The 60,162-nt window shown below is 42.0% G+C and overlaps 2 protein-coding genes and 1 pseudogene across 2 annotated transcripts; 2 read left to right on the forward strand and 1 right to left on the reverse strand.

Moving 5' to 3' along the window:
- The first annotated feature begins 12,547 nt into the window (after nt 1-12,547).
- Nucleotides 12,548-19,488, forward strand: LOC139441696 (E3 ubiquitin-protein ligase TRIM56-like). Its single transcript, XM_071222498.1, has 3 exons — nt 12,548-12,577; nt 16,729-17,038; nt 17,798-19,488. Exons 1-3 carry the CDS (start codon nt 12,548-12,550, stop codon nt 19,486-19,488), a joined length of 2,031 nt encoding a protein of 676 aa, XP_071078599.1.
- An 18,135-nt stretch (nt 19,489-37,623) lies between these two features.
- Nucleotides 37,624-39,894, reverse strand: LOC139441646 (HHIP-like protein 1). Its single transcript, XM_071222452.1, has 4 exons — nt 39,704-39,894; nt 38,615-38,751; nt 38,424-38,505; nt 37,624-37,741 (listed from the first exon to the last, which is right to left on the reverse strand). Exons 1-4 carry the CDS (start codon nt 39,892-39,894, stop codon nt 37,624-37,626), a joined length of 528 nt encoding a protein of 175 aa, XP_071078553.1.
- A 5,015-nt stretch (nt 39,895-44,909) lies between these two features.
- Nucleotides 44,910-59,660, forward strand: LOC139441694 (collagen alpha-6(VI) chain-like; annotated as a pseudogene).
- Nucleotides 59,661-60,162: the final 502 nt, after the last annotated feature.

Consider the following 60,162-nt stretch of genomic DNA (forward strand, 5'->3'; position numbering starts at 1 on the left):
ATGTTTTCCAGTGACCAGTGCATCATTAATGGGGGGAACAATCTGCGTAATTAGTGGGACAAGATGGTATCCCCCTTACCCCTGATACATTGCCCCACTGTGGCGTAAGGATGTTTCCATACACGCTAGCAGGGTGATGTGACCACCTGATCATAACGATCCTGAGTTATGTGAATATAATACATATAATATTGTATACATTGCACAGCATATCAGTGGATGAATGTACATGATATAGTTGGTTATTTAAATTTTCTTTGAGTGATCAAGATCATGTTGACCCATTATTATAAAATCATAACCTTGTAACATATTTACAAATAACTACGCAGACATTCTTTCCAAGACATAATGGTACATCTAAAGGTAGTGTGTAAAATGTGTATGGAGTCTAAAGATATATATGTGACTGGCAATCATTGGTACGATGGTACGAATTGTGTGCTTGATAATGTTGATACAATTACACCATATTTGTGTGTATGTTGTGTGCGTGATGGAGACGGCCATTGGGGTTAAAAGGGATTAGGCGTGGGGTGAGGCGTGGTGTGGGATGGCTGGGGGTTGGTTGACCTTTAAACCGTGTCGCCAATGGACGAGTATATTCTTTGGGTGTAGTGGGTTGAGCGGTTAACGTGTGTGTGTGTGTGTGTGTGTGTGCGTGTGCGTGTGCGTGCGTGTGTGCATGTATCCGTGTGTGTATGCGTGTGTGTATGTATGTGTGAGGTGGGGTGAGCAGGTGAGGGAGATGAGAGAGGTAAGGGGGGGGGGGGGGGGGGGGGGTTACTTGCCGGGTCGGTCCCATCAACTGCCTGAGTGGATAATGGACTTTGGCGTGCAACATGTAGCATATGTAACTTGAGAACATATGGGTTCTTCATGATGAGCCACATCTGAGGGTAGGGGAAGGCGAGTTCTAGAGGTTATACTCACTATTGACACGTTGTTGTCCGGCCAGGTGCTCGGTACATGGTCGGAGACCAACGTGGGTGCATGGTGGATGGCTTCTGACATGGGGGAATAGTGAGAATTGGAGAGAGACCGAACCAGGGGTGGGACGTTAGTGTTGGCTATTTTTAAACAAATTGAGTCGTTCCCTAGCGAAAGGCATAATATGACTAATGAGGTGAACCAGTTTACCCCGGGCAAGTAGCTGTGCTCGTAGCATAACGATTGTGCGATAGGCAGGCAGCCAACTGAAATCAATATACCCAACACAATTATATTCAGGTATGTGAACGGCAACGGATTTGGCAATTGTTCAAGCGGGTAGGGGTAGTTTTATTGTTTGCGTGAAACAGGCGGTCTTCTTTGTGCTCTATAAAGACTGCATTCATACTCAGGTTACTACGCTACTAAACAAATCATTTGTGTCAAGTTCGCCTGCTTCTGGATATTACGCATACATTATGCAAGCCTCTCCCACTGTAACATACGTACGTAACTAGGCGAAACTAGATGATACTTGGAAAGCCAGACTTGTGGACAAAGATAACAGCAGAACAGCAACTGACACGATTAGGCCTGTCGTCGTCATCGTCACTGAGTCTGCTACGTTGATGTATACTGTCACTGTAGTCTCCGTCCCATGAAGGTGACCCAAGTGGGCATTCCGGGTTCGAACTTCTCCCAAGCAGCCCATGCTTGTCGTAAGAGGCGACTTCATGGATCGGGTGGTGATTAAATAGATCGGGTGGTCAGGCTCGGAGACTAAACAGATCGGGTGATCAGGCTCGGTGACTAAATAGATCGGGTGGTCAGGCTCGGTGACTAAACAGATCGGGTGGTCAGCCTCGGTGACTAAATAGATCGGGTGGTCAGGCTCGGTGACTAAATAGGTCGGGTGGTCAGGCTCAGTGACTAAATAGATCGGGTGGTCAGCCTCGGTGACTTAATTGATTGGGTGGTTAGCCTCGGTGACTAAATAGATCGGGTGGTCAGCCTCGGTGACTAAATAGATCGGGTGGTCAGGCTCAGTGACTAAATAGATCGGGTGGTCAGCCTCAGTGACTAAATAGATCGGGTGGTCAGGCTCGGTGACTAAATAGTTCGCATGGTCAGCCTAGGGGAGTAAATAGATCGGGTGAAATATATATGGCAAACAACATCAAGAAGTTCAAACACCTCCTCGCCGACAAGCCCCGACCTGCACAAGTCGACTTAACAATAAACAGCACCACCGAAACAATGTTGTCAACCTCAGCAACAAGGAATTCACCACAGACCAGACCGACGTCCTCTCCAAGGGCCTGAAGTACATCCCCACCATACCACTAGGGAACCATGATGACTTCATCACTAATATCGAGAAAGGTCTTCAGCAACTCGCACCAGGGTAAGGTCGGCTATCTGTGTCACCAGATCTTTCACATTCTTGCCAAAACCAAGTCGCAAACACCTCACCTCGATTATTTACAGACCACCATCATATAGCTATTGCTATTGCTGAGTTAGTCGTTAAACAAACAAACAAACAAACATTACGTCTCCTCGGGTGAAAGGCATATTGGCTGTTGTGAAAGTATTCAAGCCCATCGGGTGTGAAAGAAACAAAGAATGTGGTTGAGACACTGTGTACTTGTTGAGGAATCGAACCCGACTCTTCAGCGTGTCGTTTACCACTTGGCTACCACAAGCACAATGGGTTTTAGTAAGAAATGAATATACAAGTCATATTTAATTATATAGTGGGTATGATAACACTTCAGGAGTTTGGTTTTCTAAGATCACTGAACATATATACTCTTAAAAAAAAAGAAACTTGACATTGATGTAAAACCACTTTTCTCAAAATATCCCAAATCATGAAATGAAATGTGATTAGCATTAGTCAAACAGACGGATGATGTTTCAATAATTCGCGGAAACGCATCCAAACCACATAAACGTGGCGTTTGGGGATCAATTTTACAGATTCATCCAAACGCAACCGGCTGTACAAAACCTGCATCCCAGGATCCTGCATTTATGCATGCATGCACCCCTGCTAAAGAGGTATAAAAACACATCAACGGGCGTTCATACAGACCTAATAACGAACGTGACAAAATGCCGAGAGTGAATACAGCTTACCGTCACAACGCCATTGGCAGATTACAAGCTGGAGCGACTCAGCAAGATGTGGCCAGGTACCTTGGCGTATCCCGACAGACAATCTCCGCATTATGGACCCGGTACAACAACACCAACAGAGTTGACGACAGACCAAGGTCAGGGAGACCAAGGGTGACAACGCCAGCACAAGATCGATAAATCCGACTGCGACAGCTCCGAGAACGCACTACCACAGCAACGTCTACAACCACACAGATCCATGGGCTACGCAGAATTTCAGATCAAACAGTACGCATCAGATTGAGGGAGGCCGGAATTTTTGCACGAAGACCTGTTCGACGTCATGTATTGACCCCACGTCATCTGGCAGACCGTCTGTATTGGTGTCAACAGAGGGTTAGATGGGCACCCGCAAGGTGGAGAAATGTACTGTTCACTGGTGAGTCCCGCTTTCTATTCACACGTGCTGATGGGCGCACACGTGTCTATAGACGTCGGGGTGAACGTTACGCCCCGAACTGTGTGGCAGCGGGGATGTCGTGGTATGGGCCGGAATTCATCACGGTGGTCAGGCGCTTCTCGTGCAGGTACATTGACAGGCGTGCGTTACAGAGACTCGACCCTACAGCCTTGCGTTCTTCCTCACTTCAACGTTCACGGTGGACAATTCCAGCAACAATGGGTCGTCGGTGTCAAGCGGTAATTGATGCACGTGGCGGTCACAACCGATTCTGACATTTCCTGTACCCCTGTGACATTAACTCTATTGTGTACGTGTGTCTGTCTGTGCGACACTATTAATGTTTTGAACATTGTGTACATTGATCCTCAAACGGTGTTTCAATTATGGTTTCTGTGTCCTATTTTCAAACATTGTTTTTATCATAAATTTTGAAAGACGGTGTCGTTTCTTTTTTCGAAGAGCATATGTAATTCTTCTGTATATTGCGGTCAGCTGACGGTGAGATTAATCATATTGTACACGTTGTACCGTAAACGTATATGATATTGCTGTATGAATTAACGTATATCACCACTGATCTCACTGACTGTTTGTTTAATGTGCAAAAACAAAATGTGAATACGTTCCAAATCACCTGTTTCGATTTGGCAATAATCGAGTGATTGACATCATGAGCATTGATCCACGCAATTGGGATACGATGATATGCATCAACTAAGTCAGCAAGCCTCATCACCAGATCCCGTTATTCGCCCCTTACGACAAGCATAGTTAGCTTTGACGGCAAGCATGGGTTCCTGAAGACCTATTCTACCCCGGATCTTCACGGGTCAGCGACGTCATGAATCGGGTGGTAAGACCCGGTTACTTGGTTGATTGTGTATAATCGAAACTCGACGGCGTGGATAGTTGCTCATAATATAAATAACTGGATTGCGTGGCCCTCTGATTATTTACAGTCCGCCGACTCCGCCGCCAAATAACTGGAAGAATATTGCTGAACGTAGTGTTAACAAGAAACTCGCCGTGATAATACAAGAATGTTGCTGTGTAAACTAACTAATACTCGTTTATTCATTGTCTTATGTTTAATATTTGTTTACTCGCTAAACATGTCTACAAATTGCAGCTCTGTGTTTCTGCAAATTATTGCAACCTTGCAGTTTATATACAAAGTCTCAAAGTGTTAAATTTTCAACGAAACTTGGATTCGGTGTCTATGTTGAACTCTTCTATCTTAGTGAGCTGGTACTATAAAACCGGCATTAATCCGGACTTGTAAACGGAGCGGCACACACAATCCTGCACGCACGCGCGCACGTCGCTATATAAATGCAATTATCTTGATAGCGATGTTAAACCGCTGTTTAAAAGTTCAACTTCGCGATTCAGTTTCAACTGAAACCAAGAACTTTCCGGATACCTCCCAGAAACCTCCGGGAAACCGTTCCCCCCCAAATTGTCCAAGTTTGTTCAATTAAATGTGAAACATGTAGATTATCCCAGAGTAAAGAAACTTTGCGGACAATTCATACGTTGCACCGCACAATGGTCAGAATTAACATTTATACTTGATTCACCCTTTGTAAGCGTTTATCTTCCTACAAACGCTATCTCATTATTGTGTTAAGCATTGCATATAGCTGAAATATTTCACAACGTTCGAGATACAATGGAGCATGCTCTTTCTAAGAAGATTACAAAGAGCGTCACACTTTGAGCTTTATGGTAGACATTTGAGAGAGAGAGAGAGAGAGAGGGAGAGAGAGAGAGAGAGAGAGAGAGAGAGTGAGAGAGGCAGACAGACAGACAGACAGACAGAGAGAGTCAGAGAGAGATATGCGCAACGAAATGTGTGTGAACTGAAGTATCATCTGTCTCTATGCATTGTGTACAGGCCGGTGGCCTTCCTACAATATATATGATGTACACATTTGACTTTCATGCGAATTCTGCACTATGTTAATTTGGTTGAAGTACCTATAAACATACTGATGCTTGTGTGATGTATCTAAGTAGACATAATAATATTATTATTTTCAATCGGAAGTTGCCATCTATAAATCTGAGAAATATTGGGAGAAAGACGTATTATGGAAGATTGAAAGATAACATACTTGATTTTCAAGAATGTAGGCATTTGTTAAACGCTTAATGTATTTTCTTACTTCGTTTGGGTATACTTATCAGGTTCACCACCCCACATTTCACAAATGCAACATAAGTCAAGTCCGATCGCTTTGCCTTGCTTGGCCAGTGAACTGTGAATTGAGGCGTTATTATCTTTTCAAAACACCTTCAATAGTAAAAGGCGACTATGTTTGTCGTAGGAGACGACTAACGGGATCGGGTGGTCAGGCTCTTTTTTGATGCATGTCAAATGCGAGGATCGATGCTCAAGATGTCAATGAGTGAATGGTCTGTTCCAGACTCGATTACAGACTACCGTCATACAGCTGTAATATTGATGAGTGTTGTGTTAAACATCAAATAAACAACCAAACTAAACGATCTTCATTAGTTTACAACTTTAGCTTTATAGATAGTGTCACAAGCAGCTACAGTCAAACATTTGTTCGCGCATCTTTGGCGCGGGCGTGAGAGATACCGTTGCTAGTCGAAAGGGAATAATCTCAGGAGAGTACTCGCGATCGACACAGCAGCGATAATGTGGTGAATAAAAACTACTTTACAATTTTATCATGTGATTGAAACTATATTGCCAAAACGTCTGTGTGAAAGCTGCTGTAGATCTCTTGATTTTGCTTACTTTATGTAATTGTTTTTGATGGATAAATTGTTTTCATTCTCATGTCATGCAACAAAATGTCGTGTTAAATGGCAAAGTGTTGTATCAGCACTATCTTGTTGTTCTCAGTAACATAATTACATTATTGGACAAAATAATTGCATATTTTAATTAAAACGGTGTGGTTTAAAATCCGTTTGCAATTAATAAGGTAATAAAATAACTTCCAACACTTGCATGGACACGATAATCACATGTGTATAAAACTATCTCATATTAATCGCTTCCGGCTTGGGTCTTCCATGTTTGTGCTGGCATGGCGTGACCCATTCCTCCACTGGGCTGTAAACCCTAGAATTTCTGAATTTAAATCTGTTGACCCTGCTCCCTGCCCCGCGGACTACTATAGCTGCTATAAAAATGACTCACAAGTAACAAGATGAACGAACAGTTAAAATAATTTGAAACCGCCACCACGACCTTGCATTGACATGTTAAATATTTATTTCATTCCTGCCTTTGGAACTGTTTCCACCTTTTAAACATCGCAAAACGACTGCTTGTTACATAGTGGGAATATTGCGCCGAGACTTTTGTGAGATATCCTCTACAGGAACAAATGAAGACTAAATTTAGCACTCCACATAAAATCCACATAAAATACAATGAATTAAATTTATGAATTTAGATTCCTTATTGTTTTCATTTTACATGCATGTAGAAAACCCCTATTTCTAAACGTTTTACTTATGGAGGAAGATGCAGGAAAATTTCACGCTGTTCATTTATTACAATTTTAGGAATTAGTGTGGTGTAAAAGTAACCTACACATGATCTAGACATTTTTAAGGCAAACTGCACACATATATTCGACCACATATGTATTACCGAAACACCTCCAATGGGTACAAACCACTTTGGTTTCAAATGTCGTTGATGTCACACCAGGAAAATCTGGACTTGGTGACGAATATGTGTGGACGTGCCAGGGTAGTTTCAGAGACCGACCATTTGATATTCTGGGGAATAAGAGGGACTGGGATTTTTTATCATGATTAGTTTGTTTTCTTCAGCCACAGCCACAACACCAGATATATATGTTGTCATAGTGATTTGACATGACATTGACTTCCTACCTTGGCTGTATTGTATGCGGAGAAACATACGTCGTCACAACATTTTGATTAAACGTCTTAACAACGTAAGAAAAGGATGTTCAGCATTGGTTATACTTTGGTTCACACAACGTTTTAGCAATCAGTCTGTCAGTCTACATATATACGTTGTGACAACGTTGCCTCACAACGTTATAGCAACCAATCTGGCCATGGAGTCTACAGATATACGTTGTTACAACGTAACCTAACTATGTTGTAGCAACCAATCTGGCAGTCTACAGATATACGTTGTGACAACGTAACCTCTCAACGTTGTAGCAACCAATCTGGCAGTCTGCAGATATACGTTGTGACAACGTAACCTCACAACGTTGTAGCAACCAATCTGGCAGTCTGCAGATATACGTTTTGAGAAGGTAGCCTCACAATGTTGTAGCAACCAATCTGGGAGTCTGCAGATATACGTTGTGACAACGTAACCTCTCAACGTTGTAGCAACCAATCTGGCAGTCTGCAGATATACGTTGTGACAATGTAACCTCTCAACGTTATAGCAATCGATCTGGGAGTCTGCAGATATACGTTGTGACAACGTAGCCTCACAACGTTGTAGCAACCAATCTGGGAGTCTGCAGATATACGTTGTGACAAGTAACCTTACAACGTTGTAGCAACCAATCTGGCAGTCTGCAGATATATGTTGTGACAACGTAGCCTCACAACGTTGTAGCAACCAATCTGGCCATGGAGTCAACAAATATACGTTGTGACAACGTAACCTCACAGCGTCGTAGCAACCTATCTGGGAGTCTACAGATTTACGTTGTGACAACGTAGCCTCACAACGTTGTAGCAACCAATCTGGCAGTATGCAGATATACGTTGTGACAACGTAACCTCTCAACGTTGTAGCAATCAATCTGGCAGTCTGCAGATATACGTTGTGACAACGTAACCTCTCAACGTTGTAGCAATCAATCTGGGAGTCTGCAGATATACGTTGTGACAACGTAGCCTCACAACGTTGTAGCAACCAATCTTGGGAGTCTACAGATATACGTTTTGACAACGTAACCTCACAACGTTGAAGTAACCAATTTGGCCATGGAGTCTACAAATATACGTTGTGACAACGTAACCTCACAGCGTTGTAGCAACCTATCTGGGAGTCTACAGATATACGTTGTGACAACGTAACCTCTCAACGTTGTAGCAACCAATCTGGCAGTCTACAGATATACGTTGTGACAACGTAACCTCACAACGTTGTAGCAACCAATCTGGCAGTCTGCAGATATACGTTGTGACAACGTAACCTCACAACGTTGTAGCAACCAATCTGGCAGTCTGCAGATATACGTTTTGACAAGGTAGCCTCACAATGTTGTAGCAACCAATCTGGGAGTCTGCAGATATACGTTGTGACAACGTAACCTCTCAACGTTGTAGCAACCAATCTGGCAGTCTGCAGATATACGTTGTGACAATGTAACCTCTCAACGTTATAGCAATCGATCTGGGAGTCTGCAGATATACGTTGTGACAACGTAGCCTCACAACGTTGTAGCAACCAATCTGGGAGTCTGCAGATATACGTTGTGACAAGTAACCTTACAACGTTGTAGCAACCAATCTGGCAGTCTGCAGATATACGTTGTGACAACGTAACTTCACAACGTTGTAGCAACCAATCTAGGAATCTATAGATATACGTTATGACAACGTAACCTCACAACGTTGTAGCAACCAATCTGGCAATGGAGTCTACAGATATACGTTGTGACAACATAACCTGACAACGTTGTAGCAACCAATCTGGCCATGGAGTCTACAGATATACGTTGTGACAACGTAACCTGACAACGTTGTAGCAACCAATCTGGCCATGGAGTCTACAGATATACGTTGTGACAACATAACCTCACAATGTTGTAGCAAGCAATCTGGCCTTGGAGTCTACAGATATACGTTGTGACAACGTAACCTCACAATGTTGTAGCAACCAATCTGGCCATGGAGTCTACAGATATACGTTGTGACAACGTAACCTCACAACATTGTAGCAACCAATCTGGCCATGGAGTCTACAGATATACGTTGTGACAACGTAACCTCACAATGTTGTAGCAACCAATCTGGCCATGGAGTCTACAAATATACGTTATGACAACGTAACCTCACAACGTTGTAGCAACCTATCTGGGAGTCTACAGATTTACGTTGTGACAACGTAACCTCACAACCAATCTGGCAGTCTGCAGATATACGTTGTGACAACGCAACCTCACAACGTTGTAGCAACCAATCTGGGAGTCTGCAGATATACGTTGTGACAACGTAACCTCCCAACGTTGTAGCAATCAATCTGGCAGTCTGGAGATATACGTTTTGACAACGTAACCTCTCAACGTTGTAACAATCAATCTTGGGAGTCTACAGATATACGTTTTGACAACGTAACCTCTCAACGTTGTAGCAACCAATCTGGCAGTCTGCAGATATACGTTGTGACAACGTAACCTCTCAACGTTGTAGCAATCAATCTGGCAGTCTGCAGATATACGTTTTGACAACGTAACCTCTCAACGTTGTAGCAATCAATCTAGGAGTCTGCAGATATACGTTGTGACAACGTAGCCTCACAACGTTGTAGCAACCAATCTTGGGAGCCTACAGATATTCGTTTTGACAACGTAACCTCACGACGTTGTAGCAACCAATCTGGCAGTCTGCAGATATACGTTGTGACAACGTAACCTCACAACGTTGTAGCAACCAATCTGGCAGTCTGCAGATATACGTTGTGACAACGTAACCTCTCAACGTTGTAGCAACCAATCTGGCAGTCTGCAGATATACGTTGTGACAACGTAACCTCACAATGTTGTAGCAACCAATCTGGCAGTCTGCAGATATACGTTGTGACAACGTAACCTCTCAACGTTGTAGCAACCAATCTGGCAGTCTGCAGATATACGTTGTGACAACGGAACCTCTCAACGTTGTAGCAATCAATCTGGGAGTCTGCAGATATACGTTGTGACAATGTAGCCTCACAATGTTGTAGCAACCAATCTGGGAGTCTGCAGATATACGTTGTGACAAGTAACCTTACAACGTTGTAGCAACCAATCTGGCAGTCTGCAGATATACGTTGTGACAAGGTAGCCTCACAACGTTGTAGCAACCAATCTGGCAGTCTGCAGATATACGTTGTGACAACGTAACCTCACAACGTTGTAGCAACCAATCTGGCAGTCTGCAGATATACGTTGTGACAACGTAACCTCACAACGTTGTAGCAATCAATCTGGCAGTCTGCAGATATACGTTGTGACAACGTAACCTCATAATGTTGTAGCAACCAATCGGGCAGTCTGCAGATATACGTTGTGACAACGTAACCTCTCAACGTTGTAGCAACCAATCTGGCAGTCTGCAGATATACGTTGTGACAACGGAACCTCTCAACGTTGTAGCAATCAATCTGGGAGTCTGCAGATATACGTTGTGACAACGTAGCCTCACAATGTTGTAGCAACCAATCTGGGAGTCTGCAGATATACGTTGTGACAAGTAACCTTACAACGTTGTAGCAACCAATCTGGCAGTCTGCAGATATACGTTGTGACAACGTAGCCTCACAACGTTGTAGCAACCAATCTGGCAGTCTGCAGATATACGTTGTGACAACGTAGCCTCACAACGTTGTAGCAACCAATCTGGCCACGGAGTCTATAGATATACGTTGTGACAACGTAACTTCACAATGTTGTAGCAACCAATCTTGCCATGGACTCTGCATATATACGTTGTGACAACGTAACCTCATAACGTTGTAGCAACCAATCTAGGAATCTATAGATATACGTTATGACAACGTAACCTCAAAACGTTGTAGCAACCAATCTGGCCATGGAGTCTACAGATATACGTTGTGACAACGTAACCTCACAATGTTGTAGCAAGCAATCTGGCCATGGAGTCTACAGATATACGTTGTGACAACGTAACCTGATAACGTTGTAGCAACTAATCTGGCCATGGAGTCTACAGATATACGTTGTGACAACGTAACCTCACAATGTTGTAGCAAAGGAGAATTGTTTGCTGGATCTCATTGAGCTGACTTCCTGCTAGGTGACTTCATTTGCATATTTATCGGATCGTGATACCACGTTTATCGTATTGGTTGATCACATCAACGTCAGTGTCTGGCATCTGACAACCAGGGTCTCTAATGAGTCCATGGCGTAATCAAAAACCCATGTGTGGGTACATCTGTAGGTTAGACTAGCGCCGACTCACATCATGCGGTTTTCTCCAAATATTTTTTCTTAAGATCTATAGATGACATTTCCTAGACGTTCCTATGGGAAGCATAAAATGGGGACAGGGCATCTGATTAGCTGGTTAGGTCCACGGAACACTCATTCCAACACTAGGGTGGTCTCAGTACGATATGACCTCGACCACCACATGACTGTCACATGACCAAGGAGTATGTCGTGAACCTGATATATTTATTTCGACTTGTTTTCGAGCGTATCAGCAAACCTGTCCGAGCCCGCATTGCGTCACTACGTCACACTATCGCAGGTGGAGAGACGGCTATTGAGACACAAGGTAAGTTAGAGTGTTACACTACATACAGGGAGACAGAGATATGTAGCATGTGCTGGAACATACAATCGTTCCTCAAACTGTAGAAGTCCATTGTTTTTCCGAAATAATCTCCCACTGTGTGAAACTGGTCAGTTTAGTCACATCGAGTGCTAGGAATCTACTCTAACCCAGGTCGAAATGGAGTTACTTTCGGTTTAGATTGTAAGAATACCTCGCACGTCACCCGTCTCGATTACCCGACTAAACAGATTCCATTGGGCGTAAAATGTAAATAGAAGTGAAAATCATGTGAAACAATCAGTGAAAATCAGTGATGACACCAGGTGTTCGCTAATCGGGTACGCATGTCTTGCCCCACAAGAAACAACCGCCAATCACACAATTTTCATGAAAAGATGTTTGTTGCCCGACACCCACGGCAAAACTTGGTTAGTACCCGGATGGATAATCAAACACTGACAGTGGCTCAGATGTTTACGATCACCACTTGTTTGTTTATTCCGTGGAAGATGCTCTGGCCACCCTGATGGAACCGGAATGATGAATGGACTGGTCATTTATTATAAGGTGGGTTGATCGTTGAGTGATGGTTATGAAAGTAGGACACAGCGAAAGACGTGGGACGCAATTATATCACAATTATATAGAGTTGTATGATTTATGCAAAGTTTTCAGTTCTATTTTGTTTCAAACAAAATAAATATTAATTTGACTGTGATTTTATTTTCAGTTTTTATTGACGCAAATGTAATGTTATTGAAAATATAAGTTTACATGGAAAACCGGTACATGTATGGACTTGAACCACTCCAGTGTGGCAACAATAGTTTTGATAGAGGTTTTCTTTCAGATTATCTCCCTTGACTTAAACAGAAAGCAGAGCAGTATGTACTATTAGAGCATTAGTCATGAGACCAACATGCTGGAGAACTGTTTGCGTGAATTCTGTAACATGATACAGTCATACAAACCTAGTGACCAGTGTTTCTACAGCCAGAGGAAAATATTTTCTTCTGTATATTTATCGTTTTATAAGAAGTTAATAACATGTATTGCACTTCAAATTTTCAAATTAGTTCCTGTCAAACTTTCTCTGTATTTGATAGACATTTACACTGAAGCAACCTGGGATGTAGTGTGGGGTGCTTTTAAAATGTCTGCTTCACATTTATTAAACCAGTCACTTAAAACTGACAGTATCTATCAGACCCAAACTAGCCTCCGTGCTGTTATCTTTCCACTGCAAGTGAGTGGAACAGTCTCCCACTTGGACAAAAGGTTTTCCCAACTTTCCAGATCTTTAAGCGCCGTTTACAGACTCACCTACACAAGCTCGCATATATTGACTACACAGAAACCTGGGGCGGTCGGGTAGCCTAGTGGTTAAAGCATTCGCTCGCCACGCCGAAGACCTGGTTTCGATTCCCGATATGGGTACAATGTGTGAAGCCCATTTCTGGAATATTTATAGAATAATCAACGAGGTACGAGTGATTACGGAAAATATGTCAAGAGTGAAATTAATGTTTTAAGTTCCGAGTTTTAGCGAGTGAAATTAATGTTTTAAGTTCCGAGTTTTAGCGAGGAACTTAAAACATTAATTACACGAGTGAATTACCCATATTCATAATTTAGACATGTTTCAAGAAAAAAATAATCAACTGTCGCCGATCAAGAATCGGCTGTTATGTATCAATCCGCGTGTAAAAAACATTGTCCACTCACTCCAACCGCATTACTCAATCAACGTCTTGCTACGCGTAAAAATATAGTTCTTTTAACAAAACTTTAAAGATCACATTATTGCAGTTATTTTTCTGTCTGAGTTACACAGCGTACATAACTAGCATTGATAAAAGAAGACAATTTTCAAAAAAGGTTCAACAGGCTTTTTAATCAAGGTTTGTTTTGACAAGACCTCTCATTGACAAGACAACATTCGTCGTGCATCACCATGGACATGAATTTCAAATTGAGAAGAGGAAACACGGAAAACCTGTCAATGTTTTCATGTGTCTTTCGGTAAAAATGCCAAAACATGTATCAACAACATAGAAGGAATGTACAGAAGTCATGTTAATTGAGAAAAGTTACGAAAAGTAGGTAAACTTTGAAAAACACGATTGCTGTCAGTGTCGGAAAGAATGACCCGACTTGACCCAGATATGAGACAGCCGAAACCAGGAATGACAAGAGAACCGGCGTTACAGTTTAATCCGGACAACAAGTTTAATGAACATCGTTTGTGATTTGAGACAAGTGTGACTGATGGGAAACATGTGCATGTGGGATGTTAGGAGGACTTGTCAAACGCGCTTGTGGAGTGGACACAGTCAGATGACGGGAGTTTGTTGATATTTTGATGTGATTCATAATTGTCGAATACCTGTTGATAGACTAACACGGTATCTGGAGACTTGGTGCTAAGCTGTCCGCATTCACGGAGTTCATTTAGTTCAATGTCGGACACAGGATCACCTCGCTGGGGTAAGTTTTCTTTTCCTTGTATTTTTAATTATTTTTGTTTTGATTTCAAAACCTATCTGAGTTCCGCAAAGTGCATCGATTTCGCAACCATGTTGGTAATCTTGTCGCTAAGGTAACACTCGATGCTACCCTTGATCTCCTTCAAAGTAGGCATTTCGAATTCTGAACCGTCTGATGTGCATGCCGAAATGATAAATTTGCAAAGAATAATGTTTAGTTGCACCTTTCCTGTGTCATTAACCCCCATAGTCTTATGGTGCCCGGACGTTAGTCATCCTGCATACCGCTCAGCGCCGTACTGTGCGGACGTCGCGGTTACAAAAACGTATACATTGTATAAAAAAAGTGTCGAAATGGCGGATGTTTATAATGTCTTTCGGAAAGTCTCACTGTTTTTGCCATAGAAATTTGTTTATATTCTTATGCCATCATTGAAAGTGTCAGTAGTCTTATTTTTCGTGTTATTCTTACCAGTATAAATTTGAACTAAGTTCATGTCAACTTGTCAAATTTAGTCTTTTTCATTGTGTTTTCCTTTTCATTGGCAGTTATTAATGTCGTCATCGTTCACAAAGGCAAACCTGTCTGTACTATGTCCGGTTTGGGGGATTCGGGTGGTCGAAATATTCGCCAAACAGCAAGTCCTCTAACACAGACGCAAATTCCGGACTTGGTGGTGCTGATTTTGGCCCCCTTTAACACAGTTTATGGCAACATCACAATCTGAATCTTGGAACTTCTATCTGGCCATATGCAGTTTTGACAACAAAGACATTAAATGTGTTCAGAGGTTGAATTATGCAAATAACTCTTCCTGTCAGATCTCCATCTACTTTAACGAGGTCATTTAGTTTGAAAGGTGTCAAATGGTCAGCCATGTTTGTTTACAAACAATGCAGACGTAGTTTTGTTTTTTGTAATTACGTTTATTGTAAACTAAAACTCGTGCGAAATAAATGCTATTTTTCATGCTGCGAAATCATGTGGTTGATATGAAACTATGTTTTAGTCTTATAAATCTTGATAAAGTGAGATTGTAGCACGTAAAACATGTGAATGAATGCCCTCGATTTGTGAAAATAGTCCCGTCGACCAATGAAAATTGACATTTGTTTAACTGACCAATCAGCTTCGAGAATCAGCAATTGCACACTGTGCAAATATCAAAAAGTTATTACTCTGCAAAAAATTATTACACTGCATATTTGAGCACATATGGGTAATAATCAACAATATAAAACAATATTCGCTGACTCACTCACAACACTGAAACCTTTCTTGTGCGCTTCAATCATATATTGCGTGTGGAGTTATGTGCAACATAAATAAATGTTTATTAATATTAAAATATATTAATACAGTCCATCAAAATTTTCTCTTCAATTTCAACAAATTTTGAAATCGACTATTAATCTTTTAATTAGCTCAATTCGATCATGTTGATATTTGTTTTTGTCTGATGAAAGAATACAAAATCACAAATTAAAAAGTGAAATGAAAGGGTAGAGCTGATATGCTTTAGAAACTGATATTAAAAGGTTAGAATTAATATCAGCGAAATCAGTGGATATATAGTTGTTGTTGAAATTAGCAGTGACAGTGATGAGAGCTCTCGTGGGTTTCGCCAAAGTGGTGAACGTCTTGGACATGCGTCACTTCGGGCTTTCCTCCCACATTAAGCTGACACGTCCAGATGTAACTGGAATACTGTACACTCCATCTTGATGACGGTGTAAGAATCAACATCGAATGTCGCTAAATGCAGAAGTTGCCGTCAAGCCGAAGACCCGGATTCCATTCCCGACATGGGTGCAATGTGTGAAGCTCATTTCTGGTGTCCCCCGCCGTGATATTGCTGGAATATTGCTAAACGCAGCGTAAAAACATACCCACTCCATCACACATATCTAGAACCCCAAACAAACTGTTAACCGAAAGACTGTACAAAGGAGCGTTGAGCAAAATGCACCAACTCATTTACGTAGGACGGACAGTACAGAGGAACTCGCCTTGCTTTCAACATGTTCAAGTCACTTGTTCAGTGTTAGATATTCAGATGCATTTTGCATGCATAATGATTGGTCACTACTGTCAATGATAACTTATATTGTCATAACTATCAGATATTCAATATTTCCAAACCTGCACATCACACAATAAAATGTATTAACATTCAATCACCAGTCCCTAAAGTACATGAATGATATTAAACAGTTATTCCTTTGTTTCAGATGGCAGCCGCCAGAAAGCTGGAGTGTCTGAATGAGAACTTCTTGACCTGTTCCATATGTAGGGAGGAATACAAAGACCCCTGTACTCTGACCTGTGGCCACACCTTCTGTAAAGGCTGCCTGGGGGAATTCCTGAAGACCAGACAAGACGCCATCAGAGACAAGTCCATCCCGTGTCCCTACTGTCGTCAGATGACCCGTGTTCCCAGGCCTGACAGACCAGTGGAGGAGTGGGTGAAAGAGATCAAGCCAAGTTTCCTCATACAGGGACTTCTGGATACTCTAGCCTGTGGGGAAAATACTGATCATGGTTAGTAAATGTGATCTAGAAAAAGCCGAAAGATGACAATATTCTTCCCAGGGGCGTAAGATCCCTGGTCGCATCTTACCAAAAAGAAGTAAAAGACGGTATTAGTTGTCACTCTGCCTGGTGCCCGACATTAAAGGGATAAAAGAGTGACTGGTAGACATTAAAGTCAGTAAACTCTGCGTGCGACGAGTATCCATGTTAAATTCCACTCTCAGTGAGCTGGTACTATACAACTGGCCCGCACGCACCTCGCCACATAAGTGCAATCATCTTGAAAGCGATGTTAAACATCTATTTTGAATTACAATGTTGCCGATTCAGTTTTCACTGAAACCAAGAACCCCAAATAAAATATCTTATAAGAGATAAACTGTGACGCTGTCATACAGCAGGTTCTCTATCCTGAAAGACCGAGATTATACCAAACCAGGTTCAGTCTATGTACTTTCACGCGTCATCAAAATGGTGATGGAAAACTGTTTATTGTAGATAAAAGTAATCAAGACGAAACTGAAGGGTCACCAATATTTATCAGGATTATCTAGAATAAATCTTTGTCATTTCAGTTTTGAAATCTGTACATGTAGATTATCCCAGGGTACTTTCCGGACCCTGTATACGTTGAACCGCACAATGGGCAGAATTAACATTTATACTTGATTCACCCTGTGTAGGCGTATATCTTCAACCAAACGTTTTCTCTTTATTGTGTTAAACATTGCACGTTTGATGTGACAAGTTTATCCATGACTTGTTCAGATACAGAAAACCGCTGCCATCCCTGCCAGGTCCTTGATGAAAGTCATCCGGCCAACTCCTACTGTCAAGACTGTGATGTGCCGCTCTGTGAGAGATGTGTGAAGATGCATGCATCTCTTTCTGGTACGTCAAACCACGTAATTGCTGACCTTGGTGGAGCAGTGAAGGTCACTAGACGACAGAGGTGCTGGGAACACAACGAAGTCATGGATTTCTGCTGCAGAGACTGTAATAAAGCAATATGCCCCAAGTGTTGTATCATATACCACAGGAGATGCGACTCTGTGGTCACTATTCAGTCCATGATGTCTGAGATGAGAAATGTTCTTACACACAATATGGGATTGATTACACAGAGCTTGGACGGCACTGGCAGATCACTTCAACGACACATATCACAGATTGATAAAGTCATCCACAACAAAGACAAAATAAAGTCACAGATCCGACAGGCCTCACAGAAAGCCATAGACGTGATTAAACAGAAGGAGAAACAGCTGCTGGAGGAGCTGAATGAGATGACAGAGAAGCAGTCTGGACAACTGAGGAGGTGGCTAAAGTCGGGGGAAATAGACATGCAGATGTATCAACAATATATAGAGTACCTCAACCAGGTGTTAAAGTCTGGGAGTGAGACTGACATGTTTGACATTTACCAGATATGTCAGTCAGGGGCAATCAAGGAGGCAACAGACAGGGATGTCATTTTCACAGACAGTGTTCGTGATTTAAAACTTATATTTGTAAGTGAAATAGATGAGAGGAAATTACACAAGGATGTACAACTTGGTAGAATTCAACATAACGTTTATGACATCATGGATACGCGACTTGGTAAAATCCAGAGTGGCACATTTGACATCATGTGCAGACCAGTGTTACACAAGACAGTCGGCATCAAGGTCGATGGCGACAGGAAGCAGCCGTATCCATGTGACGTCACAGTCCTGGTTGTCGACGGTGAGGAGACACTGGTGGTCACCGACTACAACAATACATGTCTGAAATCCTTCTACACAAAGAATAACATGTCACCACACAGTAAACTGGATCTTGCAAGTAACCCAAGCTCTGTGACGAGGCTGAGGGACAACCAGGTGGCTGTATCATTATGGTCACACAATGAGATTGTAATAGTACGGGTGACCCCTGACCTTGTACTACAGTCACGTGTCACAACAAAGAAGATGTACACATGCCTAACAGCCTTGAGTCCTTCAACATTAGCAGCAGGTTGTTGTGATCCCCCCTGTGTTGATATCCTGGATATGTCGGGGAGAGTGATGAGGTCGGTCAGTAGATTCAACTCTGGGAAGAACCTGATATGTAGCCCCAGCTACCTCTGTGCTACAGACAAGGGCAACATCCTGGTGTCAGATATTGGCTCACAGTCTGTCTACTGTATCACACCAGAGGGAGATGTTGTGTTCACCTACACCCCTACAGGAGAGAGGAGACTGAGTTTACCACGAGGTATCACAACTACCAGCACAGGACACATCCTTGTGGCGGACCTCTCGGCAAACAAGGTGATACTACTGACAGCAGCAGGGGAGTTTGTCAGAGACCTGCCGACGTCACAGGACGGACTGAATAATCCACGCGGCTTGATGTTCTGTAACTGTAAACTGTATGTGGTGGAACATTATGAAGATGCCGTGAAGGTATTCAACTGCAGTATTCCCCAGTGAGACGCCAGGAAGCAAAACATACTCGGATCACGTCGCGGGGGAAGTTGTATGATGAAAATTCAGAAATATGCCCCAAATTAACAGTTTGTTTTGTGTAAAATACCCCGAAAGCCAACCACATTTGAACAAAGATTACAGTGAATTAGTGAAAATGATAATATGCCGCTTTTAGCAGTATTCGGGCAATACCCTTACAACGACGTGGGCACATTGTAGCCATGTGACCAACGAAACTGAGACATCGGCAGGACGAGCGAACATTTGTGGCCGCATACACATGACAAGCACATAATGAACTATTAGATCAGTTGTAGTGGCTATTTTCGGTTAAATGTGGGGACAAGACAAGAATTATGCAGGTCGTCGCCGTTTACAACTTTGGAGAAACCCACGAGCTCGAAAACGGTGCTGACAAACCTAGAAAATCAATAAGGGCCAGTCTGGGATTCAAACCCACAACTGTAGGTGCCTATCACGTCTAAGGGACGCAAGTACGCAATCAAATCTCGGCGCCACAGGGTACCACATACGTTCTGTGAGGCAAAGGAATTTAACCCTGAATTTCTACTTACTCAAATAGCTATTCTTTCACTTTCATTATCCAGCAAGACTGTTCACTAGCGTTTCTGTCAGTAACTCTCGCTGATAATACTTTTACTGGTGCTTGAGGCATCCACCTAAGTACTCTATAAACATTAAGTATGTATTGAATGACTGTAGATATGTATGTATTTCACTATGCAGCTACATTTCAAGGTTAGGTGGGTTTTAATATAATTCATATGTTTTAGTCATGTTTCAAGAAATGTCTCGTAAGCTTTACCAGACTGGCTATTGTACAGTTTTATTGTTAGAATAACATGTTATATTCATATTATGTACAATATGTGACACTATAATAAAATATATCTTATCTTATCTTACATGTACTAATGCCTCCACACGTCAGGTATTTGTCAGAGCTGATCGGATAACCACTATTATAAATGTAAAAGTCATATTTCATGTATATAGAACAAACTTGTCAGTGATATACACATTTTAATATCCCATTGGTGAGTCTGTTTGTTGTTTTAAGCCGCACTCAGAAACATCCCAGATATATAACAGCGGGTCTGTAAATACTTGTGTCTGGAGTCAGCGAGCCTGTCCACCCGATTCCGTAGGTCGCCTCTTTCGAAAGACACGCTGAAGACCAATTCTAACAGGAATCTTCACGGGGTTGATGCGCCCTTGATGAAGTCAAGTTTCACTTTTAACTTTGTACAATGTTTCTTCCATTGTTGTGTGTTTAGTCCCATATCTTCAGTAGTATAGGTAATGATGGTTCTGGACCACTTCCACTGGAGCCAGATTCATATACCTATACTGCTACTACAGGGGGAATTTTTTATGCTAAAATGATTAAGCGATTCAATGATAGTCATGAGATTAAGTTAAATTGGCTCTAGCTCACCACCACCTGGAGCCAATGATATAAATTTTTATAGGTAATGATGGTTCTGGACCACTTCCACTGGAGCCGGATTCATATACCTATACTGCTACTACAGATGGCATTTTTTATGCGTAAATGATGATGCGATTTAACGATAGTCATGAGATTAAGTTAAATTGTCTCTAGCTCACCAATACCTGGGGCCAATCATTGCTTTAGATGAGCCTAAATGGTAATAAAAATATTCTTCATTATTTTTATCGATAAAGCGATATTCAACATTTTTATTAAGTTCTTCGTTCATTTTACTAGGAGACCAGACTATATAACTACACTCTTCTTGTAAATTGATAAGAAACAATTGATAACCGTATTTGGTTGGTTTGACATCACTGATATAATAAAAACCTTGTGGTAATTCTCTCCATTTAATAGCTTTCTCCATTATTATATATTTATGTAAGCATTTGTCTAAATGTGATCAAACGATAGTTAGCAATCTATTTTTAATCTCCAACCAGTTCTTTGGTTTTGGCACGGAAAAATTGACGCCCTTGTTGCCTCCCCTATTCTATGAACTTTTTTTTCTCGTCTTCGCTAATACCACTGGTCTTACGAAATTTTGATCGAATCTCCTGCTTCATTTCGTTGTATTTGGTGAGTTCCGACAGCACTTAACGAAACTCATCATCGGATATCTTACAATCGGCCATTGCTGTCGAAATATGATCCTCAATGCTGTTCAACTTTGCTTCGGCGAGTATCCGAATACTATCGTGTTTTAATGCTTTCTTTTGTAACCTACGGGAAATGAATTTTATCGCTATTCCTGCCAGTCCCAAGACTCCAGCGGTTATTTCCATGCCGAGCACAATAGGCGCGGCGATTATAGTTGATAGTAAACCGCTACCCGCTACACCAAGTCCCATGCCAGATACTACAAGAGCGGTGTCAACTCCGTCCAGAGCATTCACGGCTCTGCGATACTTTTTATACAATCCAAGTCTCAACTCCCTATCCTTCTCTATTCGATGTTTTATGTCGCTTATTTGATGTAATCGAAATCCATCAACAGTTTCCATCTTTTCAAATGCTTCATCGAGCGCTGGATATAAACTCATAGTGTATATTACGATCATATAATAGTCTTTAATTGGTCTTGCATAAATGTTTTGAGACTATACATCAATCTTATCAAATGTATATTATACGGCAAGAATATCTTAGAAAGAGAAATGCTGTCACTTTTAATAATTTGAACCCCCTCGAGGGTTGCAACGGGCGATGCTCCGATATGAATAATACTGCAACGTTGACGCTCGTGTTTCTTGAGCCATTTAATCGGTAGACCTGGTATTATTTCGAAGGCATCTACCGGTGCATCTCCGAACAAGACTTCAATAATAAGCGTAGAAAGATAAGGTATTGCACTCAAGTTATCTTTAATATCTTCGAATTCAGTAATCAAATTTAAAGTAACATTTTTTAAGGCCGGACGACTATATAACATATGACTAGGGATTTCTGGCAGGGGAGTGACTAACACACTTTTTCGTTTTGATGGGATATAAGCCGCGAGTACGATGCCACTATTTATTATCTTAGTTAAATTATGTCCCTTACCCATCATCACATAAGGTGGGGTAATGACGATATTCAGTAGCCACTCGATGTTTGCTTCGATCATAGTCCATTTATTATCGTCATTGCGAGTAATATTGTACGAAGTGTTTTTAATGAGTCTACTAACGTCGACATCGCTTAAATCTTCTAGATTACCCGTGAATGTGACTTCTTTCCGCTTGTATACATTATCGTGTAAGTGTAAAGCGTATAACTTACCATTGTAACCGGGTTTATCAAATCCTTCTGTGTCTCCGAGATCGGAAAGCGCAATTGTATTACATTGTCTGAGCGTTCCAGGGCCTGATGCATCGACCATTATTTTTAATATGGAGTGTTACACTTAAGTATCCTATATGTACAGGTTGATGTTTTACATCTAATACAGATATTTTGAGGTCTGAAATAATACCACGCTTCAATTTTTTATATTGTAATAACGAGAAAGATTCCGTTCTACCGCTATTGTATTTTTCATTTTTCACTGGAACAGATCTGAGTAGAGTTGAAGGACTTTCTAGTTGAATATTATCCATCGTGCTTATTTGATCAAGATGGATGAACAACTCTTTATAGGGAACTAAATCAGGTAATTTAACCTCCTGATCTGGTAACTTGTTAATTGTGCCAACTAAGCGTGTAAATTCAAGTGTAGGCGACTGGTCTTCATGGTCGAATTTCACTGTCCCAGTCGCCTCATTTTGTGTGAGACTAATTCTATTAGGCTTAAAAATTTCATCATTGAGTGAGCTTACGCTGTAATACCCATCAGGTATAGTAATATATTTGACAGTACCAAGTGCGGATAATATCATTATCCTATTATTATCTTTTGCAGCATTTATATTGGTCCACCTCGGGTAATACATTAGATTGCATAGAGCGACTTCGAGTTGTCCATCCGAGTTATCGATAGTACGAAGCAGTTGAATAGACTGACTATTTGTTATTCCCAAGAGTGTAACATACATATCAAATATACAATGATACTATATCATAACTTAAATATGGAATCAACCATTATATATAATATGGAGTGTTACACTTACGTATCCTATATGTACAGGTTGGTGTTTTACATCTAATATAGAAATTTTGAGGTCTGAAATAATACCCTGCTTTAATTTTTTATATTGTAATGTTGAGAAAGATTCCGTTCTACCACTATTGTATTTTTCATCTTTAGCTGGAATAGATCTGAGTAGAGTTGAAGGACTTTCTTGTTGAATATTATCCGTCGTACTGATTTGATCAAGATGGATGCACAACTCTTTATAGGGAACTAAATCAGGTAAATAGAGTCCCTGATCTGATGTCTTGATTACTGTTATTTCTCCTCCCCATCCAAGTGTGTATGCTAAGTTCTCGTAGAGCTTTACATCCTTTTTTCCAGCGTTTAAAATCAGTAACCCATTCGACTCATTTTGTGTTAGACTAATTCCATTAGGCTTAAGCAATTCATCATTGAGTGAACATACGCTGTAATAACCATCAGGTATAATGTATTTTTGACCATTTATTTCTGTCTCATTATTATAACCTCTCGCAGCATTTATATTGTCCCACAGTGGGTAATACGTTATATCGCATAGGGCGACTTCGAGTTGTCCATCCGAGTTATCGATAGTACGAAGCAGTTCAATAGACTGACCATTTGTTATTCCCGGGAGTGTAACATACATATTAAATATACAATGATACTATATCATAACTTAAATATGAAATCGACTCACATTACTAATCAATCGATTATAGTAACTGCTTCTGGTGCTGAGTTTACCGTTAAATTCCCCGATATCTTTGAAAAGTACAGGATCACGGCAACTAGGGATAAAATGGTGCACGATTGGTTTCACAATCCGATGCAATTTTGGCAGAATCAGTTAAACTTTGCCGTATGGTGTGCCACAACCGGATGTGGTGTATCTGTTAATGTCCCAGGATATATGCTGAATAAGTCTGTTATATCATTTCACGTGTACTATCAGATTAGACGTATACTTAAAGAAATTAGTGCTCCATTACCGCAGGATCGAGCGTGGAATTCCACAAATAATAATTATGATAGGTCTGCGTATGAGCGTATTTGTCAGGAATTTAATGTTTCTATGAGTAAAGATTGGCATATTAAAGGAGCAAACCATGGTCTAGGAGTTCCTTACACAGAGGAAAATATATCCGTCAAAGAAGAAAGCGATTATGTATATAAAACACTTAATAAATTTCCAGTTAATTTTAGTAAGTTGAGGCAGGACAGCAAACTTTACGCAAGAATATATGATCATTGGCATAAAACCAGTCATTGGTATAAAGGCTGGGAACTTTATAGTAACGATTGGAGAGGGGATATTATGAGTTTTAAGAGTGGGTCTATTTATATTGTTAAAAAATTTGTACAACTGAACGACGATGTATGGAATGAATTTCTTAATGATAAAACGGAAAATAATTTTACTAACCCAGGATTTGAAAGATTTAATGAATCGATAAGAACTTATGTGTGGGCAATTCTCGGTGCACAATCGCAAACACAAACGGGAATCATCGGTACTGGGACGGCGTTCGATGCGCAAAAACAGTTTGTCGCAAACGTGGAGGACGCCATTAATTCACCAGTTGACATACAATCGTCTATAAAGCGTTTTCAAGATGCATTACAGTACGCTCAATCCAAAGTGGACTATGTTTATGCGCGGGGACTATACATGTCTCCGAGTAATATGGAACTTAAGATCGGTCAAGTGATAGGTTATAATAATAAAATTGTTATCGCTACCGATCAACAAAAACCAGGTATAAATTCAGATATTAACGTCGAATTAATAACGGAAACGATCACGGGCGAAAAGGGAATAGTCAAGCCGCAAACACCAACTATCGCTCAACCATCTTTTAATGCAAAAACATCTACTGACGCACAAGTACCACCCCATATTGCGGCTAAAAATCAACAACATATCGATGAAAAAACAGCGCTTGTAGTGGGTGGAGTCTCGGTTGGCTTATTCATGATTTGGTGGTTAAATAGTTCTTAGCGAATACGTACAACAGCCCTGCGATTGCTACGATCAACCCCCACAAGTTTTGACTAAGCCAAGTGGTGGTCTTAGCTAATAAATTCAATAGCTAGGAAACAACACTCCCTATTATACCGGGAAGTGCAGCCGCGGCTTTCTCAGCGAGCTTTTCCAGTGCTGAAGCTAATGCTTTTAAATGCTTTTTTATCCACTCTTTTATACCATTTGTACCTGTAATGTGGAATTATCGTAAAAGGTATCCAAGATTTCTCCGAGTCCGTTCGAGGCCACGTTAGAGGCTTCTTCCAAATTATCTGTGTTACCGAGTTCTTCCCGCACAGTCCTAAGAACCTTAGTAGTCTTTGCGGGAAGTTTTGCTCGTCCGTATTCTACAAAACCTAATTTATCACGAACAAACTCGCGGCTATGTTTACCAGCTATAGTAGACAAGGCTAGGGGCTTACGAGTACTAAAATGCATAAGATCAATATGCGGAGAGTCACGCAGTCGCAATATTCCTTTACTATCTAGCATAAACTTTGAATATTCACGACCTATTGGGATAACATAATTTTTATCTTCTTTTAATGCATCGTCATGATCATTGACGGACGATTGTAAAAGTTCATCGTTAAGACTACTAAACCTGGTTTCATCAGTACCCTCTTCGTTTCGATTCAGATCATCAAAGGTTCTTAGATCAAAGTCATTAATATCAAAATCAGTCATTTTTATATTAAACATAGGGTACATGTTTTCAATATAACAATGTCTTCGCAATACGGACGCAAGTTAAACCCACAACGTAGACTTCGAGATCCATTAGGGGTCAAAGCAATTCGTCAGTCTGTAACTATAACTAATAACCTAGTACCATCGATCAGAATCAAACGCTTCTGGTTCGCTTTCCTAATCTCGGCGCACACGATGTGTTAGTTCCGGGAACTGTCCGACTAGCATTTACGATTAGTTTGACTTCTACAGACGTTAACAGGGAGCCCGTTCAGAACATAGGTCGTGCTATCGTTAAGAAAATCGCCATTAAAATTAGCGGTAATGAGCTTTTGAGTATCGACGATAGCGATAGGTATTTGTAATAAGAACACATTGAGACTGCGCGTGGGTGCTGAAAATGGTGTTGATACCAACGAAAAAGATAAGGCCATTGCCGACGCATTAGGTAACGGATTCTTTATTCCCCTAGACTTTGAATTACTAGATTCCCACATGCCCTTTTATCAAGCATCCCTAGGCGATAGGTTAGAATACGAACTCACTTTTAATGACTACGGCAGAGTAATCAGAACCGGTGGTGATGATGCTAGCTATTCCATTGACAATATATCGCTGGAGTACAATATGATAACGGATCCCGAATTAGCCAGACAAATTCGTAACCATTATACGGGAAGTTTAGCCATTTTGTACGATCGCGTGCTGAGACATCGAAAGATCACAAGGGACAAAAAAGATACGATGTGGAATATAAATCTAAACGTCCCCACGAGGTCGTTGAAGGGTATTTTAATGTTGTTCAAGGACCCCTCCGATGCGTTTAAACGAAATACCGAGAAGTTTTACAATCCCAAGATTACAAAAGTAGAATTGACTATCGAAGGCGTTCCTAATCAACTATATAGCCAAGGAATGCTAGCGTATCACCAGTGGGATGAGATTAAAAAACTTCCTTCTATAAAATGTTCTCCGGAAGTTAACGCGGTCGTGAAAGATCTGTCTCTCGGGAGTGTATCGATGGGTGAATACCTCACCACGAAGTACGCGCTATGGCTCGACATGCGAACAACGGACGATGACCAATTACACGGCAGTGGGAGGAGAATAGAAAATGCTAGCGAGGGTGCCACCATACAGATAACGAAGCTCCAGGAAACGGCTGGTGAATTAAACATGTACGTGATTATGGATGCGCAACTTAATATACAGAATGGGAGATTCGTGCAAGCAATCTATTGATAATCTTTTACCTAAAGATCCGCACTGCGCTATCATATGCGGGCAAACGGGCTGCGGAAAAACAGCTTTTATTCTAGATATTTTAGAAAGTCATTATCGGGACGTTTTCGATCATATTATTATTCTGTGCTCGACTATAAGCGTTAATAAAACATACTTATCGAGAGATTGGGTAATGAATGACGATGGGGTACACAGAGTCTATCCGGGCGATCGTTTACAAGACTGCCTCCGAGTATGTCACGAAAAATACAAAGGAGAATCAACCCTTTTCATATTAGACGATTGCAGCGCGAGTAAAGAATTAACAAAAAAGGAGTATATGCTTTCGTATTTAGCATTCTCCGGACGGCATACTCAACATAGCGTTTGGGTACTTACTCAAAAATACAACTCTGTCCTGAAAGATCTCAGAGAGCAGACCAAATGGGTAGCGCTGTTTCATTGCAAAGACCGAGATTCATTCGAGGAATGTTTACGCGAAAATGACGTCATTTATACCAAGGGCGAACGAGATAAAGTCAGAAAAGTGTTAGCGGCAACGAAGCACTGTAAACTCGTATTAAAAACCGATCAACCAGCTGCTTATGCAATTGCTTAGCAAAATGTAGGAAAAATGTAGCAAAATTATAGTAAAATTATAGCAAATGTAGCAAAATTATAGCAAATTGAACATTAGCGGTTAATATGACATAAAATGTGGTTAGAAATCATCATTCTTTCACAACAGTTCATTATTACGGGTTGTATTGGATACGTCATATTATATTATGTTAGACTTAAATATCTCCTTAGGTATTACATTATGGAATGCGACGAACTCATCGAACAAATGCTCAAAGAATCTGAGCCTGATGTAGATAAATCTTTAGATAAACATAGAGAAAGACTCGCTGCTTTGGTAGCCGGTGGATAATGTTCCCAATATTTTGGGGAAAATTATACCATCGAAAAAGTTGATAACATGACCGACGAAGAAATTAAAAAACTGTACGCACGTTACGAGTCTAGACTTGGAGCTACCATGACTAAAACGATAGGGTCTTTTATATTACAACTATACACAGCCGTAGCTAGTACCTTTCTTCCTATCCCGGCAGAACATCGCATGTATTTATGCGAATCTCTCGGGAAAGACCCATTCATCGAACACGCTATAAGCTCAGTGAGCTGTGAGTTTTATCATAGTTCTTAGCTCCGTTCACCACAGCTTTAATAACGGCTAGGTATTGTCAATTTAAACATACGTGCCCACTTAATAATATAAATGGAGACACAATCACAACAGATGACACCACAACAGATTGTGAAAGAGGAACCACAACAGATTGCGGAACGAGTGAATGAGGAACCACCACCAGCGATTGCACCACATGTGAATGAGAAAATACTAAAACCCAGAGTGACAAAGAATCCTTTGAAAATAGCTGCAGGAAGGAAGGGAGGACTGGCGAGCAAAGAGAAAATAATAAATAATTCAAATATTTATCCGATTAAAACATGGGCACTAGTAGGAGTTGCTGGTATAGCGGCTGTATGGTTCTTTTATAAGACCGGAGAAGAGAAAACATCACCTCCCCCCCGCAACAACAAGTTCAATTAGAGGTTAGTCCTCATATAATGCTATAAGAAGCATGACTACTCCAGTTACAGACGGTAAAATGTTGGTAAACGCGACGTATCATTCAGCGGTGGTCACCGGCTTGGCCATTGGCTATGCCCGTATGGCTAAAATGATTACTAAAGCCACACCACCCAAGGTAGATTTTAATGGATTTGATATAGGTATGGCCATTCTTGATATTGGATTAGCAATGGCAACGAAGGATATGCTCATCAAACAAGGACTTATCCCGGAAGACATAATGAAGTAATTAAACATTTGAATATTTTATATTCATATACTATGGCAACAATTGCGATGATGATCGGTGGAGCTGTTGTTAATGCTCTAGCTTTTTCGGGGAGTAATTATTTATTTTCCAGTATGAGGGAATCAAACGCTAAAGAAGTTGAAGGGGAGCGTAAACGACATAACAAAGCTTTAGAACAATACCAAGCAGCCCAGTTACAATATACACAGCAGAGAATGAAGAGATTAGACTTTATTCATGAAAAACTGCTTAAGGAAGGACATTCAATTTAAACGTTTAAGGATGTCGAATATGCCATGCACGAATACTACCTCGTTTTTGGGAAAAAAATAGACCCAATACCGATACCAACAATGAGTCAGTTTTATACACCGTCAGAGGCTCAGAAAGACCGAGAGGTCACATGTATTATTATTGGGTTATCTGCTCTATTGAGTTTCAGCTATACAATAGCTAGGCAGTGACAGTTGTGGCTATGCATAAACCATGATCTATAAATAGCCTAATCAATATCTCGCCTAGTGTAGATGTGATTTGCATTTAGACAAATGATATGATAGATGTAGACACTGATATGATAGATGTTTACACTCATAGGGAAGACGACTCTATGTAATAGACGCTGTGTTGATGATATATACTGCGGTATACACAATTATTACATCAGGCGCATAAACTATACGTGTTCTGAATGCGGAATAGGGTCAAAGGTCGTTATTGTTTATGTGCTGATAGGGTCAGGAACCAGATTATTTATGCTAGGAAGAGAGATTACATCAATGAGAGGAATAGGTTGGGGAGAATACGTATTTAGATATATGAAAACAACCAATTAGATATTTGTCTCATTTTGCATATACCATTCAACCACAATGGTTTTTGTCAGAGAATTAAAAGCTATGGCAAAGCAAAGTGGACTACGTGGATATTCTCGTATGAGAAAAGCTGAATTGATTGATTTACTCGGTTTGGAATACAACAAACCCCAGACTGTTAGAGAACTCAAAGTTCGAGCGAGAAACAGTGGGCTGAGAGGTTATTCTCGAATGAGAAGAGCTGAATTGATCGCTTTACTAGATAATAATCAACCTAATGATGATGATGATGATATTAATAATGACGATGTTAAGAATAAACAACAAGAATTAATATTTGTACCCATATCCGCCGGCGTTGGTAAATATTTAACAGGTTGGAAGATGGATATTAATTCCAACATGGATGTTAACGATATTAAGCCCATCATATGGAGTAAAATTAACGAGGAGTTAGATGATTTACATAGTATAAAATACCAGCTGACGATTAAAATGTCATTGAGTAAAAGTAACGTAGACGATAGCGTTGAATATACCGAACCATATTTCCGTAGCAATCAAGAAGTTATAACCGAATCCGATACTATAAACGCATCATTAGATACATCAATTCAGAGGATACAGGAAACTAGACTAATAGAGGTTCGGGTTTGGGTGTGGATAAAATCGATAGTTTATATTTAGATATAGCAAATTATATGCCCTTCAAAGGTAGATCTTATATAGATTTATCCCCGTATTATAAGAAGAAAAAAGCCATAATTAACGTTAAAAATAAATCCGATGAAGAATGATGATAAGATCTGCATTGTTCCCCGTAGACAAGCATCCGGATAGACCTTCTAGCTATCCCCAAAACAATGGACTCAACTTCGATGGTATAGACGAACCTACACCAATATCACAAATTGATAAAGTGGAAAAGCAAAATAATTTAGCTATAAATGTTTTCGGACATTCTAAAGGAATTGTTGTACACAGGATAAGCTCCGCTCTGGAAAATATCCCCAGAATCAATTTGTTTCTGATCGAAAAAGATGGTAAATATCATTATACGTGGATAAAGAGTTTAAACAGGCTATTATATGATCAAACATAACATGCTAGAAAGAAATATTTCTGCGAAAGATGCCTGCATGGGTACAGCAGACAAGATCTATTAGAAGCGCATAAAGAAGTCTGTAGAGGTGTTGGGCAGACCGCTATCAGGATCGATATGCCTAAAGAGGGGAAAAATATATTAAAATTTGAACATTATTGTAATCAAATGCCAGTACCGTACGTAATTTACGCCGACTTCGAAGCGCTTATCAAACCCATAGAAAATACTGAACGCAATACTGATAATAGTTTTACGTACAAAACTCAAGAACATATTCCTTGTGGGTTTGGATATATAGTTGTAAGGTATGATGGGAAAACAAACACTCCCGTGATTTACAGAGGTCCCAATGCAGCGGGAAAGTTCATAGAATATCTACAAAATGAAGAGATATTAATCAGGGAAAAATTATCGTGTAAGAAACCCATGCGTATGACGAGGGATGATTGGAGGGCCCATAAGAAGTCAACGATTTGTCACGTTTGTAACAAACCCCTGGATGGGGATTCCGTAAGAGATCATTGCCACGTCACGGGTAATTATCGGGGGGCCACTCATAACGAGTGTAACTTGAAACTAAAAATGAATTCTCAAACAATACCCATCCCCGTTGTGTTTCATAACCTTAGGGGATATGATTCACATCTCATTATGCAAGCTATCTCGAAGACCGACGGCGGTTTAACGTGCATTCCTAACAATATGGAAAAATACATATCGTTCTCGTTGACTAAACCTATACATTATAGGGACAAGGACGGGAAATCTAGAATAAAGCAAAGTAATGGGCTTAGATTCATAGACTCCGTACAGTTCCTGTTATCTTCCCTGGACAATTTAGCTAATGCGAACAATACTGATGACTTCGCGATAACAAATCAATATACCGATAAGATAACTCGTCATTTGTTGTTGAGAAAAGGTGTATATCCTTACGAATATATGGATGATTGGTCTAGATTCGAAGAAACTGAATTACCACCCCTCGAATCATTCTATAGTAACTTAACAGAATCTAGAATAACAGATGCCGATTATGAACACGCTCTGACAGTCTGGGATAAATTAGGTTGTAAGAATTTAGGCGATTATCACGATCTGTACTTAAAAACCGATGTACTGTTACTCGCCGATATATTTGAGATATTTAGAAAGACATGTTTAAAACAATACGGCTTGGACCCGGCATGGTACTATTCCAGTCCCGGACTATCGTGGGATGCATTGTTGAAGAAGACCGGCGTAGAACTAAAACTACTCACAGATTACGATATGCACTTGTTTATTGAGAAAGGATTAAGAGGTGGTATATCGATGGCAGCTAAAAGGTATTCTAAGGCTAATAATAAATTAGTGGAAGGATACGATCCCAGTAAACCCGACACGCACATATTATATCTCGACGCTAACAATTTGTACGGATGGGCTATGAGTCAACCTTTACCCACGGGTGGTTTTGAATGGGTCGATGAGAATGATATCCATAATAATGATGTGAATAAAGGGTACATACTAGAAGTTGACTTGGAATATCCAAGTTCGTTACATAAAGACCATAACAGTTATCCACTAGCTCCCGAAAGATTAATGGTTAATAAAGACTGGATGTCGGAATATCAACACTCCTTGATGGGTAATAGTAGGTTAGCTAACGTAGAAAAACTCGTACCAAATTTGATTGATAAGACAAAATATATAGTTCACTACAGAAATCTCCAGTTGTATCTATCGTTAAGTATGAAACTTAAGAAAATACACAAAGTTCTAAAGTTCAATCAAAGCCCTTGGATGGAGCCCTATATAAGGTTGAACACAGATTTAAGAAAGATAGCTACCAGCGATTTCGAAAAGAATCTGTATAAGCTCATGAATAACTCAGTATTTGGTAAAACTATGGAGAATCTAAGGAAGCGTGTTGATGTTAAATTAGTCAGATCTAATGAGGAAGAAAGACTCAGGAAACTTATAGCCAGTCCAGCTTTTAACAGAAGCAAGATATTCGATAACAACTTAGCCGCGTTGCATATGCAGAAGAGTAATATAAAATTCAACAGACCGGTGTACGTCGGTATGAGTATTCTCGACTTGTCAAAACACTTAATGTATGACTTTTATTACAACGAACTTAAGAAGCAATACGGCGATAGATGCGAGGTGTTATATACCGACACAGATTCTTTGTTGATGGAAATACAAACCAAGGATGTGTATAAAGATATGGCAGAAAAAATAGATATGTACGACACGAGCGATTATCCTAAAGATAATCCACTGCACAGCGTAGTAAATAAAAAGGTGTTAGGTAAGATGAAGGATGAATGTGCTGGGACCCCTATAGCGGAGTATGTCGGATTAAGACCTAAGATGTATTCTATAAAGAAGTCCGATAATGGGGAGATAAGAAAAGCTAAGGGTGTTAAGAAGTATGTTGTAAAAAAGCATATCAAACACGAACAGTATAAAAAATCATTATTCAATGGTAGAACGTTCAAACACGAGATGAACTCTTTAAGAAGTTACAATCATAGGATATATGGATTAAGAATGAACAAGACATCATTATCCCCCTTAGATACAAAGAGATGGATTGATAATGATGGTGTAACTACCTATGCTTATGGTTATGGTGGTAATACCGTACCGTCGGGAACTAAGAACAACTCTTCTCGTACAAATGCCCTACCCGGTTCATCTTGAAGATAATAAAGAATAGGCTCTCCTTCTTTCGTAACCAATCGACTAATGCTATATGTCTTAAGGGACCATATGGGATCGGTTGCGCGACGTAGGCCTCCTTCGAGTTCACCTGCCTGGTATAAATATCTTACCCTTACTCTATCCGGAAGTTTTCGTTCTTTGCCTCTCCTCGGTGCTGAAGATTCGGAAGTCACGGATTTAATTTTAATAGCATCGAATGGTTTCTTCCCTATTAATCTCGTTACTTCATTATTCAGCGCTGATACAACGGCTGATAATCGTGTCACCCATTCGGTTGATCTCAATCGCTCGGATTTCATTTCGATCCCATACTGATAGCCAAACAAACGTTCCGCTAATGTCTGGTTAAATCTTTCGACGATAGCTTGACTGCGGTGGGCCTCTCTTTCACCACGCCTGATTTCGACATCGTTCTTTGTTAACAGTTTAGTTACCGATCCCATAAACTCGCGACCGGGATCTACTTGAAATAGCTTAGGCCATTTTAGCGGTCCGCGTTTATATATGCGACTCAGTGCATTAGCTACTTCTGTTGATTCTTTCGATGTTAATGGCTCAGCCTCTTTGTATCGACTAGCCACATCCACTACGGTTAAAGCGTATTTATACGTTTTGCGTTTTACCTTATCGTGGGGAAGAAACAAGAGGTCAGCCTGATGAACTTCATTCGTTGTAAAAATATCAAACTTCTTCCTCGGTATATAACGTGGTGCCGGTAAATATATCTGCCACATCGCTTGTTGCTTTAACCAATCCTTGGCCACATCTTTGGATACCTTAGCCGCGGTGGCTAATTTTTTTATTGCTCGTACACCTTTCCAATTACCTATAAAAATTTATATCATAGACTCCAGGTGGTGGTGAGCTGGAGTCAATTTAGCTGAATCTTATGACTATCGTTAAATCGCATAGTCATTTTGGCATAAAAAATTCCCCCTGTAGTAGCAGTATAGGTATATGAATCTGGCTCCAGTTGAAGTGGTCCAGAACCATCATTACCTATACTACTTCTTCTCTTCCAAGAGCGCGCTTCATAATTGAAATTCCATCTGAGTAAGTAAAGACACATGAAGACCACCAAGTAGTTGGTGCCAAATGTTCTTTGAAGCAACACATTTCATATATGTTTCCAGGATATAAAAAAGAAAGGATCTTGATTATATATATGTATGTTATCATTTTTCAGCGAAACGTATTTGAACTGTCCACAAATACCATTCACGACTTCGTTTGACAACAAAAGAAAGGCACTCTAAATGCGGAATTGTGTTATACATTAGTTCACAGGCTACCTGACATTGATCCTGTAAAACCGATACTTCAATTCTTAATGACATTCAATCGTGACAGTTTTGACAAAACAAAAGGCAACTATGCTTGTCGTGGGAGGCGACTAACGGGATCGGGTGGTCAGGCTCTCTGACTTGGTTGATGCATTTCATCGTATCCCAGTTGCGTGGTTCGATGCTCATGATGTCCATCCCTGGATTGTCTGGTCCAGACTCGATTATTTACAGACTGCCGTCATACAGCTGGAATATTGCTGAGTTTGGCGTTAAACAACAAACAAAACTCTAGTTTGTGGTGAGGGAGGGAGTCAGTCATGCTCTGTTATAATGGTGACTGAGTGTTACAACGTGTGACACTGATTGTGTGTCATTGCTGTCGTCATCGAAAGTCGAGTGCAAGGATTGCTGTTAATAGAGCCCACGACACATGTGGACCGGTGTTATTGCTGTCAGCCTGTGGTCTGCATGTCCCATATTCGACTGTTTGTATACAGGCTGATATCACTGAAATGTCGCTGACTGGGGGATGTCCATTTATCTCCATGTTCCCGCAGAGCTTCTCTGATGATCCCCGTTTGATGGCCACACACTATATATAGACGTACAAGTACGGAGAATGATATGGTGTTAAGTATTGTTGTTTGTTGTAAAACAGGCATATCAATGGCCACTAGATACATTACTGCCCTGCTCACATCAAATTCAATAGCCGCTAGATACATTATTGCCCTGCTCACATCACATCCAATAGCCGCTAGGTACATTACTGCCCTGCTCAAATCACATCCAATAGCCGCTAGATACATTACAGCCCTGCTCACAAAACATCCAATGACCGCTAGATACATTACAGCCCTGGTCACAAAACATTCAAAAGCCACTAGATACATTACCACCCTGCTCACAAAACATCCAATGGCCACTAGATACATTACTGCCCTGCTCACAAAACATCAAATAGCCGCTAGATACATCACTGCCCTGCTCACATCACATCCAATAGCTGCTAGATACATTATTGCCCTGCTCACAAAACATCCAATAGCCACTAGATACATTACTGCCCTGCTCACAACACATTCAATAGCCGCTAGATACATTACCGCCCTGCTCACAACACATTCAATAGCCGCTAGATACATTATTGCCCTGCTCACATCACATTCAATAGCCGCTAGATACATTACTGCCCTGCTCACATCACATCCAAGGGCCACTAGATACATTACTGCCCAGCTCACATCCCATCCAATAGCCGCTAGATACATTACTGGCCTGCTCACATCACATCCAATAGCTGCTAGATACATTACTGCCCTGCTCACATCACATTCAATGGCCACTAGATACATTACTGCCCTGCTCACTTCATATCCAATAGCCACTAGATACATTACTGCCCTGCTCACAACACACCCAATAACCGCTAGATACATTACTGCCCTGTTCACATCACATCCAATAGCCGCTAGATACATTACTGTCCTGCTCACATCACATCCAATGGCCACTAGATACATTACTGCCCTGCTCACATCACATCCAATGGCCACTAGATACATTACTGCCCTGCTCACAACACACCCAATAACCGCTAGATACATTACTGCCCTGCTCACATCACATCCAGTGCGCTAGGTACATTACTGCCCTTCTCACAACACACCCTATAGCCGCTAGATACATTACTGCCCTGCTCACAACACACCCAATAGCCACTAGATACATTACTGCCCTGCTCAATTGTGATAACACAGCGCCAACATCACTGGCAAAACCGTGCCAATATTGAAGGGGGGTCATGATGAAGAATAAATAATTTTATTGTCCTTGGGTCATTTCTTTCACCTCTCGTAACAAACACATACAAGGCTTCGAACTATCTAAATAAAAAATTAATTTCTTTTGTCATGGTGCTTCACCTCTTTTTTACGTCCACGTATCATGAAGTGTATTACATCATTCAGAAAAGACTCCACAGAGTCATGCATCTCAAAGTCAACCCGCGTCTTGAGCCACACTACCTGATGCATGCCAATATCAACCACTTGTTAACATCCGTGCCTACGTTCAGTGAATATACCAGTTCTTCATGGTTACCCCAGAACAACCCTCGAACCTTGCACTTTGTGACACATTCCTGACCAAACATATTCCAATATAAGAATGCAGAACCCTGGTGTGTGGAGGTCTGCATATGACGTATAGTTCCCGTTACCAAACATCCTAGCTTATTAGAACTACATAAGTTCATATTATGATCTAGCAGATGCATAAAGTCTTCAGTCGACGTCTTCAACACTCCAAGAACCGAACCACGTCAGCACCGACATCATCAGCATGAACACCACGACTGTAGACTCTCCCCTGCCACCACACCCACAAGTTACCGTCTCCTCCCTGAAACAGAACATCAGAAAATATCTACTGCTGGTAACTATGTGATATAATACTACCTATAGGGGCAGGCCATTGATTCTCCGGGGATGGAGGTGAAGGGATGGAGAAAGTGGAGGGTGGGGGTGGGGGTGTGGGTGTGGGTGTGGAGTGGAGAGATGGATGTAGAGGGGGAGGGGGATGGGGAGGGGTGGGTGCGGAGGGGTCGGGAGGGGGAGGGTGAGAGGCCTGTTATATTGTTTTGCAAATACTGGAAACAATACTTTGACCTCAGGGTTTACACAAAAGACAGACAGACTGTTCACTTGATCCTGAAAGAAACGTTGTGTGGTTCCTAAAACAGTTATCGGACCTTTAGCCGTGGTAGGTCAATCAACTGTGCTTGATCAACTGTTACCTGTAGCAATCAATGACAGTCATCCGACGGCCTATATTTATGAAGTGGTCGGAGTGCCACGACTACGCTCATCTGTATTTAATATATGAGATATCTGATATCGCATCTCCTTGCTGAACGACGTCAGATACGTCATCATCCAAGTACTATACGTCATTATTGAGATCAGATCCTCATATATATATAAGTCGAGGGTGACAAGGGTAGATTAAAACATTGCCGCACCACACAGACGTCTGACTAAGCCGCACAGAATGTTGTTCTGGTGAGTCTGGAGAAAGTACCTACCCACGTGATGACACTATTTTCAAAGCAACTCCGTCGTCTTTGAACGCCGTTATTGAAGACGTCGTCAAAAGGTACATCTCCCCTGAAGAAACACAGAATGTCAATCTGTCAGTCTGGAAATATACAAACATATTTATTTCAGTATACCCGGCATTTGGTGATGAATAAAGACTCAACCCTCGGGATCTCACCTTGTTCATCTTGACCAAAGGTCAGTATGAAGTTCCTAGGTCGCGCCCTGGCACCGCACGGACAATTTTGTCGGTCACACACCGGAAGCGGGGACGATGTCCAGCCGTCACTGCCCTCGGTCAATGCCGACATGACGCTGAAAACAGACAGAGATGCAGAAAAGGTCGCAGATATAGATTCAGAAACAGATGCACAGACACATATAAGGGTATATATCTCTGCCTAAGTGGTTGGAATCATGGATTGTTAAGTAAGTACAGGCCGCTGGGTGATCACAAAGCAAATACCACAGCCACCTTCTAATGGCACGGGTGACCTCCTTCAAGTTGTATGAGTGACCTCCTTCAAGTGATACGGTGACCTCCTTCAAGTGGTACGGGTGACCTCCTTCAAGTGATACGGGTGACCTCCTTCAAGTGGTACGGGTGACCTCCTTCAAGTGGCACGGGCGACCTCCGTCAGGTGATACGGTGACCTCCTTCAAGTGGTACGGTGACCTCCTTCAAGTGGTATGGGTGACCTCCTAAAAGTGATGCGGGGCACCTCCTTTCAAGTGGTACGGGCGACCTCCGTCAGGTGATACGGTGACCTCCTTCAAGTGGTACGGTGACCTCCTTCAAGTGGTACGGGCGACCTCCTTCAAGTGGTATGGGTGACCTCCTGAAAGTGATGCGGGGCACCTCCTTCAAGTGGTACGGGCGACCTCCTTCAAGTTATACGGGTTACATCCTTCAAGTGGTAAGGGGGACCTCTTTCAAGTGGTACGGACAACCTCCTTCAAGTGGTAAGGACGACTTCCTTCAAGTGATATGAGCGACCTGCTTCAAGGTGTACGGGTGAACTCCTTCAAGTGGTACGGATGACCTCCTTCAAGTGGTACGGTTGACCTCCTTCAAGTGGTACAGGGGACCTCTTTCCAGTGGTATGGGGGACCTCCTTCAGGGGTAAGGGTGACCTCCTTCATGTGATACGGGTGACCTCCTTCAAGTGGTACGGGTGACCTCCTTCAATCCGAGTGACCTCCTTCAAGTTTACCGTGGTGCCTCTATGTAAAATTAGCTTCCTACCACACACCTGCATGTACTCACCCTGTCATGGCGTCTCCGTACAGATAGCGCCCGTACAGATCAGGAAGCTCCTTGCCTCTGTACACATATCCCCCGACGACGGCGTGATGGAGACTCGTGTGATTGTACACGTAGATCGGCAGCACTTCGTTCTCTGTAACCACAAGTTTAGAAATGTTGTCTTTTTTCCAAACAGAATGGGAATCGGCCATATCTTTACCTGAAGCACACAAACCACCTACTCCACCCCACCCCACCTCGAGCAAAATATGATCGAGTCTTTACCTCCAGCACACAAACCACCCACTCCGTCCAACCTCACCCCGAACAAAATATGATCGAGTCTTTACCCAAAGCACACAAACCACCCACTCTACCCCAGCTCACCTCATATAAAATATGATCGAGTGTTTACCCGAAGCACACGAACTACCCACTCCACCCCACCTCGAACAAAATATGATCAAGTCTTTACCCGAAGCACACAAACCACCCACTCCACCCTAGCTCACCTCATATAAAATATGATCTAGTGTTTACCCAAAGCACACGAACTACCCACTCCACCCCACCTCGAACAAAATATGATGAAGTCTTTACCCGAAGCACACAAACCACCCACTCCACCCCAGCTCACCTCATAAAAAATATGATCGAGTGTTTACCCGAAGCACACGAACTACCCACTCCACTCCATTAGCATATGAAAAAGACGTATCAACTAAGACAGGCAGCGGCAAATCACTACATACGAAGGTGTACCAGTCGTGGAAGTTGATTTTGTAAAACGTTCTCTGGTTGGACTATCGATTTGTGCGATAGTCCAATCATATTTAGCACAGGAAATTGGCTTGATGTGGCAAGAGTGGCAACAAGACATTGGTAAAAAGGCTGGTAGACGCTCTTGCCTCGGGAAGGTGCGTATACACCGAGTCGAACAGTAATTGTGTTATATCCCTAATGCCAGGCAGGGCAACATCAAGTATCATCTTTAACGTCTTTCGGTATGACGCGGAGGGAATCGAACCACCGACCTTCCGCTCTCCGGGCAGACTCTAGTCAGACCAAGGAGGGAGTCTCCTAGGGCACTGGTCTACGTCCCTGTACATCACTGACACGCCCGGGCGAACTAGGGTACAGGTCTACGTCCCTGTACATCACTGACACCCCCGGCCAAACTAGGGCACAGGTCTACGTCCCTGTACATCACTGACACCCCCGGGCGAACTAGGGCACAGGCCTACGTCCCTGTACATCAGTGACACCCCCGGGCTAAGCTATGGGGCAGAGTTACGGTGTCATGATCATGTTTCGTTTTGCACGTATGGACTGTGATAGTCACGGTGAAATGTTTGTGGTGCATGTGTGGACTGTGATAGTCACGGTCAATGGGTGAATGGTGTTTCACCAATATTTCAACAATAGTTGGTTCACACTCCTTTACCAGACAAACCCGGTGACTGAAAGCATGATCATCGACCCACGCCTTGGGAGCAAGATGACGCGATCATCCGACCCGATCCTTTGTTGTATTTGGATCCCTTAGACCACACTTTGTTTACTTGCCTACGGATCCGCTGACTGTAAGTTTTGTTTAAAATAGATAAAACAATTCAAAATTTACTCTTTTTCATCCCGCCGATAAAGTGACAGCATACTGCACCAAAACAATATTTTATAAACAAGGTCGTTCGGAAGTTGACATGTTTTAAACAAGGAAGTCAAAATTAAGTTTGTTGTGTTCCTGAAATAGATAGCATGCACAGATTCACAACAGTATTTCCGCTTGATTCATCAGGTTTGGATTGCTTAAAGCGACAGCTGCGTTGACTGCTCTCCCACCACATTAAACCATTTTTATACAAGCCGACATGTTGTGGGAGAATTGACTTGCTTTGTTTTCCCCACCTACCGACAGTTAGTGAGTGAGTGAGTGAGTGAATGAGTGAGTGAGTGAGTGAGTGAGTGAGTGAGTGAGTTGGGTTTAACGCCGCTTTTAACATTATTCCAGTTATATCACGGCGTACATTAATGTGGGATGAAGGCCCGAAGTGATGCAGTGACGCAGGACTTTATCACTTCGGTGAAACCCACGAGCGAGGGTATGGTGTTGACAAACCGAGAAACAATCGGCGCGAACCGGGATTCGAATGCACAATCATAGGGATGCAACTCTGCACAGCAAATCGTGGCGCCTAAGGCAGATGAGCCCCCCGTTCCTCCCCGTAAAGCAAGCTTGACCACCCCTCCTAACGGGATCATCAGATCCGGTAATACGTGGACAGGGTTCTATTCTAGGTCTGGTGCTGGAATATGCCATCTACAGTTTCATTTCTGTAAACGTTAATCCAAAGGTGAAGTAACCCTTTTCTACGTTCTTTTAACGTGATGTCTTTAAATGTTCTGCAGATGTTCATATAATTATATAACTATTGCAGGAAAACGTCTTGATGAAGTAATCAAATAGACACTTCCACTTAACAAACGACCTTCACAGTGACCTCAACCGTACCCGTGAGTTCAAGGCCGTACATTGGGATAACACATGACAATAACCATAAAGGTGACCTTGACCTTTTATGTGCAAGACCGATAGGTTGTAAAGTATGGCCTCAGGCCAGGAAATGTTTCGCAAAAATAATAGAATTTATCGTTCTCTAAATCGTAACAACTTTAAAGGTGAGTTTTTGAAACTTGTGACCTTGACATGAACCTGCTTCTAGCTCCCACAAGGTGTTGTCAACAATATCCATGCTAGAATTTCCTGAAATGTCATCACGCTCGTACTGCAGTCTAAATGATGTTCAATAAGTAGAATTTCTCGCTTAAGGAAAACAGACCAGACCGGCAGCTCTGATCACGACGGCTTTGATACATGACTATCGCACTGGCAGCCATTCTTCAATGACCCGACATCAATAAACACCTTCCTAGTACTCGCCACCTGCGGTTCTCACATCAGAGACTTCACACCGTGTGATGGAGAGTCGTGGAGAACACTTGTGATCGCGGAAACAGAGACACATGACATTGCTCTGGTGTGTTGGAACTGGACCGGACACTATGGGCGTCTACTCAATCACAGAATCGGTAAATAAAGTGTTTGTTTGCTTGTTTGTAGTTTAACGCCAAGCTCAGCAACAGTCCCTCGGTATGACAGCGGTCTGTAAATAATCGAGTCTGGACCAGACAATCCAGTGATTGACATCATACGCACCGATCAGCGAGCCTGACCACCCAATCCCGTTAGTCGCCTCTTACGAAGACCTATTCTGACCCTGGTCTTCACGGGTCGGTAGACAAGGAAGGTTATCATGTTACTTTGTTCAATGGAGACGTGCGTATGTGGAGCAGATGAAAGTTATAATCGTGGAGAATAAACACAGATATAGACAGTCTGTTGTAATATTTATGGTATATTCACATCTCCCTGTATTCAGTGTTGAATAGACGTGTCCTTTTATTCATTCATTAATATCACCCTGGCAACTTCACAGACGGAAATCAGATAATGGGTCGTCATCACAGTGTTATCATTCGTTTGATTGTCAAACATGGTCAAACCAATGATGTTAATGACAGGCATAGGTCTGGTAGGCCAAGTAAGACCTCTAACAGAGAGGATAGACGTCTTTTCAGGATAGTCAGACGAAATCCATTTGCCACTTCAACAGATTTAAGCTTGCAGTGGATTACCCATCAGAGACTCTCGACGATGACCGTAAGGCGTCGCTTCAGAGCGGCTGGTTATAACGCCAGAAGACCAGTAAAACGTCCTCAACCTCAAGAGGCACATGCGGAATCGTCTGATATGGTGTCGTTCCCGTAGTCGATGGAACTTGGCCAACTGGAGAAGGATCCATTGGTCTGACGAGTGTCGAATGCTGCTACGAACTGTTGATGGTCGAATACGTGTTTGGAGGCAACGTAACACTCGTTTTGCACCAAGGAATATCCAGAAGACCTTAGCATGTGGCGGGGGGTCTGTCATGATATGGGGTTGTGTTTCCTTCGGCTGCAAACTTCCGCTGGTGACAATTCGTGGAAACCTGAATGGCCAACAATACCAAGATGCCGTTCTTCGTAATAATGCACCAAAGTAGGAAACATATTGTAACATGTATGCCATGAGTAGTGAATATCATGTTATAACGCACAGTGTAGGAAACATAATAACGTGTAGGACATGGATAGTGAATATCGTGTAATAATGCACCAATGTAGGAAACATATTGTAACATGTATGCCATGAGTAGTGAATATCATGTTATAACGCACAGTGTAGGAAACATATAATAACGTGTAGGACTTGGAAAGCTATTGGTACATGTACATGACTTATCTGTACATGACTGAGCATCGGTCAGGCCCAAGCTGTTGGGATCAATTGTCGAGAGTCATACATAGAATACAAAGATTTCGACAATTAACTACACATCTATCATTCTACACTACAGATAGAACACATTAGATGCTAAAAACCATGGAGGTCAAGCCTGACCTGTGTTTTGACAACAGGCATCCAATGCATCCCATCCTAATGACTACAGGGGTAATTATACCCAACATCGAAGTAAATGGTTTGTCATTGTTTATGAAACCTGTACAAGATGGCTGACCTTGAAGCGTTGTTGCGCATGCTCGTACTTGGCATGCTTGGAAATTGCCTTATCTAAGTTACTATAGATATCATCACGCATGATACATATATGTATTACTGACGTTTGTCTGACTGTAGATTCTTATAATAATATTCATACACAACCGGGTGGTTAGTGTTACTCTTATCCGGTAATAAAACTGCAAGAAGATTGTATTCTGGCTATTAATGTTGACTTTATGTTTACCTAATAATGACACCATAGAATATAATTAATGACGTGCCAGTACCGAACGTTGTTGGAATTAATCATAAACATAAAATATACTTGTATGCTACATTTGATCTTGGAAGATATGAGGAAATAACAACATAGCAGTTTAAGTTATCATAATGAACTCACTCAATATACATTGAGCACCAATGCAGCACAGTACTGTGACAACGTTATCTGTGCATTAACCTAAAATGGACGCCACTCTGAAGCCTAGCAACCAACACCACATAAGGCTGTCATGGCTTGCCTACACCATTGGAATGTAAAGTCAATACACCATTATTTAACTCCCCACGTTCAGCTGTAAATTACAGACACACTGAAGGTCACGTATACACATATACTTCGACATGCTGGCAAAATATGTTACGTTTATTTCTTTCACGATCTTCAGGAGCTGCATGTGTTCGACAGGACCAGGTCAGTTATTATCTTCCCTACTTCAGCAGATGGAGGGATTGTTATAGGCTACCTTGCTATATTTCGTAAAGCGTATTTGCAAAGTATATATCAGTCATCTACAGCATGTCCCTTGTCCACGAAATACTGACCCATGAAGGCACCAGTCTTCAGGTCATGTTTAACTGTGACACGGTATCTCAGTTGTCTAGCACTATAAAATCGGCATCGGTTCGGACAAGTACAAGCAGCCACACACACGCACGCACGCACGCACGCACGCACGCACGCACGCACGCACGCACGCACGCACGCACGCACGCACGCACGCACACACACACACACACACGTCGCTATATAAGTCCAATAATCTTGAAAGCCACGTTAAACCCCAATTTCACCTCACCTCACCAGTCTGTAATACATGCCAGGCTGTCTCATGTACCCCAGTTTTGTTACACACGTACCCAACTCATATCTTATCTTATGTCAAGCGGGGTCGTATAACGCCTGTTCTATAAGTCGTGACTTAACTGTCTGTACATGCATGGTATGCTTGACGGCAGTAGAAGCTATTGCTTCATTTTAAATGCAAAATTTCCTTTTCAGCTAATGTACACTGTAGGCAACAGTAGTTATTGTTTGTTTGTTTGAAGTTAAACGCCGTACTCAGCAATACTCCAGCTGTGTGACGCGATCTGTAAATAATCGAGTCTGGGCGAGATCATGACGATCGATCCACGCAATTGGGATACGATAAGCCGCAAGCCGCATACATCTACCAGATCAGTAAGCCTGGCCCCAATCCCATTCTTCGCCCCTTAGGACAGCCATGGGTTGCTGAAGATCAAATCTAACAATGGGTTGTGATTATTCAAGTTAACAAATCTTCTACATGGTGCGAAAGAAAGAGCCTGTTTCACATTGACCATCTGCAATAATTAAACAAAATGCATTAAAATCAAAATCATAAATATAGTTGCAACTGAAAATAGTGCGATATTGGATTGGTTTCATGGCTGGTAGCTGTGTATTGCCTGCGCACAATCTGTGGTACATGGGTGCTAACCATTTGTTACCTGTGCAGGTGCCGAGTGTCTCGGAGATATCACATTCGTTATGGAATACAAGAACTTCCCCTTTACTGACCCGACTAACTGCAACTGTGACGGCAAACTCGGCTCCTACTTCGTCGGAAGCTGCTGCTGGTGCTACTCCTGTTGGGACCCCTTCTACGACCACTTTCTAGATGAGCTAGGTGACGTCAGTGGCGTCAAGGTCAACCTGTACGTCAGTGACGCCAGTGCATTACGTTTGTATGATTGTACATTCGACTTGCCTAATCTTAAAACAACCAGATGTAGAACGGAGTGTTGGAATGCACGGACTATGTCCAATACGCCAAGGATACCAGATGTTGGGGGTGTGGTCGTTCTTGTTGTCGAGAGAGGACTGTCTCATGTGATGGAGGACGTCGTCAGTTCCCTGCGTGATGGTGGTGCTGTCGTCGTTTTTGGTCGGCGTTGGCAATGACGTCAGTCGCCACGAGCTGCTTCCCTTAGCAACGGATGAAAACCGTTTGGTGATGGTGGAGCACAGAGACAGGCTTCAGGAGTCTGTGTCCGAGATTCGCCAGAAGGCGTGTAACTGTGAGTAACCAGAAAGAATTCTCGCGTCGTTACGGAACGACGCGTGTGCGTGTGCGTGTGCGTGTGCGTGTGCGTGCGTGTGCGTGTGCGCGCGTATGTGTGCGTGTGCTCGTGCGCATCCGCGTATGCGTGTGGGCATGTGCGTGCGTGTGTTTGTGTGTGTTTGCGTGTGCACGTGTGTGTGCGTGTGTTTGCATGTGCGTGTGTGTGCGTGTGTGTCTATGCGTGTGTTTGTGCGTGTGCGTGTGCACGTGTGTGTGCGTGTGTTTGCATGTGCGTGTGTGTGCGTGTGTGTCTATGCGTGTGTTTGTGCGTGTGCGTGTGCACGTGTGTGTGCGTGTGTTTGCATGTGCGTGTGTGTGTGCGTGTGTGTCTATGCGTGTGCATGTGCATGTGCGTGTGTGTGTGCATGTGCGTGTGCGTGTACGTGTGCATGTGCATGTGCGTGTGCGTGTGCGTGTGCGTGAGCATGTGCGTGTGCGTGTACCTGTGCGTGAGCATATCCGCGTTTTGGGGCGGATGGGGTTTGGGGGTGTAGGGAACGAACGACGGTATTTTAACCGATGCTGATAAACCGTATTTGGCATGCAACGATAGGTCACCCCCGTCAAACAGTGAATCTTCGGAAGGAAGGCTGGACCAGGCGTGGACCGACAATGACAAACAAGATAGTATGTGTTACTGGGAGCACCGTCCCCGGACGTCAGTTACGATAACCCGGAATCAACCAACTCACCGTTCTTGTCCACCAGATGAAATCTCTTACAAACACAGGAAACTGACAGTTCAGGGATACAACTCTTCACCCCTTGATATACCGCATTTCATCTATTGGACGCCCGGGCGTCTATTATTTTAGAGCAAACCTTTGATCAAATAGAGACCGGTGTGTGTTGGAGACCCGGTGGGTCAGATAAAAAAAATACGGTATTAATAAAGTGTCTTATCCAAACACCCTATGAGCCCCAGTAGGAGTTGTGATATAAGTACTCGCTTTGTTTGTTGTGCCCAGTATTGCCAATCTCATCTTGAGTCAGTTCAAGCTCCACACACTTCAAACAAAGACACAGGGGACTTGCTATGTCACAGGTGGGGTGTGGGAGCATGCGGGACATGAAAGACAGTGGAAGAGACGTACGCGTGCGTGTTCAAAACGTAAGCATGTTAAAAACTAAACATGTTCGGTTTGTCACAACAACGTGGAGAATATACTTAATATTGGCATTCTCTGGCACCTGAGTGTGTTTACAGCAGATCTAATGTCAATCAGTATACCAGATTCCTGAAGAGTGTTGAGTCGTATACAACATCTTTATCAAGCACATATAACGCCCCTATCAGTTTATACAACGCTGAAATCAAGCATTTATCACGCCTTTATGAAGCATATACAATGCTTCTGTCAAGCATATGCAACGCCGATATAAAGCATATACACTTTGGCAATTCGAAACGTGGTCAGGACAACATATTTAGGACGAGGAACGCGTTTATTTGTCTACAGTGCATGGCCACATAATATACAACATTATGTAATGACATAACCCTTGCAATATGCAAATAGCGCACACATATACCTGCCTCTTTCATGCCCTTACAACGCCTTTATCAAACATATACAACACCTTCATCTAGCACATGCAACACCTCTTTCAAGCATAAAAAGTGAACGTCAAACATACACGTCTGTATCAAGTATGTACAACGCCTCTATCAATTTATACAGCGCATCAATGAAGCATACACTACGCTTTCAATATTCAGCGCCTCAGTCACGCATTATACATTACCTTTATCAGGGTCATTAAACGCCAATATCAAGCATATACAACGCCTCTATCATGCATATACAACACATCTGTAACACTTATACAACTTTGTATCAAGCATATGCCTACACGTATATCACTAATTTTTACATCATGCATATACAACGCATCAATCCCGCTTATACAACGCCTCTATCATGCATACACAACGCATATATTCCGCCCATACGAAGCAGCTTCCATGCATATACAACGCATCTATTCAGCTTATACAACGCCGCTATCATGCATATACAACACATCTATTCCGCTTTAACAACGCCTCTATCATGCATACACAACGCATATATTCCGCCCATAGAACGCCGCTTTCATGCATATACAACGCATCTATTCCGCTTATACAACGCCTCTATCGTGCATATACAACGCATCTATTCCTCTTATACAACGATTCTAGCATGAATATACAAAGCATCTATTCCGCTTATACAACGCCTCTATCATGCATATACAACGCATCTATTCCGCTTATACAACGCCGCTGCCACGCATATATAACGCATCTATTCCGCTTCTACAACGACTCTATCATGCATAAACAACGCATCTATTCCGCTTATACAACGCCTCCATTCCGCTTATACAACACCTCTATCATGCATATACAACGCATCTATTCCGCTTATACAACGCCGCTGCCACGCATATATAACGCATCTATTCCGCTTATACAACGACTCTATCATGCATAAACAACGCATCTATTCCGCTTATACAACGCCTACATTCCGCTTATACAACGCCTCTATCATGCATATACAATGCATCTATTCCGCTTATACAACGCCGCTGCCACGCATATATAACGCATCTATTCCGCTTATACAAAGACTCTTTCATGCATACACAACGCATCTATTCCGCTTATACAACGCCTCCATTCCGCTTATACAACGACTCTATCATGCATATACAATGCATCTGTTCCGCACATACAACGCCTCTAACATGCATATACAACGCATCTATTCCGCTTATACAACGACTCTATCATGCATATACAATGCATCTATTCCACTCATACATCGCCGCTACCATGCATATATAACGCATCTATTCCGCTTATACAACGACTCTTTTATGCATACACAACGCATCTATTCCGCTTATACAACGCCTCCATTCCGCTTATACAACGCCTCTATCATGCATATACAACGCCTCTATCATGCATAGACAATGCATCTATCCCGCTGATACAACGCCTCTACCATGCATACACAACGACTCTATTCCGTTGATACAACGCCTCTATCATGCATAGACAATGCATCTATTCTGTTTATACAACGCCTCTATCATGCATACACAACGCATCTATTCCGCTTATACAACGCCTCCATTCCGCTTATACAACGCCTCTATCATGCATATACAACGCATCTATTCCGCTTATACAACGACTCTATCATGCATATACAATGAATCTATTCCGCTCATACAACGCCGCTACCACGCATATATAACGCATCTATTCCGCTTATACAACGACTCTTTTATACATACACAAAGCATCTATTCCGCTTATGCAACGCCTCCATTCCGCTTATACAACGCCTCTATCATGCATATACAACGCATCTATCCCGCTGATACAACGCCTCTATCATGCATAGAAAATGCATCTATCCCGATGATACAACGCCTCTACCATGCATACACAACGACTCTATTCCGCTGATACAACGACTCTATCATGCATAGACAATGCATCTATTCCGCTTATACAACGCCTCTATCATGCATACACAACGCATCTATTCCGCTTATACAACGCCTCCATTCCGCTTATACAACGCCTCTATCAGGCAAGCACAACGGATATATTCCGCCCATACAACGCCGCTTTCATGCATATACAACGCATCTATCCCGCTTATACAACGCCTCTATCATGCATATACAACAGAACTATTCCGCTGATACAACGACTCTATCATGCATATACAACACATCTATTCCGCTTTAACAACGCTGCTATCATGCATATACAACGCATATATTCCGCTTATACAACGATGCTATCATGCATTTACAACGCATTTATTCTGTTTATACAACGCATATTTTCCGCTTATAAAACGCCTCTATCATGCATATACAAAGCATCTATTCCGCTTATACAACGGTTCTATCATGCATATACAACGCATCTATTCCGCTTATACAACGCCTCTATCATGCATATACAAAGCATCTATTCCGCTTATACAACGACTCTATCATGCATATACAAAGCATCTATTCCGCTTATACAGCGCCTCTATCATGCATATACAAAGCATCTATTCCGCTTATACAACGCCTCTATCATGCAAATACAAGGCCTCAATTCCGCTTATACAACGCCTCTATCATGCATATACAAAGCATCTATTCCGCTTATACAACGACTCTATCATGCATATACAAAGCATCTATTCCGCTTATACAACGCCTCTATCATGCATATACAACGCATATATTCCTCTTATACAACGCCTCTATCATGCATATACAATGCATCTATTCCTCCTATACAATGCATCTATTCTGCTTATACAACGATTCTATCATGCATATACAACGCATCTATTCCGCTTATACAACGCCTCTATCATAGATAGAGACTGCATCTATCCAGCTTATACAACGCCTCTATCATGCATAGACAATGCATCTATCCCGCTGATACAACGTCTCTATCATGCATATACAACGCATCTATCCCGCTTATACAACGCCTCTATCATGCATAGACAATGCATCTATCCCGCTGATACAACGCCTATAACATGCATATAGAACACCTCAATTCCGCTTATACAACGCCTCTATCATGCATATACAATGTATCTATTCCGCTTATACAACGAATCTATCATGCATATACAAAGCATCTATTCCGCTTATACAACGACTCTATCATGCATATACAATGCACCTATTCCTCTGATACAACGCCTCTATCATGCATATACAATGCACCTATTCCTCTGATACAACGCCTCTGTCATGCATATAGAAATCATCTATTCTGCTTCTACAATTATTCTATCATGCATATACAACGCATCTATTCTGCTTATACAACGCCTCTATGATGCATAAACTACGCATGTATTCCGCTTTAACAACGCCGCTACCATGCATATAAAACAAATTTATTCCTCTTACATTCATTTACAACGCATATATTCCGCATATACAACGATTTTAACATGCATATACAAAGCATCTATTCCACTGATACAACGCCTCTATAATGCATATACAACCCATCTATTCCGCTTATACAACGCCTCTATCATGCATATACAAAGCATCTATTCCGCTGATGCAATTATTCTATCATGCATATACAACGCATCTATTCCAATTATACAACGCCTCTATCATGAATACACAACGCATCTATTCCGCTTATACAACGACTCTATCATGCATATGAAACGCATCTATCCCGCTTATATCAAATTTATTCCACTTACATTCATTTACAACGCATATATTCCGCATATACAACGATTTTAACATGTATATACAAAGCATCTATTCCGCTGATACAACGCCTCTATAATGCATATACGACCCATCTATTCCGCTTATACAACGCCTCTATCATGCATATACAAAGCATCTATTCCGCTGATGCAATTATTCTATCATGCATATACAACGCATCTATTCCAATTATACAACGCCTCTATCATGAATACACAACGCATCTATTCCGCTTATACAACGACTCTATCATGCCTATGAAACGCATCTATCCAGCTTATGCACGAATTCTAACATGCATATACAATGCATCTATCCCGCTTATACAACGCCTCTATCATGCATAGACAATGCATCTATCCCGCTGATATAACGCCTCTATCATGCATATACAACGCATCTATTCCGCTGATACAACGCCTCTATCATGCATATACAACGCATCTATCCCGCTTATACAACGATTCTAACATGCATATACAACGCATCTATCCCGCTTATACAGCGCCTCTATCATGCATAGACAATTCATCTATCCCGCTGATACAACGCCTCTGTCATGCATATACAACGCATATATTCCGCTTATACAACGCCTCTATCATGCATATACAACGCATCTATTCATCCTATAGAATGCATCTATTCCGCTTATACAACGATTCTATCATGCATATAGAACGCATCTATTTCGCTTATACAACGCCTCTATCATGGATAGAGAATGCATCTATCCCGCTTATACAACGCCTCTATCATGCATAGACAATGCATCTATCCAGCTGATACAATGCCTGTATCATGCATATACAACGCATCTATCCCGCTTATACAGCGACTCTATCATGCATATGAAACGCATCTATCCCGCTTATACAACGCCTCTATCATGCATATACAACGCATCTATCCCGCTTATACAACGATTCTAACATGAATATACAACGCATCTTTTCCGCTTATACAACGCCTGTATAATGCATATACAACGCATCTATCCCGCTGATACAACGCCTCTATCATGCATACACAACGCATCTATCCCGCTGATACATCGCCTCTATCCCACTTATACAACGCCTCTGTCCTGCTTATATACACTCACCCTCTCTCGCCCTGATTTCATGCTAACATCACTTCTCAATAGAACACCCCACACATATCTGTCTCAGTTATTGCGTCTAATATTGGTTAGCTTTCAGGCCTCATGGAGAAGGGGGCCAACAGTTAATATTTGTCTCTATTTATATATCAATCTCTACACGTATACATACCTGTAGTCATCACTGATTTTCAGTGGTCTATTCATATAATGTTTCGGCTATTTTGTCCTTTTCGTCAAATGGAATCTGTTTCGTCAGATAATATAGACTGCTTGTGCTCTTGAAAGTAGAAATGAGTGAGTGGGTTGTCGCTAACGCTCTTTTCACAGTATGTGAGTTAAATCTCGATGAATGAGGGGAGCTGGCAGGGTGGTTAATATTGGTGGTTCTCAAATTCGAACCCACGATCAGCGGATATTAGTACTTACGGACTAACGGACGCCGACCTGTGCAGCTACCTGAGGTTATTGGAGCTGGGCAACCCGTGCCCTAGAAAGTATACGTCCAAAAGAAACCTTACCATAGTTTCAAATCACTCTAGTTAAAAAAACAGTAAGAAAAACCCACAAAAGATAGATGCATGAAGTAAAATGTAAAAGATCAAAATCTAAACGATACCAATATTAAAAATGAGAGTCATACAGCATCCGATATTGGCATGACAGTTGACGGAATAGAGGTTGGGTAGCAAAAACAAGCTTACAAGGTAACGGACGAATGGGACAGATATCTAAAATCGCTCAGGGTTCAATGACACGTCACATAAAAAGTGCGTATGAAAGTTTGTAGTGGGATGACGTCAGGTGAGATACGTCGCCATGCTTTCTTGGAGGGCCTGGACCAGTTCTTGTCTGTTGGCTGGAGGATGTGGTCGGTGTCGAACACGACGATCCATGACACCCCTGAGGTGTTCTTTGTTGACGTTGTTTGCTGCAAGGACCTTCTGTACGATGCGGCTGTATGGAGGCTGTCGTTGTCATGCTGATAAAGAACACCGCGTGGCAGCAAATTGGACGAAGAAAGTCCTCCATGCAAAGCTTAGCTGTCAAATTTCCGTTAACGATGACCAGTGGTGTTCTCTCCTACCCACAAATTTCTCCCCGCACCATACCATTCCCTTTCCATACGACACGACCTCCTGAACGTAACATGCCGTTCGTTCTCCCCTTTGGCGGTAAAAACGTTGTCTGCCATCAGCTCTGAACAGACAGAACCGGCTTTAATGCCAGTTACCTCGAGCCAACGACGTACAGTCCCGACTCATCTCAATCTCTGACGACAATGTTGCGCTGTCAATAACTGTCCTCTGTAATGTCTGGAAGCCTAATTTCTTGTCGACTTACCAAATGGCGTCGCTATCGGGAATCGATTCTTGAGATGTATATACAACATACACAAGTACCGGTCTTCATTAGGTATAGTTACCCTGGGTCTGCCTGTTCTAGGCTTGCCTTATATCTGCCCGGTCTGTCTGCTGTTGCATCAGGTTAGTTACAGCAACACAGGAGCAACCCAAAGTTCGGGAGCAACCCAAAGTTCTAGCAATGTGGGCATGATCGACTCCCATCTGTATCATACCCAGGGCCCTCTAGAATTGTTCGAGTGTAAGTCGTGGCATTTCTGTGGTGTTTCGTTTTCGTCAGTGTGAGTGTCTGACATGCCGTCAGTACCCTGCATATACCTTTATTGCACGTGTTGTTTCACCTTTTCGCATTTTCTTAAAAAAAACCAACGTGCTGCGGGCGTGTATTACTCTCTAAATAGGGCATTGTTGTTTTTGGACGATGTGTTTTGCATTGAGTTAGTTTGAACCGGTGTTATCAAATATTTTCAATTCCATTTTAAAGTGGAAAGTTTCTTTTGGTCGTCAGTTAATTTTACGATCATGGATTCTCTCCTCCACAGTTCCTATTACCTTTCTTGGTCGAACACAGACACTGATTGATTTATTAGTACATTCTTTGTTTGTTTTTATCAGCATGTCAGAAAGATGTAACATTTGTTATGGCTTGGGACGAAGTCTCTCCTGGTCGCCAGTCTTTGGGGTGGTGCTCTGGGGGGCTTATATCCGAGTTCATCAAGACTATCGACAACCAGCTGGAGGTGACCTCAGTCGACTGGTTGCCAGATGAACTGGCGAGACTTCTCCACAACCTGCTCCTGTCACAAGTCGCAATGGCCGGAATTAGGTCCTTCTCTGCTCTATGAAAACATCATTAACAGATTCTCGAACCTCAGACCGGAATATCCGAACGTGGTCGTCTTAATCACCGACAGGCGTGTTGGATTTTCTATTGGAGATACACAAATATTTCGTGACAACAATGTTCTTGTGGTGACAGTGGAGATTGGAAACACCGGAAGTCAAGAAGAGTTACGGGCCTTGGCGACATCCAGCAACGTTTCCTTCACCGTGGAGAACTGGAGTTCCCTGACAGGGCTCATCCCGGAACTCAGGCACCTTGTATGCCACGGTATGTCAACCCTCAAATACTAGTACGTGACGGTTTTAAAGGTATAGCGTATGTCGATATTTTTCCCTTTTACAAATACATATGTTGGTACTTTTTGGTTCTTATTACGAATGTATATATTGTAATAATTATTGACGTATTTTTATATTTCCTCTGCAGATATGTCACTACAACGGAACGATGTGGGTAAGTGTTTGTGACCGTGACAGGTAACCTCTGCAAGCAATGAAGGGGCGGTGGGGTAGCCCAGTGGTTAAAGCATTCGCTCGTCACAGGGAGGACCCGGGTTCGATTCCCCACATGGGTACAATGTGTGAACCACATTTCTAGTGTCACCGCCGTGATAAAATTGCTGGAATAGGGCTAACATCGGCGATACCCAACTCACACATCAAAAGACGACAAGAACCACCAGAGTGTTGTTACACCCACAGGTAGCGATCACGTGACATCCGTTTACATCAAACTGCACCCTTGACAACTAATCATCATGCTACAAATCATTGAAACATTGAATCAGTCCTCCAAAAAAATGTTTCAAGGAGTTCTATACATTTTAAGCACACACGTGACGAGGCAAAAATGTACCTTGTATGTTGTAAACATATGTTATCAACATACTTTCGATGTTTGTTTTTTGTATTATTTCAATGACCGCCTGCGTGGTCTAGTGGTAGAGCGTCCGACCGGAGAGCAGAAGGTCCCCTGTCGCGTAATACCAGAAGACGTTAAAATATGGTACTTGTTGTTACCCTGCCTTACGTACGACAATAAGGGGCTAAAACAAGGAATGCGCGGCTCGGAGTCAGTATACTTTGTCTCTGTGGGGTATTCGTGTTAAACTGCGGCATGGTAGCTCAGTTGGCTAACACTTCATTCGGCATTAGCCTGGACTGGTACAAGCAGCTAAACACACGTGCATGGACGTCGCTGTATTAGTGCAATAATCTTGGACGCGGCGGTAAACCCCATTTCACCTCACCTATTATTTAAATACCATCTTTTGAAAATGGAAGTGGCTGCAGTCTGTGTGAATATAAAAGTCGTACTGACTTCATTTAGTCGTGGGACTCACACTGCACTTCTTTGTCTTTCTGCTTTCTCAAGCTTGTGAATCAAGAACAGATACAACACTCCTCGTTGACCTCTCGCATAGCATGACAGGATATGTTCCATCCATGAAGACGTTCTTGACGACGTTCCTGAAGACGCTCCGCGTCACAGACAAGGACCAACACGTGACCTTGATAACATTCTCGTCTAATGTCAAAGTTGTCTTGGAGAACAGTGTCAACATATCTGACATCGTCGCCGCCATCAACGACCTGAAACCTCAGATGGGAGTGTCTGATATGTCCGGAGCTTTAACTGAGGCCTTATATGTCGTGAAGAGGTCACCTCGGCTTTATATGGACACTGGTCAGTCTTGTCCAGCATTGGCGGCTCTTATTCTGTCCGACGGCTTGTCTCAGAGTAGATCTGATGTTCTGAAAGCAGCAACGAACTTAAAACGTGTCGGTGTCAGGATTTCCCTGGTGTCCTTTGGAGTCGAGAGTACAGTCTACGAAAACGAGGCTATAACCTCGAACCATTACACGTTTCATTCTTTTAACCGGTCCATGAACTCTACCCTTCTGAATGATCTACACTCCGACATTGTGAATGGTGAATGATCTTTTGTCTATTTGTAAGTACGTTCACTAGTTCTCGGGGTTTACAACAAGTAGATTTCTGTCAAACAAAACACCAAACTAAATTGATAGCCAAAGATAATTTTTCTGTGTTGTATTGAATGTACATGAAAGATTCATCTCATTAACAGTTTTCTCCAGTTTCAGCAGAAGCAGCTAAGGGACACAACTCCGCAGCTGAAAGTAGTAAGTTCAAAATATTTTTATATCACATCATGCATTTTTCCGCAGCTACAAACATTCAAAATTAAACCATGTACTAACAAGTAAATTATTTCTTACACAAAATTCGGTGACTGCTCTTGTTTTTATGTTTTAACAATAATTCTTTGTACATGTTTGAGGTGGACCCATTTTTTCAGATTGCAGCTATAAACCAGCCAACGTTACGTTCATATTCAATGTTCGAAATGAAGATCTCATTCAGACGTACGTGGGAGAATTTGCAAACTTTACCAAGCCACTATCCAATCATCCACATATCAGTGTTTTGCATCCTTTCCACATTTCATCTACGTTACCAAATGACGTGATATCTCACAAAACTGTCAGCTCCACCTTATTAGAAATGCTTGAGGAGGTCAAGTTCCCGACTGACGTCAACAGCGCGACTTGCGTCGTCATCGTCAGTGACGAGAAAGTGACAGCGCCTGCGCCCCTCTTTCGGCAAATATGGCGTCTTGCTGACACGGTGTCAAAGGTTATGTCTGTTGGAGTTGGCGATGGTGTCAACAATTACGTGACAGAGCGAATTGCTTCAGTGCCAAGATATGCCTTTTCTTCAAGATCCGTTTGGGATATCGACATCCCGAAGAACATGTGGAACAGGTATTGTGAAGGTACGTTTTATCCCTTTGTATACCAGAGAACCGGTACAAATACTGATATAACGTTAACTTCTGGACAGAAGGCTGGAAAAGTTGAAGTCCAGTCAATGAGACACGTGAAGATCCTGGTTAGAATAGGTCTTCAGGAACCCATGCTTGTCTTAAAAGGCGATTTATCTTTTGGTAAGAGGCGATTAACAGGATCGGGTGGCCAGGCTTGCTGACTTTGTTGATGCATGCAATCGTATCCCAAATGCGTTGTTCGATGCTTATGACTGGATTATTTACAGACCGCTGCCATTTATCTGGAATAGTGCGTTAACGTTCGGTGTTAAACAATAAATAGACCCAGTCTATAACCTCTGTCTGATTTCACTAGCTATTGAATTGGTCTTTATTAATTTGTTTATATTAATCATCATTTAACATTTAACTTGTGCTATCTGTACAAATGAACATACAGCGGCATGGTCAAGGCAAGGTATGACGTTTCTTATTTCATTGATGTGACTAACAATTGGACTTTTGTCTTTTATAAGGAAATGTGCAAAAACATTTGATCGCATCCCGTCATCCAAATCACGTATGAACATGTCTCCTGGTTAAATTCAGCTCAATATCATCAATATATGTTTACGGAATAGGTGACTATTATTGTGTCAGATTATCAAATGTTAACTTCGTTTTGATTTTCACATCTATATATGTCTTTTATATGTGTCAATATCTGTGTAAGAAATAATCTTCACACATACTTGTGAAGTTAGTGAGTGAGTTAGTATGGTTTTATGCGGGTTTTTGCAATATTCCAACAATTTCACGGCGGGGGGCCACCAGAAATGGATTTCACACATTGTACCCATGTCGGGAGTCAAACCCGGGTCTTCAGCGTGGCGAGCCGATGTTTTTACCACTAGGCTACCTGACCGCCCCTACATACCTGTTGAAGAGTGATCACGTGATATTTGGGATATTTTGCATTTTCATCATGGATTGTCCCTTAAGCTCAAACAATTTTATTATTCGAAAACCAAAATTATGTTCTCCATAATGCGACTGGGATGAGGGAGTTTCTCTGTACCGCTCTATCTGCTGTTCCAGCATGTGGCTTCACTCCTGCTATCGATCTGGTGTTCCTCGTGGAGGCAAGCACTCAGACATTCTCTCCATGGAACGACGTCCTCAACTTCCTCATTGACGCCTCCGACACCTTCCCCGTCGGCAGACACAACGTCATGGTCAGCGTGGTCACATTTGGTCAACAGACGGTGTCCCAGATCCGGTTTAACAGCTACACCAACAGGATGGAGCTGTTCAGATCCATCCGCAGTCTCCAGCCTCGGAGAGGGCCTGCTGATCTCGCAACAGTCCTGCAGAATGTGGACTCCTTGTTTGCAGGTGCCCGCGGAGGAAGACCTGAAGCCAAGAAGGTTGCAGTCCTTGTCATGGCGCAGATGATAACACGCGTCATCAGTACTGGTGAGGACACTCAAGTTATCCTGCTGGATATTGGTGCCAAGATAAAGTATTCTCCATCCAAGTTTCTAAAGAGTTCTGATATTTATATACAGACAAGAGGGGCAGATGATCTGGCGAGGTACAGCCGAGACCTGCTTGGAATTGTATGCAGCAATGAACCATGAATAAGGACCATGCTCACAAATGTAGCCTTATTGATGAGTTGCAAGACTAAGCCATATATATCTTGTGGTCATAGGTATGTCTGTCATGTTAGGTGACAGTAGAAAGCGAAAGGAGGGCGATTCGAAGCATTTTCGACTTGTGCCAAACACCGAATTCCAGCCTCTTATCATTTGCTGGTATAATAATATGTGATGGAGTGAGTTAAAATTTTACATCACATCGGCAGTATTGCGGCCATATTGCGATTATAATGATATGCGTTCTGACGGCTCGTCTAAATTCTTGTTTTACAGGTAAGATTATATTTAATGAGTATCCCACCATATACTGTAGAATCAGTGGTAGTAATATGCCCCTGGCGTTTGGCTTTGGTGAACACAACTATTGAGCTTGTTGATGAATTACACGTTAGGTGCCACCCTTAGGCATATGTATGTACAATATCAAAGGGACCTTTGTAAGCCTCTCGGTGATGCGCCCACAAGAGTAGAAACGTCACCA

Source organism: Haliotis cracherodii, unplaced genomic scaffold, assembly GCF_022045235.1.
Source record: "Haliotis cracherodii isolate W230 unplaced genomic scaffold, xgHalCrac1.p SCAF_42, whole genome shotgun sequence".
Classification (NCBI taxonomy): Eukaryota; Metazoa; Mollusca; class Gastropoda; order Lepetellida; family Haliotidae; genus Haliotis; species Haliotis cracherodii.

Excerpts from the sequence above, each read along its gene's own strand:
- LOC139441696 (XM_071222498.1), top strand. The coding sequence starts at position 12,548 with ATGATGAATGGACTGGTCATTTATTATAAG. Across the intron at positions 12,578-16,728 it reads GACTGGTCATTTATTATAAG|ATGGCAGCCGCCAGAAAGCT; the intron begins GTGGGTTGATCG and ends CCTTTGTTTCAG. Across the intron at positions 17,039-17,797 it reads TGGGGAAAATACTGATCATG|ATACAGAAAACCGCTGCCAT; the intron begins GTTAGTAAATGT and ends TGACTTGTTCAG.
- LOC139441646 (XM_071222452.1), bottom strand. The coding sequence starts at position 39,894 with ATGGCCGATTCCCATTCTGTTTGGAAAAAAGACAACATTTCTAAACTT. Across the intron at positions 38,752-39,703 it reads TACGGAGACGCCATGACAGG|CGTCATGTCGGCATTGACCG; the intron begins GTGAGTACATGC and ends GTCTGTTTTCAG. Across the intron at positions 38,506-38,614 it reads CTTTGGTCAAGATGAACAAG|GGGAGATGTACCTTTTGACG; the intron begins GTGAGATCCCGA and ends GTGTTTCTTCAG.